Source organism: Amblyomma maculatum, chromosome 1 (assembly GCF_055883805.1).
Source record: "Amblyomma maculatum isolate TAMU_Amacu chromosome 1, ASM5588380v1, whole genome shotgun sequence".
In the NCBI taxonomy this organism is placed as follows: Eukaryota; Metazoa; Arthropoda; class Arachnida; order Ixodida; family Ixodidae; genus Amblyomma; species Amblyomma maculatum.
The window spans coordinates 409,590,660-409,662,748 of NC_139344.1; the positions used below are offsets into that span (position 1 = coordinate 409,590,660).

The window sequence follows — 72,089 nt, forward strand, 5'->3', positions numbered from 1 at the left end:
CCACCGCTGATCACCAGTTGTCGTGACGCTGGGGCTACGTCGACCCGGCCTTCACTTGGTAGCGTGCAGAGACTCGGGGTTGAAGAAGGACTGAATCTTCGAGGTTGGTAAAATATGTACAAGCAGGTTTACTGGCACTTTGAGAAAACGTATTTACAAGAATATTTACATGAAGAAGAAGGGTACATCAGCAAAATGACAAGCGTTAAGAGTTCATAGCGAGAAGCGACTGGATGAGCCGTTTACCCAGGGCCCAGAGCGACATTTCGTGCTCTGCAGCGTCCTTAAAAACCCCCTATGTCCAGCCCCTCTCTGAAGATGCTGACCAACCAAATCCAGGGCACGCCCCTCAGGTATCGGCATCCAATCGAACACATCACTGCACTGATGGTCTGAAGCACTGACTGGTCCGGCATTCATTCGTTGGGCGTGATCACTTGTTGGCGGGAAAAGCTTGGGAACGGCGAGGAGAGGAGGTACATTTCTATTCTTCAGCAAAGAAACCACAGGCTGGTTCTGGGGGTTTTACTTCTCAGAAACCCGAGCGCACGTGGCGCCGCATAGGGCTCCCAACATGGTCCCTTTTCGACAATTGCAAATCTTTCCTGCATTCCCGGGAAATCACTTAATGGCCGTATGAGTCATGCTCTTCTCTTGTCCTGCACGTCAGCGGACATGTCACTCTGTCGTCTCCTTTGGATAGGAGGCATTCATCACTGGAGGATAGCACTTCTCGACTGGAAGGGTGAACAAAAGAAAGCACTTCCTGCTATTTCCCGCAGGGGGACGTTTCTTTGTGTTTTTCCAGACGTTCTCTTGACAGGGCCAATTTGGCATTTGCAGGTTGTCCACAAAGCAAAACATGCTTACAAAACAGGATTCCTGGAAACAGGCTCACTTAGAGCCAATGGACCATCACCACATATTCACAAAACTTTTCCATGCCCACAGGCGAACAATAGAGCGCGCAAATGCGGATGCTTGGTCGTAACACTAGTGATATCAACAAGACTAACAACTGGATGAGTTGGTACTGATTCATCTTAAAACCAGCCAGAAGACGAAACACGTGAGAGGAGCACAAGACAAAGTTTGACTAACAACTGAAATGTTACTGAAGGAAAGAGGCAAAAGAAGATTCGCACAGAAATGCACGTGCACGAAAAACCCCCAAAGCAGTGAAAACGTGGAAAGCAGAAAGGGTCTAAAAAATCAAAATCTAAAAAAAGCAAATTTCTTATGGTCAAGAACCACTCGTTACAAAAGGGAAGCCACAGATCCAAGTCCAAAGGCACACTATACTGCAAAGGCTAAGGACGTGTGTGTGGCTAAGAAATCGGTCAACAGTCTTTTGGGGCCTTTTTTACATGTGCATCTCTGTGCAAGTCTTCTTTTGCCTCTATCCTTTAGTAAAATTCCAGTTATTAGTCCAGCTGTCCTGCAATTCTCTCTTCTCATATTTTCCGGCTTGTTTCAGAATGAATAAGGTGATGACTCTACAAACCTTGCACAAACTGGAAACCAGTGTAACTGTCAGATGGAAACCTTTCCCTTATTTGGCTTGCATTACAAATAGGGAGGACTTTACTGTGATGTCTGCCGAGGCATCCCTAAAGCCAGTGCGCAAGCTGGCTGTAGCAGATGTAGTGGTGCCTCCTGTTGACAAGAGAAAAAGCAATATTCACTTTTCAGCATAGCAAAATGAAAATATGATTTAGGTCTTTTACAAATTTGAAAGTTATTCATGCATCTGTACAATTAATTCCCGTCTAACAGAAGCTGTACAGTGTAACTTTCACTGTCAATTTATTCTCCCTGGAAGTATGGCAAACTTTGAATTCTGCTGCAGGTGATTGAGAGAGAATGAGACCCACCCAATATTAGAACTCCAGTGCAATCACAATTTGCTACTGCAGCAAAATAATGCCTGAAGGCAATGCAGCTTTTGACTGACAAAACCTGGTAGTCGTCTTACACCCTCTATACTAGTGTTGTGGCTGATGTCAATGTCCACGCTGATATCATCCGCATAGCACGAAGATGTTAAGTATGCGACTTATGCATTAAGCAGCTCTCTGCATGGAGTCATTCTATTCGAAGGAGCCATAAACTACAAGTGCACTTCTGTCAACAGCTCTCAGTTGTTTTCCCACAACACGGCACGTGCCAAACTTTCTGCAAGTGCCGCAAAACTACTCTATAACTTCATTTGCTAACTGTAAAATTTCCAACACTTACTCAAACTGTGGAAGTTTCGGTGTACTGGCCTTTGGGAGAACGTCTTTCTTTCTTTTTTTTTGTTGTTACATTTCAGCACATGTAAAATGTCAGTATCAAAGCATTTTGGAGAGGTTTACTGTGTGCAGGTGTTGATGATGGTATCAGTGAAGTCAATTTTTTAAATTATATTTGCACACTATACAACACTCACCTAATGCAAGTGGGTAAAAAAAAAACTAGCAAATAAAACTTTGAGTGCTGGTATGGTGATTGTTCTGGCAGCAAGTGGGGACAGGCTATAACAAGAGTTGTCGGGCTAGTTAGTGATCGTCTGCAGAAGCCAGTCCTGCTCTGTGTTTTTCTTTTCTGTGTCGCTTTTTAGTGCATTTTCCCACGGCTTCCGCAGGAGACAGGCTACTTCACTGCATGCAATTTCACTTAGCATAGAGTCCTCCGAAATGAGATTGCTTTTGTACTTATTTACTGCATTTCTTGTGGCATTCCTTATGTATTTATGTTTTGAAGCGCTGCACTTGCTGAAGGTCATACCTGGCTAATAAAACAAGCAAATGTGTCCGGACAGCGCCCCCCCCCCCCCCCTCGTTACTTCACATCAATGTGCATGCCCTTTCCATTTAGCAAGTTCACACTATCAGATGATGCGTGTTTTCTCATTTACTCGTGCATGGAATTAAGCAAACCAGTAATTTGCATGGTGAAACGTCATGCTCATGCGCTTCTACGAAAACAAGAAAAATATGAAAACCAGCGATGTGTTCGCGCTAACGTGGCGCAATATCAACACTGTAGACAGTATCGCAGGTAAGTAACGTTAAAGGGGAAGCTTTATTTTATTAACACTGCCTTCCGCAATAGATTTCATTACAGCATTTCTTGCTCGAGAAAATGAAAAACAGGTGCCGCTTGTTCAAGTTATGTCGCCTTTCGCTCAAGGTTCTTACCTTGTGTTCTCGACTAGCAGTCCATGATCAAGAAGCATTTGGAGTAAATGCGGATGATCTGTAACACCCAGACGGCTGCTTCAACTACGTAGTCGCCGCCGGGATCTCGCCAGATGCTCTCAAGAGCAGTCGGCATCGGCACGCACCGCCCGCAGCTGCACCTGTTCGAAAGCTTCGGTTAGCGATTGCGCACTCTCGCAACGGTCAAACGTAGGCTAGGCTGCAAGACTCGGACATACATACCAATGCGTAGTTCCGAAACGGCTGGGATCGGGAGGCTGACGGTCGGGGCTTCTGCAAGCCGGAGTTGTGCCGCGGTTACCGCGGCCTCTCGACACAAGTGTTACTGTACCGGTCGCTCGCAGGGTCCATCTTCGCCGACCTGGCACCCGAAAAGATGCGTCGGCGTAAGGCTCAAAGCCCACGATGTAACCATGTTTTAACAATAGCGACTATATTCTAGTTCACTATAGCAGCACAGCGACGCTGGAACCCACGGAGGAACCTAGGCGTCGGCATCCATAACACATGGGATGAAATCGCGGAAGCGGTACGCACTTCACAGGTAGAACGGCTCCGCCTAACCGCCGCAGGCAGATCCATTCTAGAAAAACTGGGCATCGACACTTGGGGAGGCGCTCAGACAAAATCTGAAATAGACATGGCTGTACGGGACAGGCTATGGATACCTGCGCTGCCAAAAAACATGCATCCCGAACACCATACGGAGCGTCGGGAAAAAAGAGCTCAAATGCTCAGTAGGAAATTTAGCCGCTTGCCGCCGGAGGAAGTAGCCTTTGTAGATGCTGCCGGAGGGGCAAGCTCCTTTATGGTTGCAGCGGTATCGAATGGGTCGGGTAGACCGATCACCGCGGTCACCCTGAAAACTAGATCTCCTGAGGCAGCTGAGGAAGTGGCTGTAGCTCTAGCCTGCGCCCAGACAAAGGCGCGTTTTGTGATCTGCGACAGCAAAACTGCCATACGAAATTACAGTCGTGGGTTGATTGCTCCCCAGGCAATTCGAATATTACAGCAATCACCAATCTCGAGAACTATACAGCTGATTTGGACTCCATCGCACACTGGCGTTCCCGGCAACGAATCCGCCCATGCCATGGCTCGAGGGCTCTACCACCGAGCCGGCGGCAGAGAGGGCGGATTTGGAGCGGGGACCATAGAGTGTGCCAAATCTTACACAGAAATTCTGCAGCATTATAGACTCAGTAGACGGGTGGCTGCTGCGCCAGCCCCTACCCTAAATTTCAGGCAGGCCGTCGCCTGGCGTCGCCTTCAGACTGGGACATTTCCGCACCCGCTCCTGGTGAGCCATATGCTCCCAGGAGAAAGATCTGAATTGTGTGCAAACTGTGACTCGAGAGGGACCCTCGAACACATCCTCTGGGAATGCCCCTTTTCTCCCGGGAGGGGTCTAAATTTGACGCCGCAACTCTGGGAGACCATGCTGCGCTGCTCGGACCCTGAGCTCCAGCTAGCCGCCATCCAGCTGGCCTGGGACGCCGCCGGCCAACAACGTCTGCCGGCCTGCGTCTGAGGCGGGGCACCCGCCATCCATCCCAAGCGACGGAGGGCCGGAGCCTCTTCATCCGCTGGAATCAATAAAAAGTTCTGCTCTCTCTCTCTAGGCGTCGGCCATATTAAAAAACCCTGTGTGAGCGTAGAGTAGGGCACAATTAGAACCTCTAAAATACACCGAGCTTGGTCAACTTTGGCTCAGCAGGCTCCGGCAACGGGAGCTTCTCATTGGCTTAGCGCTATGACGTATGTGTTGAGTTGAGGAGGACGCGCACTAGGAAACCGAAATTCTGTTTTTGTCGCTATTAAATCAACGCGGGCGATGAAACGAATCGAGGTATATTGTATGATGCAGGACCAAGGATTTCATTTAACTAAGCCGTGCAAAATTTCCGGAAAACGTTTCACGACCCCTTTAAGGGAACTGCTGCTAACGTTGCTACTGTAATGACTCGAGTTACTTAAAGTGGTACTGGATCCACAGTGGGCATGAGGAGATGGAGGTACAGATTCAGGACATAGTTTTGAACATATTTAATTGAAGTGTCCCAGAAAGGGGGGTCTGAGGTTGGTTAAATAATGCTTGTGTTATGTAGAGTACAGGCCACTGGGCATTCATTCCGCGTACAAAACCTCAAAAGCAAGCCAATAATTTACAATACATTTTTAAAAATTGTCACCTCTGCGCTTCGCGGCGACCAGCAGCGCCGGTCTTTGGCGCGAATTCTTGAATATTGCGTCACCTGTTCGAGGGCTATCATTGGTTCGCCATGCCAACGTCACCCAACCTGCATTTACAAAAATAAAAGCGCTAGATACAATACATTTTTACTTCTTCGGAATAATTTCTCATTTCAGAAAGAAATTAAGTCATTTGCGTGTAGGTTTACTGCGCCTGGGGCGTGCGGTATCAAAAATGAGTGCAGCACTTCCGGTTTTCTGCCTTGTCGTCTGCGTGTACCTCACGTGCTACTCTGCCAGCGCCGCCGTTGAATCCGTACCTTCCCGACCTAAGCTCGGTGGTTAACGACAATTTGCTACCATCACCACTAAACTTTTGTTCCGTTTTTATTCCTATTCTATAATAGACCAAAAGCCTGGGCCCCGCCTGTAATGTTTATGCTTTTATGGCTCGCTCCCATGCGCGAGTTGAGAAGCAAAAGGCAGGGGGTATTTTTTAATAGCCGCTATTTCTTGTTCTACGCAAGCTCGATTAAAAGTTCTTGCGGGGGAATGCCCAGTGGCCTGTACTCTACATAACGCAAGCATTATCTAACCAACCTCAGAGCCCCCTTTCTGGGACCCTTTAAAACAACTGGCTCAGTTTCGCTTACGGCTCGCTGTGGCTCGCCGTCTCTGAGCTGCGTCGCTGCGGCGTGGTGCGGCATAGGTTGCCTCGATGCGCGCGCCCCCGCTTAGGGTGAGGTCACCCTTTGAACCACTCGACGCCGCCTCAAACTGTTTTCGCGCGCTCCCTCCGCCATTGTGTTGCCCGCGCCGACCTCGCCGCTCTGCTGTCGTGCGGGCGTCACTGCTAAGTGCCTGCGTTCGCGCGGCTTTCATCGCCGTGCAATGCCTGGATGTTGTGTTCCTCAATGCTCCAACCATGCGAGAAATGGTTGGAGGATGTTTCATTTTCCCAGAGACCCGAAAAGAAGGCTTCTGTGGCTGGTCCGGATCAAGCGTGACAAGTGGCAACCGACGAGCTCCTCATGTGTCTGTAGTGTAAGTGACGCATGTTGGTTCAGTGCTGTTTTTGTTGCGATTTACCGCTTTTGCGTTTAGCCAGCTAAGTGTAGTACAAGATTTGTATTGGTCAGATGTCATTTTCGCACTATTCGTCTTGCTCGGCGTAAATAAAAAGGCACGCTTCCGCGCCGAACCGGTCATTGTCTGCTGCTTGCCTGTTTGCATCCGAAATTGCATGACACAATGTTTAAGCTCGTGAATGCGTACCAAACGTGCTTTCGCCGCTTCTGTTCATTAAAAAATAATTGCCTTTACGAGGCGCTTGTCAGAGAACCGCGGCCGGCACGAATCAAGGCACAGAGCACGACCACAAGCGAGGGCACATAAGCTGTGGCAATTACTCTGCATCTGGGTCGTCTAGGAGCCAACATGAATTCATTTACTTACGATTTTTTTTAGTTTTTGACACGTATGCTGCGTTGGGTAGCTTGCGCTGCCTGTTAGCCCTATGCTTCGCCCAACGACACCGCACTAATTCAGTGAATGAGATAAACAGTATATGTTGTTATGTGCAGATTAAGGAGCTCATTCGATTGATTCGACTGATATATTTGGACTACGCTGTTGTCTTGCGTGCTGTTGTTTTCATTCTCGAGCAGGCAATGTGGGGCTAATTCCAATAACACATTCATCTGCAGGCTCATTTCGAAGACGAGAGCTTCGAACAAAACCGCGCGGACGGTTGGAAAAAACTCAAGCCCAATGCTGTCCCAACGGTGTTCCCATTCAAAGGTCAGATACCTCCTAACCTTGGTGTTTGCTACCATGTTGCTTATCGCCTCGTCGTCTACATTTGAAAATTTTACGTGATGAAGTGGTTGATTTGCATACGTGTTAAATTTTCTGCCGCGTCTTCTATGGACCCTTTTCAAAACTTTGGAGGTCAGCTTCCTGGCACAGCAAAATTCCTTCACCTTGGCCGCCAAACCAGCTTTGGAGTCAGAAAAATGTAGAATGCTGCAAACATATATAGTCTGAACAATGCGGCGTTCCTTTCCTTCACACGATACGCTGTCGGGATAAAGGGATTAGAACCAGTTTTGCCTAGCCACTCCTTTTTTTGAAGGAGGGTGAAAAACAGCTGCACCTGACGTTTAGGATGGGCCGCCATGGTGAAGAGTCCTTTGCAATGCAGAAAAGCTTACTTCGGAGTTTTGCAAAAGGACCACTATTTTAAATATGTAATGTGCTATTTTTTCCTTATTTATATGCTTCCAGAACTTCCTAAAGAGCGAAGACCACCGAGGGACCGAAGTGTGCACATGCCTGCATTATTTAGTGATGACGCTGCCGCACAAGGTTCTTCACCAGAAGTGACAAACGTCCTTCCCTTAAATACGCAAGAAGATCCTCCAGCAGATTCATCGTCAGACGGAGTGAAAAATGGGACATTGGTGGCTACAGAAAAAAGCAATGCTAGTGAGCAATTTACTTCGACCACCACGGATGTACGGCCTCAAGAAACTGCAGTGGCTCGTACGACCCAACCCTTTGATTCTGGGGCAGCAGAGCTTTGGAAGAAGATAGCAGATCTCACAGCAGCCAATAATAAGCTGAAACAACACCACAGAGAATCTAAGAACACTGTAAAAATACTACAGAAGCAGAATCGTAAGCTGCAGAAAGAGGCAGCTAATTTCTCACGAAATACGAAGTTTTTAAATGAAGACCAAATTCGTGCCCTTTCTCGGAACAACAATCGTGGCAATTCATGGTCAGCGCAAACAGTAAAGCAAGGCCTAAAAATTAAATTTGCGTGTGGAACCACTGGGTATGAAACGCTCAGAAAGATTGGCTACCCTCTCCCTTCAAGCAGAACGTTAGCAAGAAGAATTGAGATCCTGAAGTTTCTGCCAGGTATCCTGCATGAAGTGATCGACGTAATGAAGTCCAAAGCAGAGGGAATGGAGGATGTGGAAAAAGACTGCGTTCTCTTTCTAGATGAAATGGAGATAGCACCCGGATTTGAACTCGACCGTGGAGAAGACGTGCTTTTGGGAGGAACGACCTTGCCCTCGAAGCCTGAAGAGGCAGCCAACCATGCTTTGGTCTTTATGCTAGGTGGGGTAAACCAAAGATGGAAGCAAGTGATAGCCTATGAATTTACTGGTAGGCACGTGGACGGCTCTGTACTCAAGACATATGTCCTGGAAATAGTTCAGATATCCAGCCAGATTTCTCTAAGAGTACGGGTAGTCACCTGTGACATGGGTGCAGCAAACCGCGCTATGTGGAGAGAATTTGGCTTTTCGAGTCACCGCCATTCAACAACTTCGTGCTCAATACCCCACCCAACCCTAGATGGGAAGGAACTTTTTTTCATCTCTGACCCAGCACATGTCCTTAAGAACCTGAAAGGACAGCTTCTAAGCTCTAAAGTTTTCACACTGAGTGATGATACAGTAAGCGAGAACGGATTGCCTTCCTCGAAGGTGAAACTAGAGCATGTACAGGCCGTCTTGGATTATGATGCTGCCAATGAACTTAAGGTAGCACCAAATTTATCAGAAAACCACATTAGTGGTGGACACTTCACCAAGATGAAAGTTGGAGTCGCTGTCCAGCTCTTCCACGAAGCCCCGCCAGCTATTCGGTTCCTAATAAAAGAAGGAGTGATTGAGCCAGAGGCCGAAACAACAGCGTGGTTTATGGACCTCGTTTCTAGGTGGTACGCCCTTATGTCAGCGCGTCATCCCACCATGGCGCTAAGCCGCAGAAACATGACTAAATATCATGCCGCCTTAGACACACTGCGTATGGCAATAGACACGATCAGAGAACTCAAAATGGGCACTGGATCTCAGTGGAAGCCATCGCAAGCAGGGGTCCTAATTGCAACAACGGCTGTCCTTCGCCTTCAAGATGTGCTTCTTGGCAGTGAAGAGTATGAATTCCTTCTCACGAGCAGGCTGTTGCAAGACTGCCTAGAAAACCTTTTTTCTGTGGTGCGGCTCATGAAGCCAGTGCCCACTGCGTACGACTTGAAGTGCGCACTTCGACTCATCAGCGTCAGCCACTTTCTTCACACTCCTAGGTCGACAAGTTACGAGCTTGACGACCGGGAATACCTTGTCGATCTGCTTGCACACGCCAAGAAGGAAGGTACAGAAAACGAAATCGATGAAATCAATGATTCGGAAATCCTGTTCATTGAAGAGCTCACGTCAACCGAGTGCCGTATCTTGTTTTACCTTGGCGGTTTTATTTTGAAAGGAATTCTAAAATGCATAACTTGTGCGCAGTGCAAGGCTGCTCTCCTTGGCAACCCTGACGATGAGTATGCTTCCCTCACTGCACTCAAGGAGTACGTCAGGGATGGACAAAACCTCGTATATCCTAGCAGGGATGTAATGAAAACATTGAAAAACTATGAAGAGCATTTTACCGCCGTCAATTCATGGTGTACCGGCACATTTTTCACCATGAAGTCGCCACTTCGTTCTTTGATCGCATATCTTGAACAGATAGACAAGCCCCTTGTGAAGACTTGCATGGCTCACAAAGAGCGAATAAGAAAAATGTTGACTGCTGCGTATGCCAGAGTGAGGCTCCGAATTCATCTTCGCCAAATTCCGAGCCCTGATTCTAGTGGCCACGGAAGCAAAACTTGTGCTGGAGTCAGCCTTGCGTAACCAAGCCGGAATATGAAGTTCCGCGAAAGTTTTGCTTCGAAACCTGAATTCTGCATCTATGTATATATGCAATCACAACTGTTTCGTCAATTACAGTCATCTATTTAACATAGATGTCTACTTTGAAAAAGTGCAATAATGGTCGCGTTCCCATAAGCAGAAATATTGGTAACTTTATTGTGTGTTTTCATAACCACTTAATAAACGATTTCATGTTTGCTTGGGTAACAGTTTTTGTTTTCATCCAGGTATACCAAGACGAACAGGCGAGTGCTTATATTTTATTACCGTTGCTGATAATCGTTTTTTTTTTTTTTCAGAACGTGCGAAACCAAGACGCTGTGTCATTGACCGCGTCTGCTCAGTTTTCTTACCCATCCATTGCAGTCACCTGTATTGGGACATTCATAGCTACAAATTTAATAAAGAACGCCAAAGAAGCTTGGGCAGAAATCACCCGATGTGTTCCAGCAGTTCTAATAAACTTAGTAGTTTGAAATTAACTACAAAACAAGTGAACAGAATTAAATGCTTTCAATTGAGGGAGATGTGATCTAAAATAAATGTTCAACCCCCCCCCCCTCCTCCACGCAGTGGATTGTGGCATTTTTCAAGCGTTTTGTTCTCGACATTAAACATGCGCAGGAATGATAACACCAACAGGGCTGCCAATGCCCGTGGTGGTATGCAGAATACGCCTTGTCATAACCGTCATCGAGATTTAACTGAAAAGCGACTCAAAACTTTTTATTTCATGATCCTCTGCTTAGTAACGGTTCCTTTCATCGGAATCTATCGCAAACCTCGGTAAATAAACGTTTTCAGGATTTTTTTTCCTTCTGCTTCTCTAGGAGTATGGTCGCTTCACTCGAGTAAGCGACCTGACGACGCAAATTTATGTTGGGACGGGTTGCTGTTTCCACGCACCAAAGGGTTCAGTGCATAAGAGATAGGTTTTGAACTCTAGCGATAGATTCTAGGAGAGCTTCACTGACATATTTGGCGCATATCTTGCATACCCGCTTTCATTGTTACTGTCGACGCCTTGATGTTGGCTGCTTGTCCTGTTTTTAAAAGCACAAGGCAGGCTCTCCAACAAAATTAAGTATTATATTCTCATGTAAAACAAAAGCGCACCAGAATATTCCTTATTTTTCTTACTTTAAGCGCCCGCGGCAAGCCAGAAGCGAGCAGACCTCCCCCCACGAGAACGAAACCTGTATGCCGCGGGCGCGAGAATGGCGGCCGCCGTAGCAGACGACGCAACTGTCCTCACCCTGAGCGGAGGCGCGGGCATCGAGGCACCCTAGTGCGGCACGGACTCCGAAGAAGGAATGGGCTTTCGTCAAGGCCAGGTGGTTGAATGCCGAATGCTACCGCTGTAGCTGCCTTAATTCAGCTGGCGGTGGGATGAGCTGCCGGGCGTGGAGGCGAGATGCGGATGTGACGACTGTCCCGGCGCGGCGCGCACTGGCGGCTCACAGTACTAGGTCGCGTTATGCTGCAACTCCCTTTTCTCGACATATAGACGAAACACGGGGAGCGGCGAAGTTCGTGATTTGTAAAGCGAAAGGTGCACGTTCGTTGAAAATTAATTTTTTTTTTTCAAGTTCACGATAAGGCGCGAAACTATATCCCCTTTTCCCAAAGTTGCGTCGCATCCATTGCTTGCGCACACCCCCAGCGGCAGGAGTGGACGCTTCCATCAAAACAGTGGGCAGGGAGGAAGAGCTCATTTGGGACTTATATTGCTTCCTTGAAAATCGGAAGCGTCGCAAATTCTCGCAGTTTTCTGCTGTCTTGAGATGTCTAACGGAAAAAACAAGAATACAACGGAAGGCAGTGGCTGTCAAACAGCCCATGTGCGACCCGTAGAGAAGCGGGTGCTCTGCCGCCGCGGAAAGGTATCCGCTTTCAACACGCTTTGAAATTCGAAGCGCCGCTGGCGCCATAGAGCTTTGTGCCGCCTTGCTGGGATGGTACTTGACCGCACAACACCGGAGGTCGGTGGTCGCTGAGGAGAGGAAACATAATGCCGTGTTGTAGAACCCGTGTAATGTGAGTCATTTTTCACCGCCAGTTTAGTTCCGTTTTAAATAGACCTGCAACTAAGTTTCCCTGATATAAACACAAATTCCCTGAGCTTACCATGAATTTTTACAGATTATCAAAATTCCCTGATAATTCCCGGTTTTCCCTGTTGATAGACACCCCGTTACTCTTTCAGCAGAGTATTAAGCAACCAACAAGTCAGTGGCTTGTCGGATTAACGCTAGCTGATCGTGCCATTGGTACGATGTCAGCCAGGCATGCCAGGAGCACGAGGAGAGTTGAGGAAACTGGGATGATTGAACAGCGACGGGGCATGAAAAGAGACAGTGTTCCAAGTTCGCATAAAAGAAGGAACAATTGTGGCAAGAGAGGTCTGAACGGAAGCGATACTTGTAGAGACGCGCAAGGGTGGAGTGTTTGTCGGGATTTTGCGAACGATGTGCGATGCAGGTGCGGCAAGGTCGGGCTGCGGCGTAGGTAGATTGGCGAGGTACAGCCTGAACTGCTTGCAATTGCTCCGGATGGTGCATTTGTAGTCTAATATGTCTCAGCGCTCGTAGGTGGACTGACACAGAGGATCGTCGGCGCCCAGTATCTGATCAGCTACGTCATTTCCAAAATTCCTTGTTCAACAGGAATCCACCTAAGAGTGCCGGTTGGTGGACACAGAAGTGACAGTGCTTGGGGTAATGTACTATTCTGAATAGAACGGAGGGCAGCCAGTGATTTCGTGTAGACAACATAAGTGGGAATGGCTGGATAGCGTGCGCTATGTGCCTTGTGCGCTGCAACCTTGGTAATAGATGTGGCGCCATGTGGGAGGCGACGTCGAAAAAGGGCGGCCGTCTGGATCCGCAGCCGTGGGTAACGCTGACGCTGTGTTCCGATTTGTTCCTGGTTCCCTGTAAGAATAAAAAAATAAACGCCGACTGAAACAAGAGCCTCTACTTACTGTTGTCTGTATTTCATTTCCAACCTTACATCGCACCCAATGCTTTTCGTTTGGGCTGCGCATTTCCCATGTTTTTTTTTTTTTTTTTTCAAGGACTGTACACTAGGTTTCTTTCAAGCATGCACGACCAATCGCTTGTTTGTATCGAGCGCGCGGCACGCCAAAAAAAAGAACAACGGGGTAATTGTTTTTATTTATTTTTTTTTTTACTTCTGGACTCAGCTGAAGCCCTGAGTCGTACTATGCGTGAATGCTTGGAACCAGTGTTCGGCACGTCTACGGACACGACCTGTATGTTGTAGAGAGAGCGTAGCTTTCCTGCTTAGCGGGATGTTTTCTTTTCTTTTTTTTTACAACTTCATAATGATAGTTTTCAGATGTTCTCGTCGCTCTCTTTTGGGAAGACTAGCCTGAGGAGCACGACATCGAGAGCGAAGCACATTGCAAGAGTGCGTGCTCTTGCGACGCGTTCATGGCTCCCCGTAAAGAGAAAACATCCTTTAAAAATTAAAGCTCGATTTACTGCTGTGTTTATGGGTGCCATAATAGTTATAAAAAAATCCGCCGGGAAGCAACCGAAAATCAAGTGTTTTCGGTTTCCTTGGAAATCATACGAGAGCGATGCGACTCATGCACCCGGCTTTACAGATGCAACTGGCATCCGTGATATTGCGTGGGTTTGTGAACAACTACATAAAAAAAGACGAATTACATATGTGGTGAAGAGACGCCGAAAGGGGCGAATAAAACTCACCTGCATGCTGACGTTATAGAAGGCGCTTTTCATAGCGCATTTTCCGAAGCCCTCTGCACTGCGAGTTTCTCGCGCACTCCATACACGTGCGGGCTTCGTACAGTTTCCGATCGCGCACCAAGCAGTTATTATTCAATTAAGTCTCAACATTCTAGGATCGCCAGAAATCCTCAGCACAGCACGCGCTGCGGAGCTTGCTCAGCTATATGCCTGTTTTCCCGCGCAGTGCACTGTCACAAGTCACCACTAGTTTCGTCACACCGTGTAGAAAATAAAAACTACGGCAGAACTGCAAAGTGGCGAAAAAGCACGTGTACGCATGGCCCGGCGCCTTAGGGCACATCTCCAGATACAACCTGGGCTCGTCCCGTCCTGCGGTACGGAGCGATATTTTATAGACAGAGAGAGAGAGAGAGAGAGAAAACTTTTAATGAGCATATAATCAGTAAATATTCGCAGGAGCTGGGTGGTCGGTGCCCCTAGTCCAGGGCTCCGCTGGCAGCAGCTGACTTGCGGACTAGCTGGATAATCCAGGCTTGCTGGTCCAGGTTGTCGCTGGTCAGGGCCGCCTCCCACTGCTCGTGTGTCGGGCATGGCACTATTAACGTTGGGTCAGGTTTGTCCTGGCATTCCCGTCTGAGCCGACCGTCGATAGGGGGTACGAGAAAGGAGCAGTCTTTCCATCTCAGTGTCGCCTCCGAGGAGCGTGGATGTCCTCTTGCGCCTCTCCCGCGATTTCGTCGCGCCAGCCCTGCTGCCGCAGAGCACGATCTGCGCTTGTTGCTGCCCTTAGCGGCAGGCATATGTCCTCGCTCGCCACGCGTACCCCAGCGCCGGAGAGTTCCTACTACTAGGCAGTCATCCCAACAGTCAGCCGCCACTCGCTACCTCCTCTAGGGGCCCGAGCGCCGGACCCTTTGGCGGCCACGTCGCTCCTACACTCCTCGAAGGATTTCCTCGGAGCCGCCGTCGTTTGCTGCGGCGGCTCCCCTCTCTGCTTCATGGATAGCCGCCTACAGGAACGCCCGCGGGACCTGCAGCTCCTCGGACTTGGAACAATTCCGGGCTAACTCTCGCTGCGCCCATGGGCGCACGCGAGCCTCGCCTTTTCAGCCGCCATGAACCACCATGCCTACCGCTGGCCTACCCACCGCACTGCTGTTGCAGTCCTCAGCGGTCTCCCAAGTTTCCGCCCGACCTCGCCGATGCGGTGACTTCCTGCAGTCCTCGCTACGCTCGTACACGTTGCGAAGCGCAGCCCTAGGCCATGCCTGGCCTCGCCGCTCCAGCAAGCTTGCCACGTGCAAGCCTCCTGCCATCCTCCTCGCCCTGACCGCGTTCTTAGAGGTGGCTCCACCACTCATATAACGGACCGATCCCTGCTGTCGGGAGCGGCGGCTGTAGAGGCGAGCCACGTGGGGGCAAACTCTCCGATCTTTTCACTGCATTTCCATGGACCAATCTTCCGGTGTAACGGCAGGGGGCTATGGGGTGACAGCCTACTGCTGACTTACAGCCGAGAAGGCCCTACGGTCCGTCCTTCGCGATATTCCCGTGTTCCCTGGATGCACAGGCCCTTGCGCGCCACCGGAAACGGTGGTCTTCCAGCGCAAACCGCCGCGCTGCCTCGGCAGCAGTCAATCGCGGTCCTCGTGCTGCAGCGGTCGTATCAACCGTGGTGGCGTCCTGCTGAAATCAACAGTACTCGCTGTACCTCGCAGAGGCGCAATACCTACCCCGGAGAGCTGCTGCACCGGTGCCATCACGACAATCCTCACCCTGCCGGTGTTTTGCGAGGTGTTTGCTTGGTCTGACCTCGCCACGAGTTTTAGGCTGACATAACATGTGTCCTTGTATCCCCTTCCCGCAAATAATACATAGTCCTAGCCCCCACCACCAGATAGGTCTGGGTGGTTGGATGTTGGGCGGATGTACCGGTCTGTGTAGAGGAGTCTGGAATGCTAGGGATGAAATTGCGCCGAGAGGTGAATGATTAGAGGACGCAGCCGGGCCTCAGTATACTCAGATAGCCCCAGTTGATGTGAGGAGCGTTAAAATCTTCCACTAGGACGACTTCGCATATAGAGGCCAGCTCCGGAGCGAAGAGTGAAAGGGGTTTGAAGGGACGATGTTCAGCAGGCGGTTGCAGAAATCCAAGAAACACAAGGCTTCAAGTTCAAGCGACGGACATAGCCGGCCTAGAGTTCCCTCTAGCTTCATAATTTGGCTGTGATGGCTGGTGGATACCAGGGGCAGCCAGCTGTGGTGGCCGGGGGGTGTACAGGCATTTGAGGGACCGAGGTCTGGCATCCATGGGCACGGCGGGAATGAGCAGCGAGACTGCCTTTTTTAGGGATGCGACGGGCTTGGCGAGCTCTTCAATGCGCTAAGCGAGAGGGTTGACAGCGGATAACAAATAGCCAACAGCTTCGAGTGTGGCAAGCGTTGCACAGTTCGCTCGAATTGTTGGATGCTTAGGAGGAAAAAACATTATTAAATTAAAGCTAAAGCAGACACTCCCAGGAGGACCCCTTAGTCCAGGAGCCCTCTAGCTTTTTCCTCTAGTTTGGCCCGCTCGACCAGTTGTACTGATCTGCGGGTTGCGTGGCCAGTAGAGCGGCTTCCCAGGAGGAAGGGGTTTGGTTTTTTATAGGAGGAACACGGATAGGATGTGGGTATTCACACATGTAATGGTAAAGAGTCGGTGGGGTGGCATTGGAAGTGGTGAAGTATGGTGGGAAGTCTGGGGTGAAAGATGTGGGCAAATCGAGGAGAAAGAAACAAATGTCTGGACCTGTCGCCAGTACGTGCTGTCAATGTAAGCGTGTGATGGGCACGTGATGCGGCAACGACGATAGTAGTGAACAATTGTAGTGTAGTCAAGAAGTTCGATGAGGGTCCATACTGAAGGTGTGAGGAGGCCATCCACCGGCGCCCAGAAGCTTAGTTCTCAGGCAAACGCATGAGTGCACTCATTTCCGAGGATGTCCTCGTGCCCAAGTACCCATGTGATGATGATGATGGGATGAGGAGGGTCAAGTAGTCTCTATAGTATTCTAGAGGATGAGTGTGGGATGGTCTCTCGCAGGATATATTGGTATGCTGTTAGGAGTCTGTGCACATCGTAGTGTGCTGAGTCTGCAACAGACTGATGTGTGCGATAGCGAGTGTGATGGACAGGCAATCGGCGTTGGTAATTTTAGTGCATTGAATGGAGGCCGCATTGTTGAGCGGCGAATATCCATGAACACTGCAGTGCAGATGTGAGGATTGTCTGGATTATGTGAAGCCTCCATGTAGATGATGTCCTGGCATTCAAAGTATTGCTTAGAAAGATATAAGGCCCTGGCTGCTTGACGGCCTAAGTGGTGCTTGGGATCCATATTTCAAGGGAGAGGTTTGAGTTCGAGGAGGCTCCGCAGATGCGGGGCGATGGCTGTTTGAGTGTGAGGTGAGGGATCAGGGGAAATTTGTAGCCTATCGAGCACAGGGAATGAGTACCTGTAGGTGTTGTGCGGAGTCAACGTTGTTGGCTGGAGAGGTATGCTGGGGATAATGCGGGTGCAAAATTCATTAAGCTGCTGGAGAAGATAAGTTGAGGAGGTAGGTGGAGCATGGCCGGCTGGTGTACTTGACTGGTGAATGCTGTCCTTGCAGGGTTTCGGTTTGCCATGTGTTATCTTGTTCAACAGGTGTGGCTTTCCAGGCTGCAAAGTCGAGGGATTGAGAGGTTGTGTAGCTGGTTGGTCGGGAGTTAGGGTTAGTGATAGGTCCACAGGAGCTGGAGAGGTCTACAATGTTTGCTACATTCGAGGGTTAGTAGTGGTGGCTACTGATACAGCTTGCGTGTTGCTGCTGGGGTTGCGATTGAGGCATTCCGGTGGTCCCTGCAGATTGGTGACGTGGTGCTAGGACAGGAGTTAAGGGGGTTGTGTAGATGCCAAACGCTCCCCCGTAGCTGTTGTGCGGAGGAGGTTGAGCTGGGTAGGATGCCTATAGGCATGGCGTAGACGTGGCTGAAGTGCTGGTTCATTTGGACTGCGCGTTGGAAGGCTTTAGTCTTTGCTCGTATGCGTTTTTGTTGAAAGGTCAATCTTGAGCTGCTGAACAGGGTAGGTTGCGGTGAATGGAGGATGGTCCCCCTTAGAGTGCAGGCAGCATCGATGGCCCGGGTGAGGCTCAGTGGTTTAGTTCAGTTCAGCACATTGCAGCGGTACATGTGGTTCGGGGCAGGCGCACATGCGATGGCCATATTCCAGGCAGAGTGCATTTGTGGGCTTCCGGGTGGTGAGGGCGACGTTGGTAGGCAGCTCGGCGGTAGTATACAGTGGTGGGAACAATAGAGCTTTAGAATGCGAGAGAAGCGATTCCATGGCCCTCACGGAACGCGCAGTGAGGATGGTTACTTGGTAGCCCTATCTCTTCCGGCATGAGTCCTGCCACAACGTGGTGAGCACCGTGGCAAGAGATGACCAGAGTAACTTTGTATGGTCAAAGAAGCATTTCTTGCTGTTGGACGGTATGTTTTGAATGGAGTTATGGTCTGTACAAACGCTGTCTTTATATTGGTGAGGTGTTGGGACGGACACATATTGATAACAATTTCTCCTGAAGCTTGTGGGCGCAGCAATGTAGCGGCAGTATGCACTTCAAGGAGTTGGTAGGGCTTGACCGTTTGCGCAAAGGCGGCAGTGGGGGGTTGTAGGACAACTGAGTGCAGAATGAATTGAACCTTGCGTCTGGGGATTGGTGTTATTCAGCCATCATCTGGATCCAAGGCGACATTCTCCATTTCATATAGGTTGACATTGCTTGATTTGGGGAGATCAGAGGTATACGAGTCGAGCGACGAGGTGAGCATTGGCAGACGCCACGGCAGCCATGGGAGCTGCGGTGCGTGCTTCGGAGAGAAGAAGCTGCCGGGAATGCGGGGCTCGCCATGCAGGCACGCGTCTTCCCAGGAGGCCCGATTTGGGTGCGGTGCGGTCCAATTAAGGGTCACGTGCCAGCGAGGCTCGGGGAGCGCGGAAATCATGTCCGACATCTGGTGGCATGACCTCCTTTAAATAGAAGTAAAAATTGCGCCATGACGGGCTTGCTAAAACTTACACCATCCCTGTACTTCAGGAATATGCACAGTTGACCACTCTGAAAGAAATTATACAACAGCGAGAGGCAACATGAAATTTAAAGTGTAAGTATTTGCGCCTGTTGATAAAAACTAATATTTTCAAGCGTAGCCCCTCTGCAGCGCCTCCCCCACTGGCGGGACGTCCAGACTTTCTTAGCTGCAGTTGGTAACTCACGCACCAGATTGGGGGATGCTTGTATCTATTCTTACCGATGAATGTGTTTTCCGGACAGGACCCGAGATCGACCAGTAAGACAAGCTAAGAGCACGACGCAAATTCAGTGACCAACATTTCCTTTTGCGCTGCTGCATTTTTAGAACACATGCCGACTGCGAGCCTGGCTTCACTTAACCTCAAGCCGCCGCTGTCGCAGTCTCGCCTCCCTCGCAGCCTTATGCATACATAACTGCAACCGGCTCCCGACGCTACACTAGCATTTTTTTTTTAGCTTGTCCAGCAGATATCTCGTGTATACGCGTAATAAGTGTTTAAGCATAAATATACTTTATTACTTAGGTACAAGCCCAAAATTAGTAGGATTGTGGTGATCAGTGGATCAGGACCATACCCCAGCATGTTTGTTTACCTAGTTTTCTATATAAATGGCAGCGTATTAAAATGCAAGCTGAGCTCTCACTAAGCAGTCATCGATTTTGGATCACTATTGCATACTCTGTGGCCACAAGCGACGGTTGAAACTCGTGAATACGCCTTCCGCTACCGCCCAAATCGCCAGCCCTAAATTCTAGCTTTACTCATTGGGGAACGGGTTGATTCGGTGGAGTCATGAAATTACTAGGAAGCTCATTGATCATGAGTGTTAATGCGTAAAACCATGAAATGTAGTAGCTGGTTTCTTTTCTCACGTTATACTACTGACGCGCTGCTGCTCAGACCACTCCGGCATGAAGTTTCTGCTCAGCAAGCCATTGGCCTAGAAAACATCGGACTGCTCACTGATCAGTTTCGCCACCGTCATGGAGCCTGAAAACCTCACACTACGATAGGAGACCATTGGTGGTGCTGACGTTGTGACTGGTATAATGCGACAGATTGGTGCATCGACCACCTGAGGAATATACCGCGCAGCCCACTTAGTGTGAGTGTGCCTGAAACATGCTCAAGAAAACATTCTATTTTACTGCAAAAGCAATACTACGACAGCCAAAGCGAGACCTCGAGTGGCCGCAGCTACGCTGTGAAGAGTGGTAGCTATGTCGTGAAGAGGCATAGCTACGGTCTCCTATTCACGTTACCTCTATGCCACTGGCAGGAGCTGCCAACTTGGGTCGCTCCTTTCATATGAGAGGGTGATATCAGAATCAGCCTGCCAGAATTGTGCATTCTCGTTACCCCAACACGCAGGCAAGTCCATACGGCTTGGTAGAAGCATGACTTTATATGTGGGCTGGTAGCTTACGCCCCCGCGTCATACCCTTCAAGGATGAGCTTAAATGTCCCCAATAATGTAGCACCTCACACTGATAGGGCATGATAAGGGAATAATGTAGCAGGCAAAATAAGCTTCCGCCGTTGCTTTCGCAATTCAACTAGGGTAAACTAGAGCTAAGCCACAACTAATTTTTTTAAGTAACACGCATTGTTCACTAAGCAAAAATATCCTCCCCTACTGGGAGGTCACACGAGTGTTTCAAAATGGCGGTCGCTCTCGGTGGGAGGAGTTTCCCGGTCATGATTTTTCATTTATTTAAATATGCAGCACGCTTCAGACATTAAAACACTGGGCGTAAAACCAGGCATATTTACAGAACGGTAAAGTTGAAATATGCCCAGTGAACCTGTCATTGTTCCTTTATGGCAGAGTGTGCAGCAAAACAGTGTTCTGCTACATTTCATGGCAAAATATCTGGTCCGGAGCAGGATGGAGCTCTTCCACCAATGTTGTACCAGAATTTCATATCCTGAAATATTTTTATTACTCTTTCACTTCATATTCATGGAGCCCCTTTTCTAAAGTTTATTTTAGAAAATTCGCAGAGTGAGAAGGTTCCACACTCTTAAAATGCTGTCTAAATAACTGGTATACTTTTAGCAGAATCGAGCAAATATTGCATTTAATAAAATTTCTTTTCAAGGACTTCAGTCACTTGTTTTAATCCACAGACCAGCAAAGAAAAAAAAAGCATCCGTAAGCCATCGCTACAAAACTAAGAAAAGTGGAATCTACAACATGGTGCATATTTTGAAATTTTTTATAACCACTTCTTTTTGCAGCACTTGAACTTTTTTCACATTTTGTAAATTTTTTCTTCTAAAGTTGGTACTGACATTTCTCATGTTATGGTTTGGTTTATAGGGTTCGACACAAAGCGAGTCATATTACAAGAGATGCCGTAGTGAAAGGCCGGAAACTTCGACCCTCTGGTGTTCTTTAACATGCACTGGCATTGCACAGCATGTGGGCACTTTGCTTTTCACAAGTGGCTTTTGCGGCCAGGAGGCTTTATGCAAGGGTTGTTTATATATTCCATTAAAAGTTTGTCCCCAAGACTCCTTAGAATCCAGTTTATTTCAAGCTCTCAAAATTGTTTTGAGCAATGTAGCTTCGCCTTTGAAAAAAAAAAAAAAAAAAAGGGTGACACAAAAGACGCTACTTGGAAGTGTACATAACAATCAGGTACAGACTGAAGCAGACTGAGGGATAATCCAGGCTTACATGCTTTAATAGTGCCATGAGTATCAATCACCAGTGAAACCTCCAGTGAAACCTCCATTAAAGCATTAGGCAGCAATCATCCTCACTGAACATTAGCAGATTCCACTGCTACTTCCACAACCACCGGACCTTCCTGGTAAGGATGTGTTAAAGCATTTGTAAATATTCGGTGAAGTCCAAGATGGTGCATGTAGACTATCAGAGTGCATGCTTCGACTGCATGTGGTACGCCAGGCTGCTCATCCTGACCAGCCGTTTATTGCAGATGCTGCACTCAAATGGTTTTTCCCCAGTGTGGGTCTGCATGTGGCGCCGTGCGCGCCAACCGTCCGAGAATTTCTTGTCGCACACGGGGCAGGGGACTGTCTTGTTGTGAGTCCTCTCGTGAGAGTGCAGGTTCTGAGGGTAGGTAAACGTCGCCGGGCACAGGCTGCATTTGAGGGGCTTCTCGCCAAAGTGCGAGCGCCTGTGGGCGATTAGTATGTGCTTGCAAGCGAACGCTGCTGGACACAGGTCGCAAATGTGAGACTTTTCGCCTGTGTGTGTGCGCATGTGACGCTTGAGGTTTCCTTGCTGGGAAAACCTGGAGGAGCACAGGGCACACACGAAGGGTTTCTCGCCCGTGTGCGTTCGCACGTGGTTGTCACGCGTCTTTCCGTCCTTGAACGTCGCCGGACAATAGCTGCACACGTACGGCTTTGCATTCGAGTGGATGCGTACGTGAACATACAGGGAGGCAGTTTGGGCAAACCTCTTGTGGCACACGTGGCACTCGTGGGGCTTCTCCCCCGTGTGTGTTCGCTCATGCTCTTTGAGCATGCTACTATCCACAAACGCCGCCGGACAGAATGAGCATGTGTATGGCTTCTCGCCCATATGCATCCGCAGGTGGCGCTGCAGTGATGCCTGTTGTGTGAACGATGCGTCGCAGATGTTGCAAGAATGAGGTTTCTCGTTAGTGTGCGTCCGGTGGTGAAGACTCAGCGACCATCGCTTGGCAAAAGTCGCTGGGCACAGGGAGCACCCATACGGTTTCTCACCAGAGTGCACCCGAGAGTGGCGCTTCAATGCTTCCCTATTTGCCAGCACCTTCTGACAGAGCGGGCATTCATGTTGTCTCAAGTGGGGTGGTGCCAAGCTCAGCTGGGCCATCTTGGTCATCAAAGACTACGAATCCGGGGCGCCCAAGCCATGCTGGGAACCCTTCTTGGAGGACCGCGATCGAGTCGGCATTCTCACAGCGTTAGGATCTCGCAACTAGACTTTAGCTTCCTGGCGTGCGTCTTCTAAATAGACGGTTGAAACTGAGAGCATGGCGGCTTATGATGGTCATCAGAAGTGCCTGAATTTATCCAACATCTTGCCTTTAGTCCATGGTCTAGTACACCACCTGCATATGTCTTTGCTTCGACGGTCACTGGCGGGTCCTGCGGGTCCTGCAAAGAAAAAAGCAACCTGGATGCACATACTTTAAAAGCCACTAGCAAAGTTTCCATTTCAAACACCAAGTGGTTAACAAAATTTGAACTTCAAACAATCATGTGCCTTTAGTGTCTGTTCCTAACGCCACATCACCATATATATAGACGCCCAGCTAGTTAGTGCTCCCTCCCCCCCCCTCCCTCTTGCGTTTGGGCCTCAGTGGTAATTCAATTCCACGGAAATTGAAAACTAAAACATATCCAAAACAGGCCTTAAAAGGTCAAAAATTAATCATACTTGTCACAGTGTATCTATTACCACATCTTTAGGAATTTTTCATTTTGTGCCAGACTTTTCGTTTTTGATGTCCAAAAGCAAGCTATTCTCAAATTAGTAGAAAAAAGTCACTTTCATAAGGTTACCAGTCTGCAGCAGCTTGGCAAGCCGCCAAAGTCGGGGCGGCGGACTGTACAAGTGAGGTTAAGAAACTAAAGGACCTGCAACAAATATCAAAAAAAAAAAAAATTTAAAGAAGGGAGGGGGGCCAGGGTTCATTGTGCAGCAAACAGTAATGAAATATCAGCCATGAGCGTTACCATTATAGTGGTTATATCACGCCCCACTCACACTCTGTTTATGATCTCTTAAACTGAGATTTGAAACCATGCGCTTTTCATATATTTTTGCGATTGCATTATCCAGACCCACATGACAATATATGTGAGAATATTAGCTGTACAAAAATGCACTGCCTCTAATGCATCGGCAGAGAACAAAAAAAAAAAGACGTGCATTGTGTGTTGTGTTGGTTTTTATGGCGCATAAGCAACTAAGGCTAACAAGCGCCAAGAGCAAGGTCAATATATGTTTTAGTTGCAAAAGAGGAAATGGATTAGTTAAATAAAGTTTCCTTCTTGTAGGAAAAACAAATGCTAGGTCTACAAGACGGTAAATAAAGTTTCCTTCTTGTAGGAAAAAACAAATGCTAGGTCTACAAGTGCTCTTTCTCCTAAAAGTAAGGTGGGATGCAATAGGATGGTATGATAGTAAAATATAGTAAAACGTTTTCTCTGTAGTAAAAAGGTTCGAGCATGTAATTAGAATGCGGTTAACAGTGAGTATCTCGCCGCATTCTTCACAGGTCGGTTTGTAATGTTTCATCAGTAGAAAGTTGTGTAAGATGAGTATGTCCAATACGAAGACGGCGTAATATCACTCCCATAAAACGTTGTTGATGTGTGTTCGATTTTCATTCTCCTAGTACAGGCTTTATGAGGCGCAACTTATTATTTTCTTGGTTGTTCCACAAAGACTGTCATTTATCCTCCTTGTTTATGTTTTATTAATTTCAGGCAATCTCTATGTGGCATATTTACTTTTTTAATCTATTTGTTGTGGGCAAGTGCAGCACATTTGTCTGCTCTTTCATTGCCGTCAGTGCCTACGTGACTTGGGACCCAACAGAACACTATGTTATGTTCAAGAAGGACTTTTTGTTGGGCTAGTTGGTGCAGCATTTTTCAAAAATGGACGAAGCGCTAACAACACATTCACATGAAATAAGACACGGACAAGCGCTCACTGACAACTGATATTGTCAGTTATCAGTGAACGCTTGTTCGTGTGGTCTATTTCTGAAAAAAAAAACTATGTTATGTGCTTGTGCCGTGATCATTTCTACATTATGTATTATGTCACCAAGTAGAGGCATGGCAGCATTTCTGTGATTTAAAGCCATCAGTACACTCAACGAATCTGTGTACAGTCTAGTCCACTTATAACGATACCGGTTTTAACAATATATCGGTTACAACAACGAAAAGCTGCTGCACCGTCCACTTTTTTATGTTTTCTATGATAAAATACCCAGCTTACTACAATGCCCCCATGTCGCACTATCAGTTATAACAATGAAGTCTGGCTCCTGAGTGCTCGTGCCAAAAGGTAGTGAAATGCGAAATCCTTGAAAAAAAAAATAAATAAATAAAAAAATTCCAGCTGCTGCACCCTGCCCGCCGCACGTTCATACAATAGAACCTGTTTTCTGGCCTTCTCCGCATTGCCAGCCCTGCACGCCTTTCTCCCGCCGCCCTTCCACCCCTCCGAATACAAATGGACTGTGCCCATTGCACTACGCCGCGCCGCCCTCCGAAACACTAATGACCTTCGCCAACACGCCGACAGCGCTGATCTGCTCGCTCGCCCCTAATTCTGCACATTTCTACTGGTTCTGCCAGCAGATTTGGTTGTTTGTGCAAGTTGATTGCGTCGAAGTCATTCCTGGCCACGTGGTTTCTCCATCTCGTTTGAATCGCCACCGAAACGGAAGATGGCTGATCCGCTCGCTGATTATCAGTGAAAAGAAAGCGCATGGCTATCAATTTGGAAACGAAGTGCAGAATTGTGAAGGACTACAAAGAGGGTGAAGAAGTGTGTGACTTGGGTAAGAAGTATGCACTATCGCAACCGACGGCGTCGACGATGATCCGCTCCGCTAAGAAGTTTGACAAAGTCCTCGCTTGACAGTGGGTGCATACGCATTCGATAAAATGCCTATAAGGAGGTGAAGGAGGCGTTCTACGAGTGGTTTCTTGGTGCCTGTGCCCAGAACGTGCCTATCAACGGGCCGATTCTGGCCACAAAGGCGAAGCAGTTTGCCCTGCTAATTAACAATGAGTACTTCCAGCCAGGTGGTGACTTTTATATAAAAGTTTTGTCTCTCTTTCTCTCTTCACCCCAGCGTTACTTCGGGATTTCTCAAGCTGAAAGGTGACTGTGACAACCTTCTCGTATATTTCACAAGTCCCCTTTCAGGGCCACCAAAACAATGCCTTGATCTCGTTGCCGTGGATTCCAACATGGCTTGGTGCCCAGCAAAATTTAATTTGTAACCATCTTCGAAGCCCCAAGAATTTCAATGTGGAGCACACTAGAGCAAAGGAACTTTAATTTAGGAGCACCTAGGCACACTGGAATGCACAATGTGATGCCCTACAATGTGATGAACTTTGGAGTGATGAAATATTGATTCAGGAGCACTCCGCAAGGTGTAGATTTTAGCCTCCCGACCTCCCTGGCATAAGGAGGCTGTTAAAGTGAGATGCGAGGGTGTGCTAGAGCATTAAGTCTGTCCTTGCTCGCACACAGTTCCATTTGACCAGTCTTCAACTGTAAGCTTTATGCTGCACAATTATAGAGGATACACAATCGCAAAATATGCATATTTAAAGAACACAGTTTGCATATACCTAAAAGCACAGTAGGTCAAACGTGCTCTTCATGTAAAAAGTCTAGGTAGCACTTAAGGCCCCTTCAAAGCAATGAGGCGATTCGGCAAAGATGACGCACTCTCGTTATGCCGCTCGATCTTCGTAGCTGCCAGCAGAGGACGTGTGGCTGTGTCTGATGCGTGGCTGCGGCCGGTCATGCTAACCCTTGGAGATGGTGCTGAATCGCAGTCATCTTGCCCCTACGCTGCTATGGAGGCTGCAGAAACGCTAGATAAAAATTAAGATACATTCCTCACGTGCCCAGTGTGGCGTAGATGGTTAGCACCCTCAGCTGTTGAACAGAGAGGTAGGAGTTTGAGTCCCTGTGGAACACGATTTTTTTTTTTAAATTAAAGGCTAACTTCTGATCTGGCTTGTTATGCGGCTTGTGTTGGACTGGCTTCGGATTTGTCTGGTTTGACACACCTTGGTGCATGCCACTCATGAGCCAAGAAGGGCTTTCACCTTAAATTGTTGAGTAACATTGTTTTCAAGGCAGGCTATCTGATGTCCCACTAGAACCAAAGAAAAGGCTGAACTGGGACACTATTTCCTGCCCAAAAAGTGTTTGAAGAGTTTTTCTGACCGCTTCCCAAAAGCCAAGAAGCGCTGCTGTGCAAGACCTGCTCTGCCCTCAGCAATTGGCGAACAACTGCTGACTATGGTACTCTGGGCAACCTGAAACAGCATGGAACACAGTGGGTACTCGGCCACTATAAAACTGAAGGCTACAGAACCGATGAGTTCTACACCGCCGAAAGCTGCTGACAGTCGCGTGGTACTGGCGAGCACACTTGCGGCACGTGCAGATTCTATCATCCCTCTTTCCACTTTCACTCCCACCTTCCCTTACCTTTTCGCTGGATCTGCCAGAAACAACTGTGGATAGAATCCGGCATCCCTCCATAGTAAAGAATCCCATTGCTCCCCCCCCCCCCCCCATTCTGCATTAAGTAAAACATTACGCAGCCCACTTGCGGTGATAGACAAAACGCAAGTCTCGGTACCACGAGGTTCAGATACACCCGCCATCCAAGCATCAGCCTCGGTTTCTCTCGTTCTCTATCATTTCTAGCTGCCCACATAATGTGCGCTGCATTTCCCATGAGTATCAACCACAAATATGAGCCTAACAGCAAAACTACACGAGACTATCATTCACCTATGCAGCCCAAGAGTAGTTCTTTCATCCATCTTGCCTCAGAAGACCTGTGTGTGGCCATTCATGAGCACTTCTAACAGCAGCACCCCGACCCATGCATTGTATGAGGTGAATGCATTTCCAGTGCATCAGCGACCACTGATTAGAACAGCTGCAGCCTGCAACAATCTTCCGGAGATGTTTTGGCTGCATATGGCAGGCAGCCACGCAACAAGTGATGCATGGTGGATATGATGAAGTTCGAATGTCTGATCACCTGCTCCTTCACTGAACTGCATCTGTCGCATCACAACATGCTCGCAGTCTACAGAGCGCTGGGTGTGATTCTGGACAATCCAACAATGGCCGTGTGGCCGCAGGGAACTGGGTGCACATGTGAGCAGGCTACGGTGAGCCCTAGCATGTGCTTTGAACAGACTGGCTTGTCATTCCATCTAGTCCTCGCTAGGCACTTGCCCAGTGACAGGACACTCCACAAGTGTCACCTCGGACAAATACAGATGGGTGCCACATGGCATCTGTCATGTACAGTGTGTCACACACGTTTATTTTTCGCAATGTAACGCGCCACACACCCTTCCATACACACCACCTAACAGCATCCAGAGTTGCACAAAAGTGTTACAAGCAATCTGGTACCTGTAATGGATTAAGTACAAGTTTGTACGCAGTCAGGCTGCATGCAAGGAATTCATACTTTCTTTAGACAGCAACAATCTGGGCATTGAGGCTGAGCATCATCCCTTGCCGCTGCCCGAAGACATTTTTGCAACCTTGCAGGGCAGAACAGTGTTTTCCGTTCTTGACCTGTCGAAGACGTACCTGCAGCTCAAGCTAGATGAGCCAGCTCAAGAACTGCCGACTATTAACACGCACGTGGGCCTTTCTAGGTTTCGTCGCTTGCCGTATGGCATATCTTGCGCACCGGCAGCATTCCAAGCTGTCATGGACCAAATACTTCATAGTATGCTGGGTACGGCCTGCTACTTGGATGACGTAATCAACACAGGCGAGAACTATAGGCAGGCTTACGAAAGAGTAGCACGGGTCCTACAGCGTTTGAGCGAACACGGTGTACGTGTGAATAAGAAAAAGTGTGCTTTGTTTCAGCAACTCGTAACGTATTTGGGACATGAAATTGATAAGGATGGCCTGCATTCGACGCCAGAAAAGGTGGTGGCCATAAAAAAAGCCCCCCTGCAGACCAACGTGATTTGGCAACGGTCCTTGAACCATTTCACGACTTGCTCCGCAAAGAAAGCAAATGGCACTGGTCGCGTCAGTGTGACGAGGCTTTCACACTATCCAAAAATATGTTGTCTGATAAAAGTGTCTTGACGCTTTTATTGTAAAAAAAAGAAATTCAGATCACATGTGGTGGCTCCGAATATGGACTCAGTGTCGCACGTCGAAAACTGCAATGGAAAACCCATAGCCTTTATGTCTCGGTCATTGCCGTCATCCAAAACGAACTACGGTCAAATAGAAAAAGAAGCCCTAAGCATTGTGTTTGATGTGGAAAAATTTTACAAGTACTTGTACGAACAGGTGTTTAACATTTTGACTGACTATCAGCCATTCACTATTCTGTTTGATCCGAAAAAGCAGGGCAGCGTGGTAGCCACTGCAAGAGTGCATCGGTGGCTCGCATGTTTGGCTAACTATCGCTACGAGATAAAACATAAGCCGGGATCTGCTATCAGTCATGCGGATGCATTGTCTCGCTTGCCACTAGCCGACTCGGGGGACCAATGTGAGGAAATCTTTTATTTTTCGTCTCTGAATGAGTTGCCTGTGACGGCAAAGAATGTGGAACGCGAAACTGGGCGAGATAAACTGTTGAGCGCAGTTAGGGACATGATATGACATGGCTGGCCTAGAACTGTGTCCAATCAGTTAAAACCATTTTTCATTCGGCGATTTGAGCTCAGTATAGACAATGGATGCCTGGTATGGACAAACAGAGTGGTCATTCTAGAGTCGCTCCAGAATCAGGTGCTGGATGTATTGCATGAACAAGATCTGGGCATAACCAGAATGAAAGCTGTAGCAAGATCCATGGTGTGGTGGCCTGGCATTGATCATGCCCTCGAACAATGTGTGCAGAATTGTCAGATATGCCAGTCTGTTCTTTCCTCCGTACAACCCATACCTTTGGCCCCCTGGCAACTGTGTCAAAACCCATGGGAGTGTGTACCTTTGGATTTCGCGGAAGAAAAAGAAAAATTGTTCCTTGCCGCAATTGATGCATGCTGCAAATGGTTAGAAATCAAAGCTATGACAGTGACTACAGCTGCCAAAATGGTTTAATATGTTTGTTCCTGGTTTGCTTCACATGAGTTGCCGGTAGAAGTAGTAACCGATAACAATCCGCAGTTTCGAGCAGCTGAATTCCAAGAATTTCTTAAAGTAAACGGAGTTAAGCATACGCTCATGCCACCCGGCCACCCACAATCTAACCGAGCAGCAGAGCGTGCAGTGCAAACGATCAAGAAGGCATTGCTTAAGCAGCTGCTGGGAGATGAAAAAAAAGAGGCACTTCTAGGTTGCTGCAGCACAGAATTGACAACTTTGTTTTTTCTTATAGAATTACACCGCATATTTTCACAGGAAGAACACCCACTGAATTATTTCTGCGAAGGGAACTGCGGACTCGCTTGTCGTTACTAGAACCGAGCACTACAGATACAATGAGTACGAAGGCTGACAAAGTAAAAAAACACAGAGGTGTGCAGAGGTTGTTTGCTGTTGGTGATCGTGCGTGGGTTTGCTCGGCGCGTGATGACGTGGTGAAATGGTGGCCTGGACAAGCTACGCGAGTAAAATCGCCAACAACATATTTGGTGTGTGTGAGAAACAAAGTGCGGTTTGTGCACGCTGACCACCTGCGACGATCCAGCATCACGCCAAGTTCAAGATCAGTTCCTGAAGTGAAACTGCCTCATGCATCAGACATAGGGCTTCATTCATCTGCTGAATCAACCCCGTCACCGTTGCCAGCACAGCAAACAAGTGGCGACCAACTGGTGCCACTGCGAAGGAGCACCCAACAGCGACGGCCGCCGGATCGTTTAGAACTGTAAAAGGAAGGGAATGTTATAGTGTCATGTTGTATCGCGAGAAGGACGCTCGCTATGCATTGTCGTGGCTGATTGTGTTCGTCATGTATGTCTGCGCATGCGCCGGCAGCTCTTGCAAGTATAAGACAGGGCTTGTTCTCCCTGTACGGTGGTTGTTCGTTTGAGGCTGCGAGCTTGTACCTTGTAATAAAGCCTCCTGTTCTTTGGCCTGGCGTCTGGATACATCAGGGGGGAACGAGGCAGCCCACGTCATTGCTCGAGGATCTATTGGCTGAGCTGCGGGCAACGACTAGAGCACACCGGAGCAACCCAAGAAGCCTTAGACAGCCCCTACAATAAAACACAACACCATTGACTCGAAAGGCTAATGTACCCACCATATCATAAAGACCGCACTAAGGAGCAAGAGGTAATATGGAGACAGCTCCAAACTAAAACTCTCCCCAACACGGCAGTACTTAGCCACATATATTGGGACAGATTCAACCGGGAGTGCAGCAAATGATGGTAGAGCCACCATAGATTATATATTCTGAGACATAAGGAAAATAAAACCGCAGCAGACACAGGACGGAGGCTGGAGACAACACAGGGCGGTTTTATTTTCCTTATGTCTCACCAACTGGCCTACACATCTACCCTGCTAAATATATTCTGAGACTGCCCGGCAGATCCCCAACCTAAACATCTCCAGAAGCTCACGCAACCGGGCCCATGGGAGACCTTGCTGCTCAGCTACGACCTGGAAGCTCAACTCGAGGCCATGGCCAGAACCCAGGGGATCGCCACCAGCATCGACTGACGGTCATCTATTAAGCTATACAAGCCCACCGTCCACTAAACACTGATAATGAAGGTTTTCCAATCCAAACCTGCTTCTACGGTGCACCTACTTTTCTTCTTGCTAGTAACCACAGGTATGTGGAGCAAATGTTAATGGTAGAAAAATGAGAGTTACTTTTGAATGTAATCAAGCATGGAGTACTCATGGTCACACCTGTGTTTCATAGCGATAAGCGACATTTTTGGCAGCAAGTATAGATTGGCCAAATGCCCCCTTTTTTTTTTTCAAGCATTTCACTCCGCAACAGATCAGCATAACGCTTTGAGCATTGTGACAGTCGGAAAACAAATGAAACAAATGGTGCAATCGTCTATTGATCCCAGCACCTATCAAATGCGAGGCGAATGTTCTGGAAACTAGGCCAACGCTATGGCATTCCAGTAAACAGTGTATCCTTCAGCTTCTTCAAACAGGTAGAAGACGTGGTCTTGCCTAGCGTACTTCTCTTCTTTTGGCTGCAGGGCTCGATTAAAGAGCCTGCATGTACAAATCCTGTCATTGGGAGCAACCCTGATGCGGCGAGCCTCAAGCCATGTGGCTGCTTCTGTTATGCACATTAACAAGATGCGTTAAAGCCACTGTACTAGTAAATGAAAATCCTGTGCTTTCGGCATTGTGAGCGAGAAATCACGAGCTAGCCTCTGGAAGGCAAGATGGCTGGACACTGATAGGTCGGTGCACTGTGCAATGCCACATGATTACACGACATGACAGTTTGCACAGGCCGCCAAATTAGGCCAAGATGGCACTCAAACGAGAGCCCTGGAGCACTTGAATCCCGAGTCAGACTTGGTACTCTAAGGTCACATAAGCATGCTTGTACAGCTCGGTTAAAGGAGGCCTTTATATCTATGCCGGGTGACACAACTGATGCATGTCAAAGGTCCCATTCTGCAGAAAATCCAGCGTTGTCAGCCTTGTGAGCGAAAAATCATGGGCATGGCCAGGTAACGATAGGCCAGCAGATTGTGTGAGGACGCAAGATGTGACATGGCAGAAGCTGCCACTCTGGCTTCTTTGAGATGGGAAGGCAAGATGGGAACTGAACCTTCCAGGACTCTTCGGCAAGGAATGGAGTGAGACATGCTACTCCTAGACCACTTTTTGGGTTACGAAGAAGAAGAAAGCTTCACATACACACACTCCGGTCATAGCAAGCTGATTAAGCGGGGTCTGGCTGTGTCTTGTTTACGGCAGGCGCTGACCAAATCCTGCCCGCACTTGATGAGCGACAGTTTCAACATACAGATTGAGAAGTTGAAACGAAGCGGATATCCGAGGAGCATGCTGATATCTGCGGCTGAAAACTGTTTGAAGAAGATGCGACCCCTAGCAAGAGAACGTAAAGAGACCGAAAAGAAAAGACAGGTTGTTGTCTTGCCATACGTACATTGCATATCACACAGTCTTAAGAAGATAGCCAGCCGATTCGAAATTAGGGTCGAGCTGTCTGCACCAAACAAGTTAAAAAGTATGTGCAGGAAGGTGAATGAAATAAGAGAGACTAAGGAAGGATGCGGAATACTGCACAGGGAGCGGTTTGTCACATGTCGCACGGGTGTAGTATACAAGATCCCCCTGACACGTGGGAAGGCCTACGTTGGGCAAACAGGCCGATGCATCAATGAAAGGCTAATAAGAGAGCATAGAAATTCGTGTGGCGCATTGTCTACTCTAGGAAACCTAGCGACCCATTGCTCCCGGTGTAAAACGGATGACAATCAACAGGATTTGAGGAGCACGAATTGTGCACCAAGGTTCAGCGAAACCAAGGTGCTGGCAAGCGCAAAAGACAGTTTTAAAAGAGAGGTTATTGAAGCCTTCAAGATGATTTCGGGAGAAGGGGAATGTGTGAGTGTTCCGTCAGTGGCGCTCAACAGCAAGGAGATTATACTTCTCCGTTTGGACGTGACAAAAAGTTAAACTTAATTTGTGATTATTTTCATTTTATTTTCATTTATTTTTTCTGAATCTTTAGTTTACTTTTTCTTCATATCGCAACCCCACGTTTTGTGTGAAGCTTTCTTCTTCTTCGTAACCCAAAAAACTGGCAGTTGGTAGTGAGCGCATCATCTGTGTTAACGTCCTGGTTCAATTCTTTTGTGTGTGTATTGTTTTTTTGTGTATAACCATGCAGCGCCGGAGGTCTTCGGAGTCGTATAGCCAACTAGCCCGCTCGCAAGTACTACTGATCCTAGGCCACACACGCACCTTTATAGGCATCTTTATAGATGTCTTTATCTTGGGTGGCAATTGTTGGGTGGCAATTCACATAGTAATTAGGTAGCTAGCTTACAAGTGCGTGGCTATGAATGTGTGCAAGGCAATAGAGACACAAATTATGGTGTTAGTGATTAAGTGAGTAGGAAACTGCATGTATGTGAGCAAGAGTCCACAAAAGGTCACCCTTACGGGAGCCATTAACACTATCGCATCACTACTTTACTTTAAAGGCCAAGCTGAAATGTCCTTAAGTATTTCGAGTGCAGCTCTTAGATGCCCATCGTTGGTTTGAATGGCACTGGATTAACCAGTGAGCGTTTCCCCCTGCACTGCCAATGACATACCCATGAGTTCTCCAATGTGGGTTCAGAAATTCATGCTAGAGCACAAAGCTGGCGTGCTTGGACTTGTCATGCCATCTGTAAAATCGTTTCAGAATCTCATATTTGCTCACACAAAGGGAGTATATATATATTGAAGAGTGCGAAACTTGTTCAGGGAGGCATGGTTGCTCTGCACGCACTACTCTCTCACTAGAGCCACCATGCACACGTGACTTGAATACAAAGGTTGTACTGTTGTCAGCGGCAGCTTTGCAGATGCTTTTTTTTTTCTGCTCCAGTGTATGCTGTGTCACGGCAACTTCAGTGGTGTGCGCCATTGCCTTTCAAATGATCGCCACTTTTGCTCACATGCAGCAGCATCACTCGCTGCTATCAGCAGCAAAATGCCAGTGATTGATTCCATCTCTCTTTTTTTCACCACTAGGCACCTGTATGCCTTGCGCGGGTTACTCAAAGTACGCCCTATGTGTGCGAGATTGCTTTCGGATGGCTGACCGCACAGGACCTTCAACTGAAGACTGGAGCGGTGGCCCATCCGATTTTGAATTCCAGCTAGGCTCGGAATCTAGTGGTGTAATTGGAAATAGTTTTAGACGGTGTTATAAGCCACCGGCAAACAATAGTAAGCAAAAAAAAGGGGCGTAAGGTGTGGGGGGATGCAGTGCTCAAAATTTTGGTGGTGGACGTGGGCTGCTCAAAATGAACCAGGAAAATAAAAGAAGCATGCTGGGTTCACTTGGTGCAAATGGTTGAAACGAGCCGTCCCATTGTCCGATTCTCGCGCACACATCTGCTAGGGTTGCCGCGACCAGTGCGGATGCACTCCTGGTGCCATACTGTTGAAAGGCGAGAGACCGCTGTTATAGGACGCCGATGAGTAAATTTCAATCGTGTCACAAGTTGAGTTAGAAGAAAAGACTTATGTATGTTAACAACCTTCCTATGCACCCTGCATCATTGGAGTGATCCAATAATGTGCAAGAGCCAACGGCAGGTGAAGGAGTGTCAGTGGAGGACGAAGCAGGTCTAACGAGCTCAGAGAACTGAAACAGCGAATGCATACGCTGCGACACCATGATGCTTGTGTTCTCAACTGCTGGAAACCTAAACAAAGCTCAAAAAAGGCTAGAAGCTCTTGACTGAACTGCAATATAAAATAGGAAATTGCATTTCATCAGGAACTGTGATGACTGCCCCCGCTTAATGACACTAACAGCAGTCTGGATGATACTACCGTATTTACTCGCATAATGATCGCACTTTTTTTTTTTAAATACTGACGCAAATTCCGGGGTGCGATCATTACGCGGGGTAAATTTTCTACAAAAAATTTGAGCACCGAAAACGCAAACAAGTTGCAGGTCAGACGTCTTAGAACATATATCTCGATTACAACCAAAAATAAAAGCTGAGTAAGGCTTACCTTCGCAATAAACACGCACATTAAGCATCACATGGAGTGCACAATGCCCATTTATTTTTTTTCGTCAGTACTCTAATCAAAGTCTGAATCCTCGCCATCCTCGCTTTCAGTGCTGCACGACTCATCGGAAACGGCAGTGTCGTCGCTGGGAGCATCTTCACAATCCCACAGGAAGTCATCTTCCATTCCATCCAAAGCGTTAGATATATGCCTGTCTTCTTAAAACTCTTAGCCACTACCTCGTCGGGGATACTGCTCCACACTTCTGTGATCCACGAGCACAGCATCTCCACGGATGGCCTTCTAATCTTTCCGCACGGCGTCAAATCATGCTGACCCATCGCCATCCACTCAGCATAAAGTCGTCGAACGTTGTCCTTGAACGGTTTGTTCAAAGACACGTCGAGAGGCTGCAGCAGCGAAGTCAGGCCGCCAGGAATGACTGCAATGTCCGTGCGCAGCTCTTTCAGCTTGGCACGCACGCTGTCCACAAGGTGACCCCTAAAACTGTCCAAAACCAGAAGCGAGGGAAGCATAAATGCTCCTGGTCTTCTTCCCCAAACAGTCTTGATCCAGTCGACCATCAGGTCTGCAGTCATCCACCCTTTCATCTGTGCACGTATATGGATGCCACGGGGAAAGTTTCCCTTCGGAATAGTCTTCCGTTTGAAGATCACGTATGGTGGCAGCTTCCGCCCGTCGGCCGTCACAGCAAGCATGACTGTGCATCGCTGTTTTTCTGCGCCAGACGTCTTCACGAGGACGCTCCGAGCACCCTTCTCGTTCACAGTTGTATTCCGGGGCATGTCGAATGTCAGTGGAGTTTGATCGGCGTTTCCAATTTGCGACATGAGGTAACCGCATTTTTCGCGAAGCCTAGTGACGAAGTGATGGAAGTGTATCACTTTGCTTTCATACGCAGACGGGAGCCGCTGGCACGACGTCCGCCGCCTCAGGGAAAGTCCATTCCGTCGCATAAAGCGAGTCGTCCAACCGGAGCTAGCGCGGAAATCCTTTGCGGCGATTCCTAGCTTCCTGGCAGTTGTGCGGGCCTGCGTCTGTATCATTTCTAATGACACTGCACAACCATCCTTGCGCAGGTCCCTCACGTATTCTAGGACCACCTCCTCAACACGAGGGAGCTTGCCCGTTTTGGATCCACAGAAAGCCCGCCGTCCGTGTCTTGTTCGTAGCCATCAGCTTCTCGCGCTGCTTCTTCCAATAGCGTATCCTCATTTCGTCCACGCCGAAATGCCTACCAGCAGTGCGGTTGCCATGCTCCAGTGCATAGTCGACAGCCTTGAGCTTGAACGCGGCGGTGTAACTGGCATACCGCCCCATGGTGAAATGGCGTAAACTCGCACAAAAACACAAAGCACGCTACGACGCTGCCGAATTGCAAAATGGCGAACGCCGCAAAGCATGGAATCATGGGAACTCCAACGTTACTAGACTAGGTTGGGAACTCGTCGGAATGCATTTGCTGCGGGATGACTGCAGATCAACCGCCAGGCGGCTCCATGTTCGGGGTGCGATCATTACGCGGGGAATTTAAAAAATGAAATTTTGACCTCAAAATTCAGGGGTGCGATCATTACGCGAGTGCGATCATTATGCGAGTAAATACGGCATGTTTACTGTTACGAATTGAGACTCTCTCAACAAACTGTCGAGTGCTTGAAAGCGACCAATTTCAAGGTGTCTGAAGGGACTGAAAGTTTCCCAGGGGCATCGTGAACAAGGCCTGGCTTTGAAGCTCGCTCTCTCGTGTGAACTCTAGTGACAATTCATCTCCATGCAGCTTGCCACGCAATCAAGTCAGCCGAAAACTAAGTCATTTTATTGTAAATATTTTTACTACACGGGCAGCGCAAAGCAGATGAAAGCAACACACCACATAAATGATATCTTTACAGAAATGGACATACCTGAAGTGGACTTTCCAATAAAACCTGGCAAGGCTACGTGAAAAATAAGCTGACACCCGTGACAACATTCATAGCCGAAAAAGTGTTGATGGACAGTGCCTGTTCAGTTCCTGAGCTTTACTAAAATTTGCACCTGGACCACCACAAAATGATTGCTGTCTCTTTCAACGCTTCACGGATACACTGGCATGGGCTTGACGATTGAACAGTTCACTGGGCTATCCCTCAACTATGATGTGTTCAGCAACTTCTGCGCTGGCTATGAGCCCGGGCCAGCAGAAGGCAACCCATTGTATCAAGCGTGGAAGGGGAGCCGCAGGTTTCAGAAAAACAGAATAAAATATGGCCAGAAAGAAGTGCAGACTGCACTTGCCTTGTGTGATGGAGTTAGCCACTAAGTTTTGGCACTGTAGAAAGACAGCGTTAACCATGTGCAATGTGATTACAAAACAGTATTTACTTGCATAATGCTCGCACTCGCATAATGCTCGCACCCCCCACATTGCCTATCGAAAATTGGAATTTTTTTTTCCTCGCATAATCATCGCATCCCCAACATCACTGCCGCGAGAGTCGACATGTTGCACCGCGGCAGTCAACTACGCGTAGCGAGCGCCATCTTTCAAGTGCTACTGAAACTAGCTGGCCCCGTTAGGTGCGTGCGCTACCAGGAGGCGCTACCCCACCCAACCGACGATCATCATCACCAGCTCCGACCACTCCGAGCGCCTCGAGAAGGAAACGTCAAGGTGTTTCGTCAGTTTTGTTCCGCTGGTACCGCCGCACGTTCTCCCGAGTTCCGCGCATAGTTCTGCCATTTTGTGAAGACTTTCGTAGGCCTCGCTCAGTGCGTGCTACTTTTGTCACCGTGCTCTTGGTGCCGCTTCGCCATGGGGCGATACGCAAGCTACACCGCTGCCTTTAAGCTAAAAGCTGTCGAGTACGCTTTGGAGCACGGCAACCGCGCTGCCAGCAGACACTTCGGAGTCAACGAGTTTTGTGTCCGCTACTGGAGACGGCAGCACGACAAGCTCAAGGCAACCAGCAAGACGGCGTGCCTTCCGTGGTCCGAAGACGGGAAACTTTCCTGGGGTTGAAACTGCACTTCTGGACTACATTAAGGCTCTACGGGCGGATGGTTGCGCCGTGTCAATAGATGCGGAACCAGGCGCGCGTAATTGCAAGGAAAGAAGGCATCTCGGCGCAAGATTTCCGGGCAAGTAACGGGTGGGCCACGCGGTTCATCTGTGGAGCTGCTGTGCAGCTGGGTAGCAGATGCATGGAGCATGATTGGCGCTGATGTGGTCGTGAAGAGTTTCAAGAAAACTGGCATTTCCAACGCCCTGGACGCGACAGAAGACCACTTGGTGTAGGACGAAGATGAAGAGGGTGAAGCTGAGGAAGCCGACGAAGCAGCGACCAGCGATAGCGATGGCAATGTCGACGTGGACTCCGCGGACTCTGAGTGATGGTGATGTTGCGGGCGGCCAGCCTTCGCAAATAAAGTGTTTCTGCAGCTAGTGTTTGTCGTCTCTGTGGTTTTATTACAAACGTAAGTCCTGCTTGCAATTAAAGTTTTGGGTAAATTTACAATAGCTGGCTTGAGAACCCCGGTTCACAGCCTATTTACATTTGCTTTCAGCACTCCAAAGCATTGTTCAAAAATTTTCCCCGCGTAATTATCGCACCCCCTAACTTCGCACCGATTTTCTGCGAAAAAAAGTGCGAGGATTATGCGAGTAAATACGGTAAAGGCGAGCTCACGGATGGCCGTGCAAATAAGTCAACAGCATACTAAAGCTGGGATCTGAAGTTGCACTTTGAACATGTACAAGCAATGCAGCAGACCCCACACCATTCCATCACATTGTATGATGATGCGTCGAAGAACAGCCTCTGCCCAACGAGCTCAAAATCATGGCGTCGGCTGCCACAGTGAACAGACACACCGCTCCTAAGCACTGATATAGCTTGCCATCCCACGCGTGCAAAGCACTACTGCCAATCTACTGGCACTTGGCAGACCGAAAGATGCTGAAGCATTGGCCAGCGTGTAAAAACCCGAAATAGCAACGAGAGTTTGCACTCACTAATATGGTTACTGGCACCAAAGGCGCACAACGTGTCATTATTCGCTGTTCAAGCAGCTGCTGGAGATGCTGTTGTCTGTTTCAATGCAGGAAACGTTCAACCATCCTCAAAATAGTCGGGAAGCTTGACAGGGAGCTTTGACATGTAACGAAAAATCGCGGACATTTGGCAGTTTCGTTACAACCAGGTTTAAATGTATTTGTCTGCCTCATCAAAAAATGTGCTCACAAAGACGATACACAAGCTCACTAGGCCCAACCATGTACATTGCAGGAACAAGAATAAAATAGTCTTTCAGGGAAAGAACTTCAAAGACAGCATTTACAGTGGATGCGCGCTAAACAAAACTTGCATAAACAAAAACACCTCTTACATGAAACCATTTCAAAACAAATAATTTGTTTCCTATAATATCTGTGCTAAGTAATGCTCGACAACATGCAACATGGATAAACGAAAAGAACCAAAATTGAACATAAGGCGTATCGACATCGTCGGCATCTTTTTTGACATCGGTACCCTCATTCCAATCTAATTCTTTCCGCATTTATTTTTTTTGCTTTCACACCATTACGCACTGCGTGCATTTCTCAATGTTGTTCATTGCTTTTCACGTGTGTGGAACATAGAGTAGACTGCGAAGAAGCGTCCCTATAATGCGTTATCTTTAAACACTAAAATGAAAGTCCTCCAAGTCTTGAAGTGTGGTAAAAAAACGAAGGCTTATCACAAAGTAGCATGGCATTCCGAAATGCAGTTTCGAGAATCCTCAAGGAATGGGAGAAAATCAAGACAGCATTTAACAGTGGCGCATTCACCCCCGACAGAAAAAGAATGCATCAGGCTGACCACGGGCTCAGGTCAAGAAAGCATTTGTCAGATGGTTTCAGTGTACCTGAAGCTCGGACATTCTGGTAACGGGCCTATTTTGGAGAAAAAGGCAAGAGAGGTCGCACCCCAAGTGGCTATCGACAATTTTAAATTCGGTGACGGATGGCTAAGCCGCTTTAAGAAGTGCCATGACCTCGTTTCCCACACCATAGCAGGTGAGAGTGCTGTGGTAGACAAAGGTACCTGCAAGGACTGGCGAGAACATAAGATGGAGGATGTCTTCACAAATTGAGATCCAAGAGACGTTTTCAACTTGAATGAAATGGCGCATTTCTCTAAGTTCCTTCCTAACAAGTATTTGAGCTTCAAAGGTGAGAGGCGCACAGGAGGAAAACACACTAAGGACAGCGTCACTGTGCTGGTTGGTGCCAGCATGCACGGGTCTGAAAAACTGAAGCTTCTTGTTATCAGGAAAGCGAAGAGACTCCGAGCTTTTAAGCGTGTCAAAGAACTGCCTGTACTTTAGCATGCAAATACCAAGATCTGGATGACAGGCCACATCTGAACCCTGGCTGCGGCAGAGGGACGCCAAGTTCACAAAGAAAGGCAGGAAGGTTGTATTTATTGTGGGCAATTGTCCAGCACACGGTGAGGTGCAAGATCTGAATTTCGTTCAGCTGGAATTCTTCCCTGTGAACACGACAGCCATACTCCAGCCCATGGCGAGGGCATCATTTGCAATCTAAAGGTGTGTTTTCATCGCCACATCCTGAGAAGGATTGTTCTTTATATGAACAGAGACAAAGAGCACAGCAAAAATCTTCTGTCCGCCATTCACATTTTGGCTCATTCATGGGATGAAGTTGCCACAACTACCATCCAATGATGCTTCCATCATGCGGGTTTTTCCGTGGAAGCAGTGGCTCATCTGGCTCCTTGGTGCAGCACTGGCATGCTAATTATGCAGGATTATGAGGTTACTGATGATGATGATGATGCTACCTGCCATTAGGACACACTATCCGGCATAGTAAAAGAAGTTGAAGAAGTGTCTGGTACTGAAAGTGAAGAAGAGATCAGCCATGATGACAATGAGGGCTGCCCAGTGTCAATGAACAAGGTAAGCCAGTCAGTGAAGGTGCTCCAACGGTATTCCTAACAAGAGGGCTGCTTAGAGCATGCATGCAGCCTAAGCAGGATGAATGCATATTTGGTGAAGAAGCGGCACACCAGCCTGAAGCAAACCACTTTGCATAGCCCTTAAACATAGGGGGTCACAGCCCTTTCCTTGTCAATAAACGAAACATTTTTCCTTGTCCTCGTCAAGTTTCGTTTAAAGGGACTGCACTGTATTAAGCATGCGTGAGGCTAGCTGGGACTTAAAAGCACGAAACAAGCTCACAGTGTTCACCTAAAATAGATAGTGGTTAAATTTTATTTTTTTTTAACTTCTTCATTTTCTTCACAGTACTCTATGATGATTAGAGAGATTTAGCTTGCCTGGGACATACTGACGCAGATGTATACCGGTTTGCCGGACCCCTCTTGTGCACGCGCATTGACAGGGGTGAGTGAAACTGCGGCCACTGCACCTACGTGGGAGGGGTACGGTAAACCGGTACCTATGTCAGTAGGTCTCCGGCAAGTAAATCTTTATATTGCTTATTGTGTATGCTTCCTTTCTTTGCAGTGTAAGCTGCTATACAGAGCTTTCCCTCAGCCCTCACGTGAATGAAATCTGTGCAGAGACCCAAATAAGAAGGGAGACAGGCAGTGATGAAAGGAAGAGAAATAGAAATATAAGATCGATGGCGTAGCAACTTGGAGGCGGAAGTCGACATACTGACGTAGATGTATACTGGTTTGCTGGACCCCTCTTGTGCACGCGCATTGACAGGGGTGAGTGAAACGCTGCCACTGCGCCTGCGTGGGAGGGGTACGGTAAACCGGTACCTATGTTAGTATGTCTCTGGCAAGCTAAATCTCTATTGCTTATTGGTTATTAAATCTCTCTATTGCACGTAGACGGGAGCATTGTACCCGTACAGGCACAATGTTCCCACTGTTTCCACGCCAGTAAGAAAGCTTCTCCCAAGAACACATGCCCCCACAAGACTGCTTCCTTGCAGTTTTGCAGCTTGGAATCAGAAGCCAACTTGAACGGATGCACTTTCTTGTTGCAGAAGCTTATTATAAATTTTTACTTTCCTTGCCAGCGTCATAAAGACACACCAGGGTGTCTAGCAAACCACTATTTTCAGAATTTGACTTTTCCAGGTTTTCCCTGATTATTTCAGTTCAAATTCCCTGAAGAGTGAAGAGGCTCAAAAATGTAGTTGCTGATGATAATGAGCATAGATGAATAATTCCGAACAAAAAGCTACTCATTAATCATATTCCGCAGTTTACAACAGTGAAAGACTTATTAGTGTTATTGGCTGTTAAGAACGTTGAAAGTTTACTGAAAATTAAAAGCGGACTGATGCCAGCCTCAGCAGAGGTCTTTTATACTAGCAGTTGCGAAATATCCCATAGGCCCCACGTATGAAAAAAAAAAACGGCAGCTTTGATTGATCAAAATTCGAGTGTATATAATGTGCCTTGATGCAGTCGAGGCACCCAGGTCATGGCCGGTCCAGAGGGAGAGCGAGCGCACTCTCTCGAGACCGGCCGTAGCCTGTGTGTATAATAGACCTTATGCGAAATTGCTGCTATCTATCGTTGCATGCGTTTCCGCCATGTTCAAGGGTAGCTGCTTTGAGGAGCGGCAAGCGGCATAAGGGTTGCGCAGCCGGCTGCGTTAATGCTCGCTGTTGCCAATAATATCAACATACTGTTGTTCCCCTTGTTGTATGCAAAATTAAAATAAGGGTGTAAAAGAAAAGAAGCAGCAAGTTACATCCCTTGGGCTTCTTCTTTCTTGAGGCTTGAGTTAATTTGCTCTCGCGTGGTTGCCGCGCTAGGCACACTTTCGATCAACGGCGCACCTGAATTGTAAAATATCTTCTGAAAACAGTGTAATGAGGTAGTGATTGAAACTGTCAACCATTTGACACTATCCACAGAGCAATATTGTTAGTAGCGAGCCTTACTGCGCTTAGCAGTGAGGTTCGCTACTGCGGCTATCGCAGTAGAAGCAAGAATGAGCGCCAACATGTCTTCCAACCTTATTTTGTCTAAAAGTACCCAGCCTTATACATGTATGCATCGCATTTTCTGTATGCCCATTGCTCGGTACATTCTACTACTTCCCTGAACTGCTGCTAGCAAATAATGTTTGTTGTTTTGCAATATGGCAAAAAAAAAAATCCATGCATCACAGCTCCATACTGAAAACATTTGTGTTCTTTCAGGTGTGAACTGACTGGATGCCCCATAAATTCGGACTTTGCCAAATATGTTCGGTAGTTATAGAAAGAAAACAGTCATTTAACATTAGACAGCCCGTATACGTTCGGTACTTTTTCGCAAAACGATTTCGTAAAGAATGTCGCTAGTGTCGAATATTGCATGAAAACGCAGTGCGATTAATGTTTTCATTCAATATCTTCACAAGCAATAAAAGCCATTAAATCTTGTTAAATACATGGCACGCAGCTCAAAAAGAACTAGAAATCAGTCATGTAAGTAGAAAAAGAATAAACAAACTCGTGCCATACCTGAAATGAGAGCCACGTCTTCCGGGCAATGATCTGCAAGTCTCCGCGAAAATTTCTAGGTGGTGGGAAAGTGGCAAACACCCGTTGTCCTTCTTCCTAAAAGAAAAATGCAATGCGGGAAATTAAAAGCCAATGTTAGTTAATCTGACCAAGTGATGAACATCTTGCGCCAAGTACTTGGCTCCTTTGTCACCTCACATCTTTTTTCAGGGTGATGACACACGCTGCTATATAGTTGCTTAGTGACTGGTACATTACTACACTTTATACACCCAAGCACAATTTATGACAACTGGTAGCAGCATCCACATTTTGATTCGAAGCAGTATGTGATGCTTCTGCGCCGAGATTTCTGTTGTCTGCTAAAATCCTGGGTGGGTAGGATTATAATGCACCCTCATACAGTTTCACAACGAAAACGCCTGCAGGAAAATTGCCTCGGGGTAGCAGCAACTTGAAAAGAACACCTACAGTACAGTTGATAAACATCTTTTGCTCTGACTGGTGGGATGCTGCCAATCTTCTACTGAATGAGACTTTTTATTCAGAAAAAAAGAAGAAATTTGAAAATGATGAAAACAATCCACTGCAGTGAAACCAAGCTTTCCAATCCTGTCAAAGACACAAAGCATCAATCACTCATTATAATAAAAAAAAGCTTCCCCCCCACCCTACTGCAGAAGTCACACATAAGCAGCATTCTCTTTAATGTGCTCACATTGAACAAGGTTCTAATTGTGGGAACAGAACACATATGTATACTCATTTATTAATCATTTTTTGGTACAGTACCTTAGCCCTCACAAGGGCTTCACATGATGAGGTCACTATACTGGCCCACACATGTGCAATGTAAACGTACTAACCTCAAAAAAGAGAAGAGCAGATATTTCCTAATCGCGAATTTAATCTGCAACTTATAACTGTTGGCTTGCACATAAATCATTTCACTTATATGCATTTGACTTCACAAATTTATCACTTGTTCGCCATGAGTGCCAATGAAAATTTTCAGTCGCTTGTTTTCAACATAAGCCTCAGCTCTGAGGCATTATGGCCAAGACAGCTAAAAACTCTCTGCCATCAAGAAACTACAAAACAAATGCTCAAGACATGAAAGAAATACTACTGTAATCAGCATACAAGGTTGTGCAAGAATGTCAGTACGGAGTGCAAGCAATATCTGAAAATAAAGTTCTTAATGCCAAAGCAAGCCTTGTGGTCTCCTGACTTCACCGCTTTTCTTTTCTACACATTTGTCCTACTACATGCATGTCTGGTCACTTAATAAATATTAGCTGAAAATGCTTGTTCGCGTCACTTTTTGTATGTCGCATCTTTTGTTGCACAATATAAACGACTTAAGTTTTTTCTTACTGCATGAAAACAGCAGTCCTAGTAGTGTGCACAACATATTTTCAGCCAAAAACTTTCATTGCAGTGTATAGGCGTGATGCTAATATGGGCCCTTTTTAAGGGGGAAAAAAAAGGGAATATTATTATAGGTGGATAATACGAATGCATGAGCATTAGCTCCCATGTCATAGCAGCTTTTCACGAGCCCAGTGCACACGTGCGGCAGATGTTTGCAATAACAGCAATGACGGCAACAAAATACAGATTTATGTGTTTTGACGGCCCATTATGTCAAGCCAGTGTGCCAAAGAGTATTGGCTACGCATATCCATGCCAAGCTTCTAACACCAATTGTAGGCCTTGCTCCTAAATAACCAAGCCATTGTGCAAGCAGTTCCTGTGAGAACAGTTGAAGAGTTTTCACAAAACGGATGGATGCTCATTCGTTCAAATTCTTCTCTTTAACGGAATGGCAACAGGAGATCTCGCTCTTTTTTCTCATGCACACTTAAAGACTGCCATCCTTGCTGCAAAAATGACCCACTATGGTGGCTATGCTTTTTGACGTACTGAACTCAAGAATGTGGCATCGAAACCAGACCAAGGCGACCTCAGCTGCATTAGATGGAAGGGGAGTTCACAAAAGAAAAGGATTCCTGCACTGTGCAATCTCTCATTACAAAATAAAGGAATTCAAATGGTCGAGCTTAATCCGAGCTTAACAGTACGCCTCCACTGGAAAGCGGCCGCAGTGGCTGGAATTTGATCCCGAGTCCCCAGGTTCAGTAGCCAAGCGCCCTAACTGTTGAGCCACCACAGCGGGGCAAGAGTAGATCAAAAATGTGTACGACGAAGGTGCTCCTATGAAGATGCCCAAAGAAAATAAATATCTCTGGAGTAGCACTTGGCTTTCACAGGGGTGCTCGCTTGGAAGAAGCTCCGCAAATCTCGCAGCGCCCTTTCGTGGACAAAACCAGTTTTGAACACTTCAGCCTGCAAAGGTGGTCCAAGCCACCGCATTTACATGGTGCTGAGAAAACTATGAGACTGTGTGCATGCATAGGGTTGAGAAACCAAGAAGAAGCCTTGAATTTCAAGTGCGAGAAAAGCTCTAGCCAGTGAACTGACAAAGTTCACTCATGAGGAAGTCACAGCAGTCCTTAGTAAGTCTATATTTCTGGCTGCCTCACTTTGCGAGAAAAAAAAAAAAATTAACAGATGTGGCCTTTTGCTGCATAAGAAAGATTTAGGGTTAGAATATGGCAGAACAAATCACGGTTTAGTCAAACTCTTTCCCCAAGCATTTAACCCCAGATAAACCAGTCACCAGGCCAGGACTGTGGTCGTACCTGTTTCACCAGTAGCCATCCGATGACACCAGAGTGTCTCCCATGGCCACAGCAGATGCATTTAGGTCAACTGGAAATTCATCATTTCTGAATGTTTCCTAGGGTTGCAAACTATACTTACAGTACCATGGAAACTATTTACAAATAGCTGTAACAGTGAAAATTCTGCAAATTAATCGAATAGCAAATATTCACTAACTATTTAAAATCTGGAATACACATGACTACATTACTGATTCATGACATCTGCTAGGTCCTGTGTATATGTCTTGAATTTCTCACTCTGACAAGCTGCATTTTCTAACCTTACACGTGGAAATCGGCTCTAGCCAAATTTTAAAATAAAAATTTCTCAAGGTGGAAGACAGATTAAAGCAGAGTATGTGCTTTTTACGGCTGCACCATTCTACTGACAAATAACTTCTGCATGGCACGGCAACTTTTGCGGGTATCCGTACATCACAATGGCTACAAAGAAACAATCCAGAATGAATAAAATCTATGGGTGGTCTGTAATGGGCATTAAGCAACAATTCCAAACATGTTGCTATCATTCCTCAGCTGGAAAAATTTGCCTGCTCAATGCATTCCTTAGTATAATAAATGACCCTCTTCCGAATGCAGAGTGGAGCTAAAAATGGTCACAGCCATATGATTCACTTCAAGAAAATGGCTTTCCACCTAATTTACTTTTGCAAACTATATCTTTGGAGCATTTCCACCCCAGGCACGACAAAGAGCATAGCTAGATGATGTAATACTCATTGCAAACAATACAAAGTGTTTACACGTTAAAGACGCTCTAGAAACAAAACCCTTGGCATCAGAAATGGTGTTCATATGACCCAGAAGTAAAGGAAAACAGCACTAACCTGCAGTATTCAGGAAAAACTTGTGCAGCCAGTCATGCTTCACCAGCACCCACAGATTGCAGCCGACCGCACCTCCTTGAAGCAAAAATAACATAGCTGCTATTTATTAACACACCAGATGTTTCATTGAGCACTTATAAGATTTCTTAACATTTGGCAGTTGGAACTGAAAGATCCTTTTACAAGCTGCCTGTTACGGACATTCAGCACTGCTATGGGAAATGTCAGACTAGAGCTCTGCACAGGCCTGATTTTGCGGCCCGTGCCCATCATTTGAAACCCGAGCCCAATGCTCCAAGCCCAAGCCGGCGGTGACATGGAGCAGGCCAGAACCGGGCCCACACTACAAACACTCGGCCCGGCCTAGGCCCGGCAGTCAGTCTGCATGGACTCCTTAAATATGTACAGTTATGGTGAAAAGAACACGCTTAACGCTTTTTTGTTCCATCATGAAAAACCTAGTCTTGAGTGATATGCAACGGTATATCTCAAATAATGCTCATCACACGAATCACTCATCAAGGCTCAAGCACACTCATTGATCATGTATTATCAAATGTTATTACGCCTCAGATCGCAGGAGTTATCAACTTTGATATCACGGACCATTACCCTTTTTTTCTGTTAATCGAATGCCCTAATAAGGTGACCCCCAGAATACGCCATAAGCAATCTTTCAATAGATGCCGGTTTGTTGAGGTAGTATCTGAGACTAACTGGGATAGCATATTACAAGAAACATGTGCCAATAATGTGTTCAGTAAATTTTCCGTGAAGCTCAAAGAAATCATTAGCTCATGCACATCAATAAGCCCCATCACTCATTGGTATTCAGTTCTGTGGAACCCATGGATCAGCAACAGCCTTCTAAACTGTAAAAAAAAAAAAAAAAAAAAAAAAAAAAAAAAAAAAAAAAAAAAAAAAAAAAAAATAACCTCCTCAAAAAGGTTAGGACACCTAAAACTTCCACCTAAAACAGCGCTTTCAAAAATACTCGGATATTCTCTCCACAGCATTTAAACGCTGTAAACAAGAATACTATCAAAATGAGATAGTTAGAAATGGAAATGACACTCGTAAGAATTGGGAAACAAAGAATTTTTGAACCTAGCTAAAAATAAAATAAGCATAACAAAAGTTTCTGATGACAAGAGTACTTTAACTAACCAATCCGACATTGCCAATGCATTTAATTCCTTCTTCTCGCGCTGCGGTTCCTTGCCTCCAAGCAGATTCTGTAGCCCTAGTCGATGCCCTCATTCTTTCTACTTACATCCTACTTCACCAGATGAAGTCATTCAGATAATTTCTAGCTTAAAAAATACTACTCCTGGAATCGATGGAATTCAGTCTTTCAAAATAAAGCTGGTTGGTCTTGAGCTGTCAAATGTTCTTAGTCACATAATAAATCTAGTATTTAGGACTGGTGTTTTTCCCGCTGAACTTAAAAAGGGTAAAGTAATACCAATCTTCAAAAAAGGCAACAAAGAATGCCTAACTAATTGCCGTCCAATTACTATGTTACATTTCTTTAGTAAAGTAATAAAAAAGCTAATCGTCAATCACATAATGAACTACCTCCTTAAGTTCAAACTGTTAGCAGATGAGTAATTCGGATTCCGCCCTAATTACTCCACAGAGCTAGCTTTAATCGAATTCACAGACAGTATTAAACAATATATAGATAATGGCTTTTTTGCCGGTGCTGTTTTCTTAGATTTCACTAAAGCATTTGACACAATTAACCATACAATACTGTACACTAAATTAGAATCCCTTGGCATTTGTGGGCCTACTTTAGCCCTTTTACGTAGTTATTTTACTAACCGTACACAAGTTGTCCAGTTACAAGACACGCTCTCTGACCCTGTAACTATAAATTTAGGAGTGCCACAAGGTTCCATTTTAGGTCCACTTCTTTTCCTCATTTACATAAATGACTTGCCTTTGTTCCTAACTAACACTAAGTGTATACTTTATGCGGATGATACAACGATATTCACTCAGGATAGTAATCTCACACGCCTAATAAACAAATTAAACACAGACTTACAGAATATTGTTTTATGGTGCCAAAATAACATGCTACAACTTAACCTTACAAAAGCCACCTTCATGATATTCCGCACTCGTCAAAAGCAAATTATCACGAACCCGCACATTTGTCTGGGACATCATATTATCTTTGCCTCCGAATCCGTTACATTTCTCAGCATCACGCTCGACTGTCACCTAAAGTTTAATTTACACACCAAATCTGTCAGTAAAAAAATTTCATTTGGAATAAGGGTGTTAATAAAAACTAGATAATTTTTTCAATGCCATGTTCTCTTATCCCTATATTATGCCTTCATTAACAGTCATTAATTATTGCATATCATCAAGGGGTAATTAATACCTATTCATGCCATTTATCATGTATTTCTCATCTTCAAAACCAAGCGCTTCGAATTATATCCTTCAGCCCATACACAGGCTCTGCTTCACGCCTTTACTCTGACTTAAACATTCTTCCCTTGGAATGCCTCCTTTATCTTAGGTTAGGTCTTCTAATTTACCGCGCTCGCAATGATAACTGTCAACTTCTCTGTTTCTCTGAATCTTTCCTCGCTAATAATAATAACACTCGATTCTCTGAACAAAGTAATATGCTACTACCAAAACTAAACACAAATTATGGAAAACAAACTACTTTTTTCTCCGCCATAAAAACTTGGAATTCATTACCGCTAGCAGTTAAATCAGCCCGTTCGCAACCCACTTTCTACACTCTACTAAAAAAACATCTCTTATCAAACAATTCAGCTTCATACCTTACCTAAGGTTGCCTTAATCGCATTTTCTGTTCCCCACTCCGACAGCAAACGGTCAAAGTGTTTGTCATTGTGAACATTCTTATCTGTCTCCGCTTCCGTTCTTATTATCTTTGCATCTATCCATTGCCCATTCTATGTCTGATATCTTTTGTGTTTTTCATAATGTTCTTGCACTTTGCCTGATGTATGGTTTTGCTGGCTTTTTTTTTTTTAAAACTTACGCCCCCTTACTATTGTGTAACTTATTCATTGCCGAAATTTTAATAATAGGTTTCAATTTGATTATATCTTTTTCTAGATCCTCTGCCACACTTGTGTATTTATACTCATGTATTCCTGATGGGAGGTCCCCCAGACAGTCTTACTTCGGGACCTCCTACTGTACAAACTTTTTTATGCACTTATGATTGATTTGTATTTCGTTTTAATAAACCTTCAAACATAAAAGCAAAAAGATTTTCAGAAGACTGCATGAAGTATACCCTTTTTTTGTTTTTATTGACAGAGCGCGAGACTGCACTACCAAGGCTCTTACTTGGGCTTTTGGGCTGCTAAAGCCGGATGTAGACTAACGCGCGAGGAACTGTCCACCTACCTTCTGTATGCGTCCTACTCGTGTGCTAACCACTATGTTCGAAGGGAGATTGTAATAAACTTACCAGTAATATTATACAAGCTAAGAGACGTGAGTAATTATCTCTACTGTCTCAAGCGCTGGATTAGTGATAGTAGGTAACCTGTTCACATTTTTTTTTCCTTTGGTCATAACTATCTCATGTGCAATGTTTTAGTTTACTACTATGAGTGTACTTTTGATCTAAGCAAGGCACTGCTATCTTAGCCCTGAATAGGACTGATAGTATTGTTAAATTAAATAAATTATGCTGCTTAAATGGTACATAACAAATCAAGATGGGAGAAAAATGTGGCAAAATATTCTTCTGAGCAGATGATTGCAGTGTTACTGGCAGAAGCAAATCTTGTTCAAGAAATTCCTGGCATGTTATTTTAGTTAAAGCTATTGTGCTCATGCATGTTTAAAAGTTATTTATTACAGGGGTTTTAAATACGGCTCATTATCTTGAGGCAAGTTATTTGCTTAATCACATACAAAGAGACTGCCCACAGCAACTAGGCCACAGGAACCTGTGTGATCAAGGACAGGAAAATAAAAAAAAAACAACAGATTCTTGTGCAAGAATACTCTATTGAAGAACTCACTGCCGCATTGCGCATCTTTATGAAGGCGAAAGAAAAAAAAAATGTTGTTTATTGTACATAAATATGTGTTTGAATACCCAAACATTTCTAATGCAATACGCTCCTATTCAATGGCCTTTCTTGCAGCGTAGAGATGCTTATTTTTTTCGAACGAAAGTGGGGGGGGGCTCGAGGTGATGACGGCTGTTTGCCGAGCAGTCGATTAAAGGTCTTTCTCCAGTAGCTTGGAGCCTCAAATATCCAGTTGTTGGCGGAAACATGAAACCGAAACGATACAAGAGGAGTGTGCTCACTGATGGCAAAAAAATCCCAAGATAGCGGTATTGTGTACTTTAGTAAGCGCGTGCTCATGTAGACGAGCCTTGTGTCATGCGTTGCCACGCTTCATACGACCTGCACTTTAGTAGAACACGCTGGAGCATATTGCGTATTTTCTTTTTTTCACTTGTGTTGTTGAATGCCCAGAGGTGCGCACACCCAAAGCTACTTGGACACACCACTGAGTGCAGCTGATTAAAATCTGTATATAACTGCGGTTTCATTTGGCATTAACAAATCTACTATTAGCAGTTCATATATAGACCACTTTAATGAGTTTAGTGCCGGGATTTCTTATTTCTGATAGTAGCCATACAGAGCTAACCCCAGCCCGGCCCCGCCACTTCAAGCCCGTACCCACAACTTCAAGCCCGAGCCCGGCAAAACAGCAATTTTCATGCCAGCCCGAGCCAGTGGAGTGCTTTATTTCAGACGCAAATAAAATTCTATTTAATTGCTGATTAGATAGGTTTTCATAATAGGTATTTAGTTATCCCAGTTTTGCACTTAATGCCAATTTTGAATGCTTAGCCACAGAAATAATGCTGGCCTTTAGAGCCCTACAGAGCACATATATGTGGTGCTCTTGTCCACACAAACCGAAACTGGCCCCAAGAACTGCACAGAATGTCAATTTCACACAAGGCGTCCACTGGCATGTGTTACAATACCTACGATGCCAAGTTCAAACTGACTGCACCGCTGTAGTGTGGCGTATGCGTAGGGGTATTAGTTTTCGATTTTATATTTTTTCAAATTCGGGGGTAAAAATCGGGCGTTATTTTTCCTCGATAATAGGGGAGAAATAGGATTTTTCGTGGAAACACTCCGAAATTCGGATTTTATCGGGTTAAATTTACATACTAACAATTTATTTAATTTCTTCTAATTGATGGATAACAATTAGGGTTATCTTTTGGGTTGCGTTCAAGAAATTATTTCATAATTTGAAGTTTCTATCACAATTATTACTCTCAGTGATGAGCAACGGTCAGTTTTTGGACAGGAGACATTTTATTCAAGTGAGCTGGTCATCGTTAACATACATAATCATCTGCATGCCCAACGAGACCTGTCTGGTCTCTGGAGCTGAGAGAACATTCGCTCAACGTCACAGCTGCCAACAGCTAGACAAAACAATGTCAACGCTGCATTTGCTAGCATGGGGTAGAGCACAGTAGCGTCGTTCCACTTGTCTATCAGTTTAACACTTTCATTAATGGGGTTTGCTTCCATAAGTACTGGCTAAACTCCTCGCGAAGCGAGCTTGCATCGCCCGCCCCAGAATTAAAAAGAGGTCGATAGTCATTGAACAACTGACTCAGCAGCCGCTTTTGGAATGGACTGAGTAAGGCACCCAGTTTCCACATTGTCAACACTCGGTTTCAGAGTGAAGCCCCATTTTGTGGAAATTTTAGCACAAAACTCTTCATAGGCTTTTACTAATGTGGCACTGCACTTAGGTAACATAGGCAAAACACCTTTTGCTCAATTGCTTTTAACAATAATTAACCTTTATGAGGTGATCAAAGCTTGGCAACAGAAGTTTTCCGCTTTCAAGCAATTTCTGTGTGTCTAAAAGTGGCTCGAGTGCATCTCTCATTAGGACTCCCTTCGTATAAGGAACCTATTTATCAGGAAGTAACGCTCGAATAGCTTCTGCTTTGGTGCTTTCGTACGAGCTTTCAACAAGTTCCGTGGGGGCAGTTGTTCCACAAACAGGGACGAATCGGGTTTTACCCGATTTTTTATGAACATGTTCAGGGTGCAAAAACCAGGCAAATCGGGTTTTACCCAAAAAACGAAAAACTAACAAAAGGAAATATGCATTTCCTTTTGCTTTATCACTTAAACATAACAACACAGATATGCTGACAGCTGCATTTTCTTTACACCACGCAGGTTCCTGTTTTTCTTTCCTTTATACAACTCCAATTCATTTCCAACTAATTTCCTTTATTTTTTACATCACTTTTTTTATTATGCAATTGTTAGGGACCTGCATACAGCACACCATCAGCAAAGGCACACACTGAACATGTGATAAGCTTCTCACTGATACATAAGACATGCAGTCTCTCAGCAGAGCACGTTAAAGCATGTCACACTGCATAAAGAGCAGCCATCAAGGAGGAGGGTTTAATGCTTGGAAAAGTGCCCTAAATTTGGCTGAGTGTGTGTGTGATGCTTCGCAATCACATCAATTGGTTTTAAAAAAGTTCTCCAGAGGTCAAATAAAATATTCATCCGAAAACTGCCTGGCCCTTCTTTATAAAGTGACCGCATAAATACTGACACGCGGAACCATATTTTATGCGGGGAGATTTTTTTTTTTCTTTTCTTTGCAGGAGCGACCAATTCTATAGCCCTGTGCTCTAACTGGTGTGATGAGATGACACACCTAATTAGGCTGTAAGGATGCAAATGACAATACAATTACTCCGTATTTCACTTGAAGGGTTAAAACTTTTTCCTTCCGAGTGGTGCAATACATTATTTACATCTGATAAGGCACTACAGAAATGCAATGCCCTCTCTTCACTGTGGCGCACATTCTTTAATTTTTTAGTACAAATTGGTAAAGCACTTATGTATGCTGCTGCAGAAAGCCCAAGCCCCGACCTGTCTGTGAGCTCTGCATGGGACATGAAGCTGACTGGTTAGGCTCCCACCGCAACATGCAAATTAAGTTAAAACATGCACTAAGTAAAAGCATTTTTCAGTTACACACCTATGAAAAAGAATAGTAATATCTTATTTTGCCCTACTTTGTTGAAGAGGTTCACTTCTTCCATTTATATTTTCATAAGCACTCATACGTGCATATAATGCAAGCATGGTAGCACAGCACTGTTTTGAAGTTTATCAAACGTTCCAAGAATAGCAGCAGTTCAGAAAAACTATTACAGCTTTTTAAATGCCACGCTGCAGTGCATACAAACCCCTTGGCTACAGAGTATGTGGAAAATCAAGACGGGCTAGACAATTTAACAAAGCAGAAAAAATATTGCCTTTCTGCGCTAGGTATTCAACATCCACTTGAAACGGCAAAAAAATATGTAGCGCAACCAATATTCCCATTCGGTACTTGAAAATGCTGCCGTGTTTATGGAATACTTGACTAATTTATGCTTTCGTGTTTTTTAATGGAACAGAAGCCTATGATGAAAAGAAAGCTATCGATGCAATTATATATTAATGAACATGACGTACAATTCCCTTCAAATGGGTGTCACAAACCTGACTAAACGGCAGCTTTTGTTTTGAACAAGCTACAAAACAAAGCAGTTCATATTTCACTCTGCGGCAAGAGCGGCAGTTGACATTATCATCTGTCAATTAAGTTCCGACATACTTGTGTTCATGCTTTAAACAAATTCGCCTTCCGTGCAGTCTGTGAGCGGCGGCTAATTTTCGACGCAGAATGGAAAATGCAAAGCGGGCAGACGGACCAAGTCTAGCATTCTAGCAGTCTAATTTTGGAGTCCCTTTGTTCAAATTCGCTGTGCCGAAAAACCCGCTCAGTCAAAAGCAACACGGACTCACCCAATTCTTACAACTGCCCTGAGTAGTGAAAGGGCACTCCTTTGAGCAAACGGACTGAGCAGGAAGCGAAATGCGCGGAGCTGGAAGACGGCAAAACTCAAGACAGAGGGAGCTCGAAGGATCTTGGCGCGCTCTGCCGCCGGCAGTCCCTACAACGCGGAAGCCGAAGCACACATCGGCCCGCCCGCCTTCTGAATGAAGGAGAACTCGAGGAGGAAAGGTAACGAAAGCGATGCAAGCGCCATGCCGCGTGAAAGAGTGAAAAATACTGGGCGGAGATCTTTTCACGTGACGTGCAGCAGACGCGCGGGATTTGAACAGCACTGGCAGGAGAGAGGCCGTGTTCCGTATGAGGCGCGTATGATTCAAAGACTGACTCTATCCGCACTCGATCCAGGGACCCCTCCGCGCTCTAATATTGTAATAAGGACTGCATGAATATGAAGTAGGCTGCCATCTTTTTCTCTTGTCAGTGGCTGTCAGAAAATTAATTCCATCTTTGTTGTTTCGACATTTCCTCAGTAAGCTTTAAAATACATTAACATATTTTATAAAATCCAAGAAGAAGAAACGTAATTTCTGCCTTTAAATTTGTATAAAATCATGTGCGAGGCAGGCCACCAGACACTTTCTCTTTCCCTCTTTATTTCCTTTTCCACCATTGCTCGAATCACAGAGAACCCCTCTCCGATGGAGCCAGACTTTAAGCACTGATTCGATCAGTTCCTAACTTCCTAGATATGTTTTCGAACTTAATGGCTGATTTGTTTGCATCGAACCGCAGCTGGATGAGCTTTATCTGTGTCCTCGGGTCGGGGCTGAGCAGTAGAGCATCCCAGGGATCAGAGTCGCGTATGAAGTGGCTTAGTGACTGTGGGCATTTCCAGATCATATGATTTAGATCTGCTTTGCCATCACAATCTTAGGAATTTTCTGAACAGAGTTCTTCCGAATATAGGCAACATAATTGGGTATTTGGATAGGTATTAGTTTGAAGTTTACGCCATCCTTTGGCCTGGCGTTTGGCGAGCGGTTTGTCTACAGGTTGGAATCTGTAATGCAGCAGGATTTCTCTATAAGAAAACAACCTGTCCTTACTAGAGTTTATAGTGAGTGGGCTGCATGAGCCAGCTCGGCGAGACAGTTCTCGAGCTAGGTTATCAGCCGTCTCATCACCAGCAAGGAAATCATGAGCAGGCGTCCAGATTAAGCGAATGTGCCGTGAGGGCTGACAATCTGCTTGTCAGGTGCATTCTTCCCAACGTTTAATTACGTATCGCCAGTTTCGAGCCGCTGACTATAAGGTTTCTGCCAATGATCCCGTAATGTCTAGAGCAATATCTGCTTCTTCTCCAACAGTCATGTCTGGGGCACTGTACGAACAAAACGCTCGCATGGATGTAAAGACGGGTGCATGGATCGACACGTTTGAAAACGGTAAATGTTGTGGTGGCGCCTCCGGTCCGGATTTTAACACAGCGCGTTGGCCATTTGAACGTGCGCCGCAAAATCCTTTTCCCAACTAAACTACAGAATCGTTACAGCTAAATTTTGCACGGATCGAAATGGCATTTGATCGGCAGTATTTTTGATGCACATTTGTCTGGGGTACTTGTTGATTCGATCAGAATTAAGAAATCGAATATCCAATACATACATCGTTCTACACCCTGGACTCGCCTCGGCCCTAATTAATCCCTCCTCTTTAATGGCAATAAAGTTTATACCACCACCAACGGATCTTACGGCGAGAACTATATTACACCAGGTATTGCCAAGGTCATCGGGTGAAACAATTTGAACTTGAAATCAGGAACTGCAGGTGTAACCAGGCGCGTACGCCGCAGCGCGCGCCAGCTGCCGTGAAGAGCACAGTCAAGAAAGTCTCCATACGAACGCCGTTCGGTGGTGTAAAGAAAAGGCACGGCGCAGTATCTTTCACACTTCTGGGTGGACACTTGAACTGCGCCATAAAAGAAAGGAGGAGAGAGGGAGTAAAAGAAGAGATAAAGAACTGTCATAGTTGAGGGTTCCGGAAAAATTTCGACCACCTGGGGATCTGGCAAATGAATATCAATTTAAAAAAGTCTGTTCTTTTATCGATAACAAGAAAAAAAAAACATTCGTCAGCATTTCAATACATCCTTAACAACATTCCCCTTGGATCTGTTCATGACCATAAGTATCTTGGTGTGACACTAACTTCTGACTTCCGGTGGAACTCTCACGCTAACAACATCACGTCAACCGCCCTAAAACAGCTATTCTTTATTAACAGGCGTGTTAAACTAGCACCACCTGAAACAAAGTTACTTGCATATAAAACACTTATCAGGCCAGTACTAGAGTACGCTAATACCGTTTCGTTCCTATTTACTAAACAGCTCATTAAAAAACTGGAGGCAGTACAAAGAAAGGCACAAAGATTTATTTACAGTAAACACTCACAGACTCACCTACAGAATTACTCAAATGTGCAGAACTTCTAACCTTGGAAAACAGAGCCTATCTTGCAAGATTTAAAATCATGTACCGGGTACTACACAATCAACTAAAACTGATTGCAGAAACCTAAAAGTCAGCTTCTCTGCAGAGCAAGAACCCTTTCACCATGGCGGCCAAACTTGTTTTGGGGGCAGAAATTAGGTGCAGTGCAGGAGACGTCTATTGTGGCAATAATGGCCATGTCCATTTCCTGCACCCCTCTTCTTGTTGTTGCAATTATGGGATTAAGAACCCCTCCGTTTGTGAGTGCCATCCATGATGCCTCCCCCGCCCCTACCTCCTCCAGGCTTTCAATAGTGAAGGAATTCTACTCAATATGTTTGTGCATGACATCAGGCTGGACATAGAAGTATTCTGCGCTTCACCCAACTTCTGCCCCCAAGACAGGTTTGGCTGCCATGGTGAAGGGGTTTTTTGCCCTGCAGAGAAGCTGACTTCTAGGTTTCTGCAACCCACCTATTACAAAATACATGCCGACGTCCTCGAACAGATTAACCCGTTATAACCTTATGCATACATTAGGCGAATTTTCATTTCATACTAATATTTTCAAATACTCATTTTTTCCAAGGGCAACACGAGAATGGAACAATCTACACACGCGCATTACTAACAGCACGACCTGAGTTTTGTTGCCTTGTTGCAGATGAATTATACCCATTGCAGTAACAATTGTATTCCTTATTTTTATGCTTCCTTGTTCTCTTGTTATTTTTACTTGCCTGCTTGCGCCTGATTCAAGTTGTGAATTCATTATAGTCGATTTTCTCCTTTTTTTGTTGTTTTTTAAACCTTGATTGTTGCCTTGACTGTCAATTACATCTAATACTGATTCCCCCGCTGTATCATCTGTAATCATGGAATTAATATTTGTGATATACCCTGTGTTCTTCTATTGTTGTAAGCTGCATGTAACACTCTACACCATGCATTATTGTGTATGCTTTTATGCTTTAGTATAATATGCTCACAGCCCTTCCTGTTACAATCCCTGATGGGATTCGCAGTATAAAAAAAAAAAAAAAAGAAAAAAATGTTACCGACGGGTAAGTCTTCCTGAGCTCTCAATGGAAAAATATGGCGCCACTAGTGCCGTCGCAAATGAAGAGCAGGAGTCGAACCGTTCGAAAAAATGCAAGACAACATAGTGGGGACTCGTGCTTGTAGAAAAGTAATACTCTTGTTTGGGCGAGTTGGTTCATATTTGAAAGGTTATGTATACTTGCGCAAAAAATCCGTGTCCTTTTATCCGTGTCGTGGCTTGTCTTGTATTTGATTACTGTATATCTAAGGATATCAGGTTTTACACGTTTTCTATCTGGCGGAACACTTGGCGGAGGGATGCTACGTGGGCAGTGCGTCTATTTTTATTTTTATTTTTTATTTTTATTTTTTCTTGTGTTTGCTCAGTGCCGGTATAAATCTATCGACTTTTTCGAAATTAAAACCAGTTGGAAGTTGCGCTACGTACATGTCGTTTATGTGTCTTTTTGTGTCCCGTTTTTTGCGCAAGTATACATAACCTTTGTAGAAAAGTGTATATAGGACTACTTCTCTTGCGAGCTTCAAGAAGAATAGAACAAGCTTCGCACCTGATCGCTGATTGACTTCACAATGCATCCAGCGACGTAAGCTAAACCGGAATGTGTGACAGGGGGTGATGGGTCGACCGGTGAGGCCATCACTTCCTTCAGTTCCTCGGTTACTGAGTGCGGCAGAGCAGATATTTTTTCGGCTTCGGCGCAAGGTGCCTTGATTTTGCTCCAAGATGAAAAGTCCGTCTTGACAATGTGATCAAGTGCTGCTGTCTCCCATCTATCGTTCCCTGCACATATTAGCCTTCTTTTCCTGAAGAGAGCCTGAGGTCGCTATTGAGCTTCCTGGTGAGAACGAAGCCGACACCTTTCCGCAGGAGATATTTTTACTACTTGTACAGTTGACGGAGTGAACATCAATGCTTGACATGTCTCTGCAGTGAAAGTGTCTCTTTGAACGCTTTCGAGAGAGAGAGAGAGAGAAAACATTTATTGCTCTAAAAAGTTTCTGGTTTTAGCGGCGGGCCGATGTCTCCATATATTCGGCCTCTTTACAAGGTCGGCGCCCCTATTCCAGGGCACCGCTGAGTCTTGCTGCTTCGCAGGCGTGCCGCACCAGTGCCCTTTGGGCCGTGAGCTCGCTGCTGGTCAGCAGACCCTTCCATTGTTCCGCACTCGGGTTATTTAGTTTGTGGAAGGCTCTGTTTCGTTCGCATTCCCATGTGATGTGGTATAGTGTGGGGGTTGCCCCGCACCACGGACATGTGTTCCTGTATTGTGTAGGGAACATCTTGTGTAGTATGTATAGATTGTGGAATGTCCCTGCTTGCAGTCTCCGCCAACAGACCGCCTCGTGCTGTGTTAATGATGTGTGGGGTGGTGGGTATTTGAATCTCCGCCCTCTGTGGCAGTTTAGTATTTCTGTATACGTTGGTTCCACCGTTATGGGGTCCTCCAGGGCTTCTGACTGCCCTGCTCGGTTCGTGATCTCGCGAACTAGGCTGTCTACCCTCGAGTTACCCTCTATCCCGGTGTGTGCCGGTATCCAGAAAATCCTGTGTCTTAAGGTCTTATTTGGAAGCCTTGCTTCGAGGAGGATGCTCAGCGCTTCCTTGCTTATTTTGCCCCGTGTGTAGTTCCTGCATGCTGCTTTGGAGTCTGTTAGGATTATGAGAGAATTGTTCCTACGGTAACCTTCGGCGGCCGCTAGAGCTACGGCAGCCTCCTCCCCCTCCGTTACCGTACAGTTTCTTAACGTCGCACTGCTGATTGGTTCCCCCATGTGGTCTACCACTGCTGCCGCGACTCTGAACTTTCTGGTCCTGCGGTCCCATGGGTATAGGGCCGCGTCTGTGTATACCGTATTTTCCATTGTGGCTAGGTTCCGCTGCACATAGTCTGCCCTGGCCTGCCTTCTAGCGGCGTGGAGGTTGGGATCCATGTTTCTCGGCAGGGGGCTGACATCCAGTGTTTGATGGACCTCGTCTGGAATGGTGGCTGCTCTATCTACGATCCCTTCTACGTCGTGTCCTAATCTCTCTAGGAGCTTGCGGCCGGTGACTGTCTGTTGGAGCCTGACTATTTGCGCACTTAGCTGGGCGTCCGTTAGTTCTTCGAATGTGTTGTTTAGGCCCATTTGTAGCAGCTTTTCATTTAATGTGTTTTTTTGGTAGGTGGAGTGCCGTCTTGTACGCTATTCTTAGCAGCGCCTCCGTCTGTTCTTTGTCTTTCTTGGTCATGCGGTGGTATGGCAACGAGTACGTGACTCTGCTGACTATCAGGCATTTGACGAGCTTGATCGTGTCGCTTTCCTTCACCCCGCTTCTGTTCTGCGATACCCTCTTTATCATGCGGCTTACTTGTTCTGTTGACGTCTTGAGTAGACTGATTGTGTGGGTACATCTTCTGCTTCCTTGGATCCACATGCCTAGGATGCGTATCATGTCTCTTTCCGGTATATTTCGGCCTTCTAACCTTACTGTCAGGTCCACCTTGGTGTGGTTGGATCCTACCCTAAGAAGTTCCGACTTCTCCGTGGCACAGGTTAGGCCCCTTTCTCTCACGTACTCTTCTACACATGTTGCTGCTTCCTGCAGTCTCTCTTGCTTTTGTCCTAGCGAGCCTTGATTCGTCCAGACCGTAATGTCGTCGGCGTACATTGCGTGCTGGATGCCATCGATCTTGCTGAGTTTTCTGGCCAGTCCGATCATCGCAATGTTGAAGAGCACTGGTGAGATTACGGATCCTTGCGGCGTGCCCTTTCGTGGGGTGGTGAAGGTGTCGCTTCGCAGGTCTCCCAATCCCACTGTCGCTGTGCGTTCTGATAGGAAGAATCTTACGTAGTCGTGGGTCCTCCTTCCGCAATTGGCGTTGTTTAGGCCTTCCATGATGGCTTCGTGGCTAACATTGTCGAAGGCCCCTTTGATGTCCAGGGCCATGATAATGTTTTCGCCAATTCTGGGTGCCGTGTCTATGATTTCTTCCTTGATCTGCAGTAGGACGTCTTGCGTTGACAGGTTCGCCCGGAAGCCGAACTTGCTGTGCGGGTACTGCTCCTCGGCCTCTAGATATTGTTGGATTCGCCTGGTGACGATTCTCTCGTACAATTTGCCAAGGCACGACGTGAGGGAAATGGGTCCCAGGTTCTCTATCTGAAGCTTCTTGCCGGGCTTGGGTATCATAACCACGACAGCGTGCTTCCACTCCTTCGGGACCATCCCCTCTGCCCACAGCATGTTGAGGTACACCGTGAGCTGGTCGATTGCCTCGTCGCTGAGGTTGCGAATCAAGGCGTGCTTGATCATGTCTGCGCCGGCTGCTGTATTTCGTGTCGTCGCTCTTATCGCCGCCTGGACTTCCGCTCTCATGATCGGCCTGCCCATTGCAGGATTGTCCGCCCCTTGGTACTCCCCGTCGTAGCCCTGAGGGTTGTCCTTTCCGTAGCATTTGATGCGGACTGCTTCCAGCAGTTCTTCGTCTGTTCCGTCGTACTGGTGAACCAATTTCTGAATTGCCTTGCCACTTTCTGTTTTTGTCTTGGTTGGGTCCATGAGGGCCTTTAGTATGCGCCACGTGTTGGCCGTGCTGAGCGTGCCGTTCAGTCCCAGTCGAAAAAAACTACAGAACTTTGTCAAAAATACGACAAAATATCCTGTAGTTCTGTCGTAACCATCAGATTGTTCTGTAGTTCTGTAATAGTTTTCTGTAGTTCTGTAGTTCTTCTGTAGTATATTTCTGTTGTTTGTAGTTTCGTAGCACGTTTCTGTTGAAACTACAGAAATTGCTGATGTTACTACAGAAGGTTTTGTTGTCACAACAGGTTTTCCGTCAAAAACCGCACAGAAATTCTGTCGTAACATCAGAAAATTTTCTGTAGTTTTTTCCGACTGGGGTGAGCTGCTGAACTGCTGCCATCGCTGCCTGGCCAGTTGTGTTGCGTACTCCTCTGCCTTTATCGTGATTTCCGCGATCCTCTTTTTGAGTTTTTTATTTAGCTTTTGCTTTTTCCAGCGTTTGGTGAGCCCGCGTCTTGCCTCCCATAGCCCGAGCAGCCGCTTGTCCACCTCCGGTTCTTGTTCTGTTCTATCTATTTCTTTCGTATAGAGTTCTTGTATTTGTTTCAGTTGTTGGCCCCACTCCTCCACGGAAGTGATTTCCCCTTTTAGTTGTTCGCAGTGTTTGCGGAAGGCGTCCCAGTTGGTAAGGTGGGCCGTTCCGATCTTCTTCTTTACGTTGGCTGCTTCAATTGTCGTTCTTAGTATGTAGTGGTCACTGCCTAGGTCTTCCAGCAGATTTTCCTATTCGGCCTGCTTTGTTCCTTTAATATAGGTGAGGTCAGGGCAGGTATCTGGACTCACACTGTTACCTCGCCTAGTCGGTTGATTTTCGTCCGTTAGGAGGTCACAGTTTATGCTTTCCGCCGCCACGCATATCTGTTTCCCCTTTCTCTCTGTTTTTTGGTATCCCCAGCTCGCACTTCTTGCGTTGAAGCCACCCGCGATTACTAAGGTGTTCTTCTTGGCTAGTTTATTTGCTTCCGAGTTTCTTGAATGCTTTCCATCCGGCAGGTGGACGCATTTGTTAGCCACTACAATCGAGTACCACCTGCCTCATTCATAAGTATCTTTTTTACCGCTTCCGGCATATAGGTGGTGTCATGAATATCAAATCATTTTTGGATGCTTTCATGAAACGCACTGTAGAGCAACTTTTCTGAATATAGAGGTTGTCTCCTTTTGCGTTTTATTGCAGATATTCAATTTCTGCTATTGTCTGGAGCGAGAATATTTGGACAGCCCGCAGCACGTTCATCTCTTCAAGATTTTAAATAAGCCTAATAGCATGTAAAGATTTGATTAAAACAATGTTTATTTGGAAAATTAACATAATGTTTATAGTACAATATAAAACATATCGTGAATTTATAAATTATAATAATGTTGAAAACTCAACATTACAGTGTTTACTTCGACTATTATGCTAATACTAGACACCTGGCTTGGAGTACTAGGCTCGCGTTCGATCTGCTCGCTATGGATGGTGGTGGCAACTGCTTTTATTGGCGAAAGGAGCCACAGAGTGATGGGCCAGCTATAACGGTCGGCGTCCCCATTTCGAGACACCGCGTGACAATCAGCCCCGTCTTAGGCCCGTTTCACCAGAGCCCGTTCAGACTCTGGCGAGAATCACACATCATACATCATTCAACGTTAGCAAACGCGGACACTCAGAGCTTCGCATATATAGCATCACAATTGTGGTTTTCGGAAAGTGAATCGTTTTTTGACAGAACAGTTTGTCTCGTTAGGCCTATGAACCGCCGGATCGTTCAGCGAAGTGGAGAACAGGACAAAATTGCCTTAAGCGAAAGCCGTAGTTGCGTCCAATAGCCTGTTGATGGGCCGAAAACGCATCAGCACCGACGAGTCCACTTCGATGCTAGAGGCTTCGCCGCCACGCCGCCCGCCACGTCGCCATGTTGGCGGCGCTCTCCATTCAGATCCTTTGCATCTTCGATGAGAGACGCCGTGTGAAGGACATAACCGACTGCTCCCTTCGATGCACTTTTCATGCATCCGACTCGCCACATCCATTTGCGGCGTTCCACCAATCAGATGAGGGCGAAAGCGACACATTCAGAATGATATATTTTGGGATTCGGGAATACGGGCAAAAGTTCCCTATAGCGACGTAAAGCCTGCAGGCGAAAACGTTAGCGAGTTTTGCCACGAAGACGCAAGAACTCGTTTTGAGCTGTCGCGGCTGCTCAGGCCAACTAGAGATGGTCATGGGCCAAAATTTTGAGCCCGAGCCGGTCTGGGCACAACGCAACACATCCGAGCCCGGACCGGCCCGATTCTGACAGGGCCTGAGCGCAGCCGGACCCAGCTCGTCGTGCTATAATTGCAGTTGAAACAGTTGAAACAAGTTTATCCAAGATCTTGATATCCTGAGATTTCACGGTTAAAAATACAAATTCGCTGAATATATATTGGTACAGCACATACGTAAAATTGACATATTGTGCAAAAACCGCAAGCTATGCTTTGAACTGAGCCACTTGTGGCGCTCGTAGATAATGAAGCCGGTAATTCGCTGAAGTTTCTTACGCTGCTATTACTTGTGGCTTGAATGACTAAAACGTTTTTTTTTTATTTATTCAATAAGCAGCTTCTTTGCTTCCCCAAAACAGCGATAGCTCTAAATATAAACGAGGGGTTGATTCTGCGGCCATGTACTCGGTATGCTCGCCTGGCTCACCATGTACCTTTCACGTCACCTTTTCGAAGCAAGAGAAACACGAGAAAACTCTTGCCCCGCAGATGGTTCGAGCTATGTCCCGCTTCAAACGAAGCCATGTGAAGGCAGGAATAAGTAACAACAGATACGCTTGATAGGCAACAGTGTGACGCGAGTTCCGGATGCTTAAACGTCAGCGCCGGTGTTATACCAAGCGGAGATGCGAAACTCGAAACTAAATAGCCCACAAGCAGCTCCTCTGCTCGGTCACGAACGACGACCAAAGATCCATTCGCGGCGAAGAGGCGGGGTGGAAAAGGCTGGTCGACTAAATCCCCTCATATGGAGGACATGGGAAAATTATGTGCATTCTAGACGCCTATCGCATTGCGGCAGTATTCACGCTTTCGCAGTGGTGTCATGTGTTCGTGGTCGGGGAGCCCGGCCCGGCCCGCCCGTGACAAATATACCTTGGCCAGGGCCCGGCCCAAGCCGGGAGGTAGAGGGCTTCCGAGCGGCACGGGCCCGGCCCGCGAACAGGGCCAGGTACGGGAGCCCATCTCCTTCTTTCTCGTTCTGTGTTTGTATTTTATGCGTGCGCAACTCGTCATTAAAAAGAAGCCATGCACATGCTATAAGGCCAACGCACCTTGCTCGAGCAGCCAGAAAGACGCAGTTCCAACACGTTGGAAATTTTTCGCTCTGTCGCTGCTGCTCACCGTTGAGTTCGCTCAATCGCTGGCATGGGAACCTGCCTTACTAGCTGCTCTGAAATTTCACATTATGGAGTATCGTAATTTGGACACTCCTGGGACAAACAGTGAGGCAGGAAATGGAGCGTATAGCAAACAAAATAATGGGGGACTCTTGAGTCGTATGAACGCACCTGCGTGGCTTAGGGGTAACTTGTTTGACCCATAATGCAAAGGTCTTGGCAGGCTGATCCTAATATAACCCTCCCATACGAAAGGAGAGATCCGAATTGGCAGCTCCTGACAAACTTAACGTCGGGCAATCCTATGTCCGATCAGTGCGCGGCCGCGTCAGCTGCCATCTACCACCTGCCAGCGCCATGTTCGTGATTTTTCGCTCACAATGCTGACACCAGATTTTCTGGCGAACGGGACCTTTAACGCTATCGCGTTAAAATAGAAGAAATGCAAACTTCTTTGCCGATGAAAACAGCGTTGCAGGAGGGAAGTTCATTGCCTGCGTTTTCCCAGCGATTCACCCTCAAAAGTGCTCACTCTGTGCGCTCCCCTCCCACTCCATTTCATGGCTCTATCGCCAAACACGTCGGCCCGGGAAGACAACAAAGAAAAGCGCGCGCGCGCGCGCGCGCGCGCGTGTGTGTGTGTGTGTGTGTGTGTGTGTGTGTGTGTGTGTGTGTGTGTGTGTGTGTGTGTGTGTGTGTGTGTGTGTGTGTGTGTGTGTGTGTGTGTGTGTGTGTGTGTGTGTGTGTGTGTGTGTGTGTGTGTGTGTGTGTGTGTGTGTGTGTGTGTGTGTGTGTGTGTGTGTGTGTGTGTGTGTGTGTGTGAGCGCACAAACGCATCACTTCGGGAGCAAGTCTACTGCTAATTTATGGCTACACTGGTAAAAAAAAATGCGAGCAGCATCATCCCTCTGTTAGAATTAAGGGCGGTACCAAGCAGAGTAACCAAAAGCCCATCACAAAAGCGCACCAGCACTTGGTGCATACGAACGTCAAGCGTCAACATCGAGTTATCGCTGTGCCGTCACCATTGCAACAGAACAGTGTCCATGGCTCTGTATCAGCTCACGATACGGAAGGGGCTACACTACTAAGCTTAGCTCAACTAATTTTTGTATTCTTTAAATCGTGTAAAGTTGTGTGCATTTATAGTTTTGTTTAAAGCGATAGCATTAGAGCCCACATACGCCTAGAAACTCGGTTGTGTATAGGGAATAGCCTACATTGCTGTCTCCTGACATTTTTGAGAGCTGGTTGGTCGCCAAGGTATATGACACCAACTGCGAAACCGCATGGCATGGCCGAGTTTATAGATACGCTGGTCCATAGCCTCCTTTATACACTCTGTGCCTGGCAACTCCGCGCTCCGCGGCCGTCGCCGCCGCTCCTCCTCCGTTGACAAGTTACGCCGCTGGCTGCCGAGAGATGGCGACAGCGACGTAGGGTCACCCTCGCCAGGCGAGTGCCGGGTGCGCCGTGTTGCAAAGCGGTCCGGATAGCCATGCGCTGCCTCTTTCTCGCTGTTTCGTGGACTATTTTGCAGTGTGCAAGGTCATGCTTCTACTTTTCTCTGCCTTCGGGTGCTGCAGGAATACAGCAATGTGCTAACTGGTAAGTGACAGCTTTGCTTTGTCCTTCCGGCGATCGCTGCGAAGTGTTCAGATGCTTTGAGGCTTGTAAAAAATAATGACAGCACCAAACACTGTGTTTACTAAGCGTCAATACTGCAATAATAATGTTAGATGTACACCGTTGCTTTCTGGACTGCAGTGCTAATTGCTTCCCTGCCTAGCTCGTCTGCGTAGTGTGTTAGATGTGCTCCTGCGAAGGTTTTTTTTTCTTTTTTTTGCAGTATACGCTAATTACGAAATTTTGTGATAAACTAGAAACACAAGATTGACCTATTGTGAAGATGACTACTTTAAAGTGAGTTAAACCGAATCGTGCAAAGCCTATATTAGTTTTCCTTGTCAACTAAATCGCTGTCCCTCTCTATCATAGGAAACCGCAAAACTCGTACTCAACCGCATTAAGACCTGCGGAAAATAATGACAGCACCAGAAGTGTTTATTACGCGTCCCAGTAAGGTAATAATAATATTAAATGTGCACCAGTATTTTCTGGACTACGATGCTAACTTCCTCCCTGGTTAGCTCGTCTGTGTGGTATGTTACATGTGCTCCAGCGCAGTATTTTTGGTTCACTAATGCGCAAATCTGTGAAAAAATAAAAACACACGCTTTGCCTATTGTGGCGATTATTTTGGAGTGATCGAAACAGAAAGATGCAACAGGTTTTTTCTTGTTTTTCAAGTTAAAAAAAAAAAAAAAAACGTTTGTACGACGCGCTGAATCATCGAAAGTAGCAGCTGATACCAAAATTGTTCTCCTTACAGATCTCAATGGCATACTGCGATGCAGTTGTTCCAATCATCTGTAAATCAAGCTGGCTTCTGAACTGCTATCAGTGACAGCAGTAACCGTGAACATTTTTTCCTACTTGTGGCAACTATTCATCACACCACTTCTACATGGTACTCTTGTAGCACAATTGCTGTTGTGAAATGTGTAAATAAATGCTGGTGCCTTTCTTCTTAAATTTTATTGCAGCGTAGACTATCATTTTATTTTTTCTATTACCATTGGCGCTACCGGAGCAGTCATCCAGTTTTTCGAGCCATGCGCAATTTCTTGAAACTGCCTGACATAAAATGCCATATAGCGTTGGTGTTATTGCATAACAAGTATCATAATCACTTGTTATGGTGAGTGGATGTCGGCCTTAGAAGTAAATATGCACGATTAAAGCTTATGAACAGTTATTATGCTAGCGAATAACAGCTCTCCCGCACCGCGCCGACGTTCGTACCAGTGCGACCCGTGCGCCTCGGATGGATGGATGGAATATAGGAGCGTCCCCTTTGAAACGGGGTGGTAGCAGTAGCTATCATGCTCATTTTTCTCCTTATATCTTAATTATTGATTTAGAATGGTTAACTAAACCATCATTCTATTTATTAAATTTTGTTCCTACATTACTAACATTGTCACTTCTCTGCTTTTAAGCCACCAATCTTCCAGTCGTTTTTTGCTAGTTTCCCCTGCCGGTTTATTCACCCAGCCACTGTTATCTCTAAACCCCAGAGCTTCAGGAACAGTGATTGCACCTGCACCAACTTCCGGATGGATACCATTACATTCGAGTATAATATGGTCAATTGTTTCTCTGGAGTTTCCACATAAAGCACATGCGTCATCTCCATTGTTAAATTTCTTTTTATAGCTGCGTGTTCTAAGGCACCCTGATCTAGCTTCAAAAAGTAGGGCACTGCCTCTTGAGTTATCAAAGAAATCTTCCTTCCTGATCTGCATTTTCCACTTTCGGTATAATTCCACACTCTGTTTCTTTTCCGTCGAATTTATCCAATTTTTACTTTCTGTGTTTTTCACCTGTTGCTTAATGCTCTTTATTTCTACGTCCTTGTTACTAGCATACGTACTAGTTAGTTTCCTAGTTTTTTTGCTCCATTGTGAGTCAACACGTTTTACGTACATGTATTTAAATACTTTAGCTGCCCACCCGTTACTGTCCAATTTCCTCAGGCGTTCCTCATATAATATTTTACTCTGAGCTTCCCGTACTTCGAAAGATGCCCAGCCCATATTTCCCTGTATCGCCTCATTTGTAGTTTTGCCATGGGCACCTAGTGCTAATCGTCCAACGGATCTCTGATTTGTTTCTAATGTCGACTGTACCTCTGATTTTAGGCACAAAACCGCATTTTCGAAAGTAAGTCCGGGCACCATAATTCCTTTCCAAATACCCCTCAAAACCTCATACCTATTGTATCCCCACAATGCCTTATGCTTCATTATCCCGGCATTCCTTCGCCCTTTGGCCTTAAGTGATTGCTCATGCTTTCCAATGTATGCCAATCCTTCGTTTACCCATACCCCCAGATATTTATGTTCTGCTACTCTAGGTATTTCAAGGCCTTGTATTTTAAGACCCTGATCAGTTCAGCCGTAGAAAATCATCAGACCCGACTTAACTGCGCTGAAACTGAAGCCTAGAGCGTCCCCTTCGTCTCCGCAATACTTAACTAGAGTTTGCAATTCTTCCAGACTCTCAGCTAGCAGCACAATATCGTCTGCATACATCAAACCGGGGAGGCGCTGCTCTACCGCCTTTCCACATAATCTATATGACAGGTTAAAACCTAGGTTACTGTCTTGTATCCTCCGCTCCAGGTTTATCATATAAAGCATGAACAGCACACAACCCCCATTAGCGCCATCTGTCGACCGGCAAAATCACTTTAAATATATAAAAAAATTGAACAAATTTTTGGAAATATGAAATAAATAGTACATTAACCAGCAAATACCGCCCAACGAAAGATTAGCGCACAACAAAAAAGTACAATTAAGTAAAAGCACTGCATAAGGAGGAAAGCAAAGCATGTGTATGTCAGTGCAGCTGCTGGGAACAATTGAAATGGTATCTCAACAGTCCAGATTTTTTAAAGTTCACATCAGTGGCGCCCTCAGCGAGGGAAGCGGTAGCGCCGCTCTATTGTTCGCGCGGCGCGTTGACAGGCACAGAGTATAAAGGAAGCTATGGCTGGTCACGTGACGTGCCAGTTTGAGATGGAGCAAGAATTAGCACCGCCTCTGGAAAGAGCCCGAAATCTCAGGGCTGTATCTACAATGAACCGTATATGCTAAAAAGTAAAATCACACGAGGCTCCAACGAGAGATATATGAAACAACAATGTTATTTCTAATGCGGCCGCATTCAGTGTGACTGAAGTGTCCACACATACTTTTCCGGTTGTTAAACAGATATCATGAATGTGTAAATTTTTAAGTGCCCTGTATTTTGTTTTATTCGTCTAACCGTAATTTCGCATTCAAATACGCTGCAATTCCTTCCATTTTGGTAATCACTTTGTTACTACTACGCTACGTGCGTGAAAGGGCACGCTTGAATCAACCTAAATCAGAGTCAGGACTTTGCTGCTGAATATATGTCCTGTACGCCAGTGCATTTGGCTTCCAGCTGCTTACCAAAATCTCCTTCCACACGCAGTGTGGTGTAATTTATTGCCCTGCCCATTTCTATCTTAAGGAATGTTCAGCGAGGGCCAGGTTCTGCCGGTTTTTATGGCAGCGTCTATTTGACTCGCATTCAGAATAAATTCCTGCCTGAAATTCTTCACGCAGTCGCTTCTGATTGGCTATCTCAAGGTGCCATATAAGTAGAAATTTCCATCGCTTTCCACTTCACCGGGCTTTTCGGTGCAGCCTCTTTTGGCTTTGCCAGGATATATATCAAACTGGCACGGCTCTTGCCAGTGCCATTTTTCAGCCACATCATGAAGACACTAGATCTCTTATTTCTTGCGTCCATCGTCGTCTGTGACCACTTCGGATTGCTATTCTTAAAGAATCCACGTGGTTTGACACAGCTCAAAGCAGACGCAGTGAGCAATGATTTACTTGCAGTTCGACTCAATCACGTCGGCGACTTTCGGCAATAAGGAATTTGGTGGTGTTTGCAATCACGCCAGGAACATCCCTGAGATGATATCATCACTGTTGTGCACAGGTGTTTTCAGAAACCCCACCGCTGCCACCCCTGTTGTGCTGGTGCACGTCGGACTATATAGACTGCTACCGCTTCTCCACTGAGATCGTGGTAAAGCGGTCAAGGCGACGGTGAGTTAACAAAACATTTATGAATAACATATACGGCATTTTTACAAAGTCGTATTGGGGGTCAAGAACATAACGAGCTTGTATTAAGAAGAGGTGATTACCGGCGAGAACGTCTATAAGCTTCGTCCACTGTCTCTTGACACTATCTGTCTGTCCTGTCGTCACTGTTCGGCTTGTATGTCCCGGAATCCGTTGCAGCTGTCAGCAGCTCGTATCCCTAAATCAGGAAGCACCTTTGGTCCCCGTCTGAATTCGACGAACGGACGCGCTCATGACCAACGAGGGTTCTTCGCCTATCTCGTCGGATGAGTCATCGTTCACGCCGAAGACGTTTTCCGCAAGCCGTTGTACACTCTAGTGGTTTCTCCCGATTCGGGTGTATGACGGTGGTTTTAACGTGGTGCTCCGGCACAACAAAGGACCCTTACTGGTGCGAAGTAACACAGTTAACGGCTGCCGTT

General features: G+C 46.2%; 1 protein-coding gene and 1 long non-coding RNA gene across 5 annotated transcripts; both read right to left on the reverse strand.

Moving 5' to 3' along the window:
• Window positions 1-1,242: 1,242 nt before the first annotated feature.
• LOC146208911 (uncharacterized) lies at window positions 1,243-3,573 on the reverse strand. Its single transcript, XR_014703407.1, has 3 exons — window positions 3,426-3,573; window positions 3,183-3,343; window positions 1,243-1,656 (listed from the first exon to the last, which is right to left on the reverse strand). It is a non-coding gene; the product is annotated as an uncharacterized LOC146208911 (long non-coding RNA).
• Window positions 3,574-20,940: 17,367 nt separating this feature from the next.
• LOC146208912 (uncharacterized) lies at window positions 20,941-55,621 on the reverse strand. Of its 4 annotated transcripts, XM_084596463.1 has the most exons (5): window positions 55,418-55,621; window positions 47,517-47,591; window positions 46,645-46,714; window positions 43,940-44,035; window positions 20,941-23,099 (listed from the first exon to the last, which is right to left on the reverse strand). In XM_084596463.1, the coding sequence occupies exon 5, from the start codon at window positions 22,822-22,824 to the stop codon at window positions 21,862-21,864; it is 963 nt and encodes a 320-aa protein (XP_084452589.1). In that variant the 5' UTR covers window positions 22,825-23,099; window positions 43,940-44,035; window positions 46,645-46,714; window positions 47,517-47,591; window positions 55,418-55,621; the 3' UTR covers window positions 20,941-21,861. The 4 variants fall into 4 exon arrangements, with proteins under 4 accessions (XP_084452589.1, XP_084452575.1, XP_084452582.1 ...); XM_084596449.1 differs by lacking the exon at window positions 46,645-46,714; XM_084596456.1 differs by lacking the exon at window positions 46,645-46,714 and having other exon boundaries at window positions 47,517-47,612.
• Between the last annotated feature and the right edge of the window lie 16,468 nt (window positions 55,622-72,089).

Bases quoted from the DNA above. Each gene is read 5' to 3' on its own strand.
- LOC146208912 (XM_084596468.1), bottom strand. From the start codon at position 22,824: ATGACCAAGATGGCCCAGCTGAGCTTGGCACCACCCCACTTGAGACAA.